The sequence below is a fragment of the Ceratotherium simum genome, chromosome 16 (assembly GCF_057802395.1).
Source record: "Ceratotherium simum simum isolate JZ-2026a chromosome 16, ASM5780239v1, whole genome shotgun sequence".
NCBI classification, from domain to species: domain Eukaryota; kingdom Metazoa; phylum Chordata; class Mammalia; order Perissodactyla; family Rhinocerotidae; genus Ceratotherium; species Ceratotherium simum.
In genome coordinates, this window is record NC_141915.1 from 11,022,271 (window position 1) to 11,075,558 (window position 53,288).

The following is a 53,288-nucleotide window of genomic DNA, read 5'->3' on the forward strand; positions in this document are numbered from 1 at the left end:
TAACTTGTCTGTCTCCCCGGCTAGACTCCAAGTTCCAGGTAGAAAAGGACTTCATGTTGGCTGAGCGTTGCTATGTCCCCCATGTGCAGCCTAGTGCCTGGCTCATATGATAAGTTCTCAGTGATCTTTGTTGATGAGACAGTCATCTGGGTAGGGTGAAGCAAAGGAGATTTTTGATATCAAGAGCTCCTTTGTTGGGAGTGATGGGGATGGGAGTTTCCAAACCTAACCCATAAGCATTCTCCTGGTGAACCCATCCCCACTGTGTGGCACTCCCTTGCCCCACATGGTTGGCTCTTCCCAGACCCTTGGATAAAACCCTCCTGTTCCATCACCCCATCTGCATGTCCCAGGTCCATGAAGTCCCTTTCTTCCCCAATTTGCATTTGCCTTACTAGTTTTTAGAGTCACCAGTCCACCACCTTGTATGTATCTGTTAGTTTGCTTTCCAAAGTGGAAGTACTCTTAGATCTACAATATTCCTTCAAGCTCCCGATGGAGCTGAGGGCCTTTACAGCATGGTAGCTTAGACCTTCCCTCTGGAGCCTGCCTACCTGAGTTTGAATCCCAGCTTTACCTCATACCATCCTGTGAATATGAGCAAGTCACTTCACATTTCTGTGCCTCTGTTTCCTCATCTTCATGATGAGCCTATTAGGAGTATCTACCTTATGGAGTTATTGGAGAATTAACTGTGTCTACGTATGCGGTAGCCAGTCTCCAAAATGGCTGCCAATGAAACTCCCCTCCCCATATTCACACTTATATAGTGCCTTCCCACAAAGGATAGGGCTGATCTGTGTAATCAATGGGATATTGCATAAAGGATGGTGTGTGACTTCCGAGCTAGGTCATAAAAGACAGTGTGACTTCCCCTCCTGGAACCCTCGCTCTGGGGGAAGCCAGCCACCATGTCATGAGGACACTCAAGCAGCTCTATGGAGAGCCTCCACGTGTCGAGGAATTGAGGCCTCCTGACAGCAGCCAACACCAACTCACCAGGCCTGCAAGTGAGCTGTCTTGGAAGCTGATCCTCCAGCCCCAGTCAAACCTTAGATTCCTCCAGATTCCTGCAGCCCTGACCAACATCTTGACTACACCCTCATAAGAAACTCTGAGCCAGAACTACCCAGTGAAGCTGCCCCTGAATTTCTGATCCACAGAAACTGTGAGATAATAAATGTTTTAGACAATTGAGTTTTGGAATAAATCGTTACACAGCTATAGATAACTAATACAATCCATAAAACGCTTAGAATGGTGTCTAACATACAGTCTCCATATGTGTAAGCCATCATTAATTCCATTTTACAGGTAGGAAGACTGAAGCTTAGGCTGGTGAAGTGATGTTTTTCATGCACATAGCTAGGCAGTTTCAGGGCCAGCCATGTCATGAACCCAGGGCCTGTAGGGCCAAGTCCTTGGCTTCTTTTTCTGCCCCAATGATCCAGTTATCTATAGTTAAGTAATAATACCTAGTAGTATAAAAGAACCATTTTATTATGCTCCTGGACTTTGAGAATCTGGAATTCCAACAGGACTGTGGGGATGGTTTATCTCTGCTCCACTATGTCTGGGGCCTTAGTTGGAAAAACTGAAAGTATGAGGGAGACTTGACAGCTGGAGGCTGTATTATCACTCATGTGTCCAGCAGTAGATGCTGGCTTTTGGCCAAACCCTTCATGTGGACTCTTCATGTAGGCTGGGTATCCTCATCGCATGGTGACTGGTTTCTGGAAGCAGAGGGCAGAAGGTGCCGGTTTCTTAAGGCCTGGGCTCAGCGGCCCAGCATTACTTTTGCCGCATTCAATGAATTGGTCAGCCATTCATGGAGCCCAGGTTCAAGGGAAGGATATGTAGACCCTACCTCTTGGTAGGAGGCATGTCAAAGAATGTGGGGACCATTGTTTAAAACTGCCACACCCACAGCAGCCTCCCCTGTTTGGTGAGGGGCTCAGAAAATCTAGCCCTGCCCCAGCAGGCCACACTCTGGTGGCTTGGCCTTGTGTACCCAGAAAAGAAACAAACTCCACTAGCCTCCTGTGCTACGTGTTCATGAAGAGCTTACGTGGGGAGGGCATATCACAAGGGTTCAGCAAAGGGGCTAGAGTTGTCAGGACACTTCCTGGTGTCTACCATGTGCCGGGCGCTGAGGAAACAAAGACACAAAACCTTGGGTAGTGGCTTTATAGGGTAGTGCATAGTGTAGAGGGAAGATGTATAAAGAAACCTCACCACCTGATATAACAGAGGCCACATGAGAGATGCCTAGAGAAGGGATACTCTACCCTGTCTCAGGGGCTCAGAGAAGGCTTCTCAGAAGAGGCAGTGTCTGAGCCAAAGGAGAAGGGCATCCCGGGAACAAGCCTGGGCAAAGGTGAGGAGACATGAAGACATAGTGTTTGGGCAACTACAAGTGATTCAGTGTGGCTGTGGGATGCGCAGTGCTGGGAGAGAAAGCTCCAGGGACACGTGGGGCCCAGATTCCAAGAAGTATTACAAAGGTAGATCACTTGCTGATGAGAAGTGGGTGTGTGACATGAGAGGAAGAGGTCCTTGACCCTGTTGGCACTGCCCTTAAGCTTGAGAGAGATTACAAGAGGTGGGCGGGGTTGGGAGGAAGGTGGGTTTGGACATGTGGAGTCTGAGATGCCTGTGGGGCATCCAAGCAGAGATTCCAGTTAAATCTGTGTTTGGACAGCTCTGGCCTGAGGACAAAATAAGGCAGGGGGCAGCTGCTGATGCAGAGGCTTGAAGGTCAGGGTAAGGGCCAGGTCTGTATTCTGTAGGCAAGGAAGAGCTAGGGAAGGGTTTTAAGTAAGAGATTATTATGGCTAATACTTAATGAGGGCCCATTATATGTCGGGGACAGTCCCAAGCATTTTATATGAACTTATTTGGACCTCACAGTAATTCTGTAAGGTAAGTGCTGTTGCATTACATTGAATTGACAATATCATCAATTGTAATATATACCACTATGCCATGACATGTCTTCAATTTAAGGTGGATTCTTCAGAGATGTTAAAATGTAAACAGAAAAAAAATGCCCATAGAATCAATGAAATACATGATCTGCATTTAAAAGATGAGGCAACAGGCACGGAGAATAACTTTCCCAAAGTCCAGTAAGAGACAGAGCCAGATTTGAAATCAGGTAGCCCAACTCCACAGCCCAGGTTCTTAACCATCATTTGATGCTGGACAGGAGGTGTGAGCAATGTGGAGGTTTAAGAAGAGCAGTGTGGGGGCTAGCTCCGTGGAATAGTGCTTAGGTCCAGCACATTCCGCTTTGGTGGCCTGGTGGCCCGGGGTTTGCAGGCCAGATCCCAGGTGCAGACCTACACCACTTGTCAAGCCACACTGTGGCAGCGACCCACATGCAAAATTGAGGAAGACTGGCACAGATGTTAGCTCAGGGACATCTTCCTCGGCACATCTGGGAGACTGGGGTCCACAGTGAGAGAGTTTTAGAGTGGGCTGGAGGCCAAAGGGCAGGAGGAGGGGACAGACAGGATAGAGGCCCTTCAAGAATGGGGAGAGATGTTGGGTGTGAAAACAAGGACAACTCCAAAGTGTTGAGCCTAGAAAAAGGGTACAGCATAGGAGGGTACGAGGCAGCTCCTGCAGACCACAGGAGAGCTATGGTGCCTGGGCAGCCAGGGGACGTGGCTTCTCATCCCAGCATGGGCAGTAATGCCGCCTGGCACCGGGCGGGCACTCACTAAGTATTTGTCAAATGAATGGATGAACGAGTTGTTTTGGGCAAGTTGTATGATCCTGCTCTATGATATCTGGGTAGCATTTTTTGTGTGTAAAATGAAGGGACTGGGCTAGAATGTGTAAAACAAAATAGAATGAAGTCTCCTGGAGGGGGTAGGCATTCCTCTCCCTATCCCCAGGACCTTTATGAGTACCCCAAAACAGTGGTTCTAACCCTGGCTGTAAGTTAGATTAACTGAGGCCTCATATGAGACCACTAAATTCAGAGTCTCTGGAGATGAGGCCCAGGTGACTCCGATGTGCAGCTGGTTGAGATCCTTGCCCTGGAGCCTCCAGGTACCCAGTTTGAAAACCACTGGGCTAGGTGAGGGCCAGAATCCCTTCCAGGCCTAGGCCCTTGGACTGAGACTTGTGGTTGGTGACAGGCCTCTCTTTTCATGTCCCATCTCCCATCCCCCAAACCAAAAAACTGATAGCCAGGGGACTGAACACCAAGGTTTCTCAACCACGCACTATTGACATTTCGGACAGGATCATTCTTTGTTGTAGAGGACTCTGCTGTGCATTTTAGGATGTTGATCAGCATCCCTGGTCTCTACCCACTAGATGCCAGTAGCATATTCCCCAGTCAAAGCCACCAAAAATGTCTCCAGATGTTGCCAAATGTCTCTTGCGGTGCAACCACCCCCCACCCTGCTATACGGATGCCCTCCCTAGCTGCAGACAGAGGCCAGGCAGCAGTAGAGGCAATTTGACAGCAGGTTTAGTTGGGCCTGGCAGGAGGGAGACCTCTGCGGGAGGCTGAGGTTGCACAATGGGGTGATAGCATGCCAGCAGACTGACTGATGTGGTCTCACTGTAGAGGGAGGGAGTTTTCCAGAACACTCATTCCCGGATTCCCAGTCAGTCATACAGGGCCAAGAGTAGCTTCTGGGCCAGACAGCCCCCACTTCACTTCCCAGGAACAGGCAGAAGGGGGTGTGGGAATGGTGGTGTGTGTGGAGGGGATTCTTTCCTTCTGTAGATATTTCCTGGCATCGGATTGCCCCTATCTGATTGGTTGAGGGCTTGGAGGGTAGGAACTTTACAGTTGCGGGTGCCTGGGTCCCCGGAGGCTGTCTGACACTAGGATCATGGGGATATCTGGGTTTTAGGGTCTGGAAGACTAAAGCTTTAGGGCTGGAACTGAGGGGCTGGCTGGTTCCCTGCCCCACCTCCCCCCAGGAAGTGGAAGTTGTGGGTACATGCTCCTTAGAACTGGAGGCTGGGAGGCTGTCAGCATCTTCACAAGTTACTTTTTGCTTTGAGATGGCTGGACCTGAGGGAAGACAAGATGGGAGGCTTGGGAAGGGAAGGGAATGGAAGGGAGTTGGGAAGGAAGGGAAGGGAGTTGGGAGGGAAGGAGGAAGGATAGGTGATGGAAAGCACTGGGCTGGTTGGAGGTGGAGGCGGTGAGGCTGTTTCCTGCCCTGATCCCCCAACTCACTCCACTATGAGGCTCAGAACACCCAGGAGCAGGACAGCTCCGAAGACAGAGAGGACCAGAATCCTGGCTTCCCAAAGATCATGACTTCCTGCAGGGAACCCAGGAGGCAGTGAATGATCCTGGGGACCACACCAGTCAACGTTGGGGAAGCCTAAGAGCTCAGAGATCTGAGTGGGGTGAGGCAGGGGTGGGGAGTAAGGACCTGGAAAACAGCGCTTTCGGGGCCAACAGTACACCTCCGAGCCCTCACAGGTGGAGCAGTTGTACAGGGTGGTGCTGCCCCCTGCAGGAGACGGCAGGACCAGAGCTGGGGAGGGGAAGCGCCAGCTCCACCCTTCCAGAGGATCCCACTTCCTCCCTGTTAACTGCCAGGCTCTTCTTAGGTACCCCGGAGGCCCCTTGTCTTCACTACCCCTCTCCTTTTCTACTCACGGCAGGCGGGGGCACAGAGAGCTGAAATGAGACAAGGAGGGGTGGGGGTAAATGAGTCGCTCAGCCACACACCCCTTTGCCTGCGTTCATAGGCACCCCTTACCCCTACCCGCATCAGTACCTTCCCTGGTGTACTCAGGGAGCTTGGTCTTTTGAAGCCATTGCCAATAGGAAGGGAGTGAGGAGAGAGACGCTTTGATCTCTGAGGAGGCAGAGAGCAGCTATATTGCCCAGGGCCTCAACAGGGCCAGGTCACCTCCACCCCTTAGCCCAGCACCTCCCCATCACGCCCTCCTGTCTCCACCTGCTCTCCACCCTTCCCTGCCTCCCCAGCCCCTTCCTCCCATCCCCCTCCTTGGTGCCCATCCAAGGCCCTAGGTCACGCCTACCCCCTTGACCTCACCCATGACCCTCAGGACTCTGTGAGTCTTCTCTGCGACTTTGTTCATGGACACCTCATCTGTGGAGATGAGCAAGGACCAGCGATTTCCTCATCAGCCCAGAAGGAGGTTCTGGGGTCTTTCCTGACTTTCCTGGGGACTGAAGCTCTCCCAGAGGGAAAGGCCAGCGTGTGCAGAGAGGGCTGAGGCGACAGCTGAGGGGCACAGTCGGGAAACCACCTGCTGCCCCTCTTGGGACGTGGGGGTGACTGTGGCTGGGCCTGTCCCTGGATGTCTGGTCTTACCTAAGGCAAAGGCCGAGAAGTTCCAGGAGGCCTCACAGTCCCTCCACTGGGCCTCCATCTGGCTGCAGAGCAGAGCCAGGCGGCCTGACAAATCTCGGTCTGGGAGGCGGCAGAAGACACAGGCCTGGGCGGCTGCCAGGAAAACCCCACCTAGTGCCAGCATCCACATGAGGCCCACTGTGGGTAGTGAAAGGAGGCTGGCCCCACCTAGGCTGGGAGGGCCTTGGAATGCTCTGTGATCCTGGTTCCAGCCCTTTGCCTGGAGGTTCTAGAGTGTTCCAGAACAGTTCACTGCTCCATCCCTGGCTGGGGTAAACATGGGGTCCAGGGAACTAGAGATTAGAAGACACTCTAGTGGGAGATAGGTGGAGAAAGCAGAGCGTCTGCTGCACGGAGGACAGCACCCCCAATCTGGCCCTCAGCAGCCTTTACAAGTCTGTGGTTCCAAAAGCAATTTTATTTTTCTTCTTGTAAATCACGGCCAGTGATAAATGAGTGACTCCCCCAGTGAAGAAGTTCTGTGTGAGTATCCCATCCCCTCAGGGACCCAGAAATCCCAGCCCTTCCCATATTCTCCCTCAAACTCTTCCCTTCATCTCCTCTGTGTCTTGGGCAGCCTTGGGCCTTCCCCAGCTATCTCCTAGCAACAGGCCCATGGTTGCCTTAGCAACCAAGAGTCCTATATAGGCCTCTCCAGGCCCAGCTAAGCCCAGGGACTCCTCTTACTTCTCACCAACAAGATCCTAGTGACTCAAACCCCAACAGACACCTCCTGCCTGCGTGGTGATGTGAACGCAGATGCGTGCACACACACACCCTTTGTGATTAAACTAATTCTCAATCTACTCACACCCATACCAGACACACCCAGTGCCAAACAGTTGCTGGGCAACCCCAAACAGGCCAGGACACACAGAGATCACAGAAAGACCAGCACACAGATGCTGTCTCCAGCAACACAGATGGGAGCCCAGATGTCAGGGACCCACACATCAGTCAGACACACTGGCTGACACACACACACAGGAAGGAAGTAAGGCAGGACCCAAGAAGATGCCTCCCTCTTTCCCATGGCCAGCCCCACCATCAATATGAGATCCTTTAAAACACTTGGCTCTCCAGAGGGATGCTCTAGCCCCATAGTTAATGGGGATTCTCCTAGCTCCCTTATGCCAGCCTAGGGTGGGGTGTAGCCTTTCTGTCTCCCTTAGTACGTGGCTTGGGACACAGCAAAGAATCTCCCTTTCCATGTTGCAGAGTGTTCCGGCCTCTCATTGGTCAGTCCAGACCAGGCCACCCAGCTCCAGGAGGAGAAGCCACGTCCAGGAGACCACATTAGAGTAATGCAAAGTCCCTTTTTCTCCCAGACCTCAGTGTCCCTCCAGGGTTCTGCTACCTTCCCAGACCCCTGAATAATGAGCTCCCACCAAAGAAACACTGGAGGTCCCCAGCCTCAGGAGACAAGTCACGGAAACCTTTCCCACCCCTCCCAGGAAAAGCAGCAGTCCAGAGCCTCTGGACCACTTGTGAGCCCTCAGTGGACTCGGGTTTGGGAATTCCTGCCCCCAACTGGGCTCCAGTCAGGTGCAGTGGGACCCCTGACTCTCACAGCTTCCAAAGCAGAACTAGAAAGAGGCTTCAGGGGAGCCTTCATCCCCCTTTCTGCCCACTCCCCCCGCCCCAAGTCAAACTGAGGGCAGCACTTTCAGTCCTCAGTGCCGGACAAAGCGCAGAGATCGGGAGTTGAGCAGGTCTTCAGGGTCAGGGAAGACGGAGTCTAGACGGAAGCCGTGTTCCAGAGCCACCCGCAGCACCTCCTCCAGGAAGGCCGGCGTGCCCACCACCTCTCGTCGTTCTCCTGGCCCCCCAGTCCACAGTGGCTGCAGCCCCAGTCTCCTGTACTCTACTTCGGGGAGTTCCGCGGGGCGGGGGGCCCACTCCAGATGAAAGTGTGGGCCTCCCTCTGCCCTGTCCTCATTGGCCACACCAAATCGGGCTCGCATGGCACCCAGACATTCAGGGTCAGTGCAGAAGAGGTTGGCTCTGAAGGTGTCCACCTGGACAGAGCTCAGCTCATAGTGGTGTGGACCCCGGCGGGCAGAGAAGTGCACCTGGCGGGGGCTGGCATCTACATCTGCGTGGAGCAGGGCAGCTGTGGGTGCAGGGGCCCCCCGAGAGGCCTCCAGTTCCCGCAGGGCATCCAGGAGGGGCCGGATCTGGTAGAAGTCGGCCTCTGCCCTGAGAAGTGCTGTCTCCCCATATCCGCGGGGCAGGTCCAGGCGGCCCAGCCGCAGGAAATTGAGGATGTGCCGGAAGGCCTTGCCATCTCGGTCGATGAAGTAGTGGCCACCTCCCTGGGTATTGAGGTTGGGGGGTATGGGGGTGCCCGCCCTAAACATGGCCCCCAGCATGGAGTCTGGGAAACGAGTCAGAGTCTCCAAAGTGGTGGAATATAGCGTGCCCCCCACATTCAGGGTCACGGGGCCCCCAAAGGAGGGGGTCGAAGAGGGCACAGGAGGAGGGGAAATTTTGGGGAGTATTGGAGACACCGAAAGAGAAGAAAAGGCAGAACTTCCTGGGTATGTGCAGAATTGGGTCGTAAGATTCAGACTCCCTGTGTTGGAGGCACAGGTTGGAGAACAAGGCAGCAAGATTTGGGGCTCACCCCAGCTACCTTGGTAGTGGGGGATGGTTTCCGGGCACAGAAACGCCCGAAAGGTTGAGAGAACCGATGAAAAGAGCAGAGGGTAGCCAGAAGGGAAGGAAGGGAGATTTCGGTCCAGACGCATCCGATTCCGGTGGTCAGCGATTCCTTTCTGTGGTCCTCAGACAGCGGGTTTCCGGAATTCAACCAGTAGGTGACGGTGGCGAGCACAAGGCCGACTCTTTGAAGGGTCCAGCTTCTGAGTTCCCAGGCAGATCTCTGTCGCCGGGGGCAAGTCCACGCAGGGCTCCGGGGGCCAGTCAGAGGCCTGGCCTGGCCTGGCTCCGGCACGGGTCCCAGGATATGGAGACAGGGCTGACTGGAGCTGATGGCGGAGGTGCCTCTGTATCGGCTGGGTAACGACAATGCCCGCTGAGTCCGAACTGGGAGTGTCAGAGGACTCTGCTGGAAGTAGCCGAGAGTCTCGGGACCCGGGCGTCGCCGCCTTCCCCGGTGTCGTCGCAGCAGCTGAAGTCCTCTCCGCCCCCAGGAAGTGGCCTCAGGGCAGTGGCCGGGGTCCCTTTAAGAGGCAGCCCCGCCCCCTTGGCGCCCCGCCCCCCGCCCCCGCGGGGCTCGCGCTGCTCGGGTGGAGGTGGGATCCGAGCGCGGCGAACCGGAGAGACGGGGCGGACAGGCTGGACTGGCGGACGCAAGCGGGGGTGGGTCCGGAGGGTGACTCAGGCGCGTCGCTACGGATGTGGCCGCGACAGCCCCGCCAGCCCCCAGGTGTGCCCGATCGCACGTCTGCAACTCGGCGAGGGCCCGAGTCTAACCTCGAGTCTCCAGCCTCTCCCGGAGTGCACTTTTCTCCACTCGGGAAACCGAGGCCCGGCCGTCCGGAATTGGGAACCAGTTCGCTTCCCTAGGGAATTCCCGAGGGGGTGGGTGCTGAGCCGCCGCATTCCGGGGATGCCTCGGGGCCGGGGTGGCCAGAGCAGCCTCGCCATTCCGGCGCGACGCCAGCCCCCACCAAGGAAAGGCCGGCCCCCAGCCCACGCGAGCGGCCTCTCCCCGGCCGGCCGCGTCTGGCCACGTCGCCTGAGCCGAGAGCCCCGCCCCGGGGCCGCCAGGTGCTAGGGCTGAGGCCCGAGCTGCCACTTCACTCCCTGGGAGTCGCCAACTCCCAAGCGCTCCCGCACCCCGGACCCGCGGCGCCCAACACCTTGCCGGCCCGAAGGTGGCGCCCAATAAATGAACTCTGAAGCAGGGAGCAAAGCACGAAGGCTTTAATGGCGAAGGGCCGGGCGGTGGGGAGGGGGGGGCTGGGGGTGTGGACCCGCGAAGGCCTGGGATCACAGCGTGTGGAGGTCGTGACTACGCCGGCTCAGCTTCTCCGGGTCGTCCGACGCCATGAGGGAGAAGTCGCGGAAGATGTCGAGATACGTCTCGTCCCCTGAGGGGAGGGAGGAAGGGCTGGGAGGCTGGAGGACCGGGCCCTAGCGCGGAAGAGCATGGTGGGGACTGCGCAGCTGGCCTGCTAAGGGCGCGCGCTTCCCGCGTGGGTGGAGGGCACATCTGCGCTGTCAGGGCAGCGCCCTCGCCTATTCTTTGCTCTGTTCCTGGATTCGCGTCGGATGCGCCCAATACACGTTTGTTGAATAAACAATGAGATTAATCAAGCTGGGCACTAGGGGAACGGGTCGTCAGGGGCCAGACGCCCAGAATTACAATGTTGGGCCGGGGGCGGAGAGTACTTTACCTGCCTGACCCTGGGCCGCTTCGGCCTCTCTCATCTTTGCCAATCGTAGTCTGAAGGGGAAGGAATTAAGGAATGAATGACATTCTCTTCACTCCCCCCACCCCAACTTCCCAAACTTTGAGTGGGTTGTTTTATTCATGTTTCCCCAGGGTCGCGCTCAAAAGATGCTTTACAACAATGATGCCTCTCACCACGAACTCACCATCCTCGGACCTCCCCGCCCCCCTTCTTACTCCACGCCCCAATCAACACTCAGAGCATTCTTTTCCTCTCCGGGTCCAGGAGCTGGCCCCGCCCCTCCCCGCGCCCCGCCTGGCACGTTCGGGTCTCGGCGTGAGCCCCGCCCCAAGTGGATAGTGCGAGCGCGAGCCCCGCCCCTTGAGGCATCCTCACAGGGTGACGATGTCAGCGTTGGCTGCTTCCATGGCGATGGTGAGAGGGTCCCTGCCTTCAGAGTCCCGAGCTCCCAGATCGGCCCCCCGTTTCAGGAACAAGCAGGCCAGCCTGGAGAGGATAGTCAGGTTCAGCCGGCCTCTCACGCCGTCCGGAGCCTTCCTCCCCAAGGTCATCATCCCCGCCGCCCCTACCCCGTGTGGCCAAGAATGGTTGCGTGGTGGAGCGGGCCCCGGCCGTGGTTGTCCGCTTGGTTCACGTTCGCCCCGTTCTGGAGGAGAAACTCACAGGCCAGAAGAGAATTCTACATAGAGAGGTTAGGAATGGGGAGAGAGGGTGGCATCTTTAGAGGCAGATTTAAAGATATTTTAGAGTGGGGTCAGTTCAGAAGGTGGGGCATGGGCATCAGGACTGTAGGGGTACAGCTAAGTGTCAGGCCCTGGCCTACCTCTTTACATGTATTCATACACTGAATCCATAGTACAACCTAATGAGATATGTTATCCCTGTTTTACAGATGAGGAAACTGAGGCACAGAGAGGGTCATAACTTGTTCCTGTAAGTGGTGAGAGCCTGGATTCAAACGTAGGTTGTCTGCCTCGAAACTGCACACTCTTAGCAACCAGTCTCTATTGGTTATCACTCCCTATGGGGTGGGGCTCCCAGGGAGCAGGTGGGGGTGGAGGGAGAGGTAAGAGCTGGGCCAGAGTCAGAGCAGAGGTCGAAGAGAAGGAGCCTTAGGGTGGGGTGCGGAGGTTGACAACTCTCACAGCAGCTGTGGCCTGGATCAGAGGCGTGGCATTCTCCTGACCCCCGTTGACCCAGTTGACATCGGCTCCATGGGCAAGGGCATCAGCCATGGTGGGAAGAGATGGAGGATGCCCAGCAGCTCGAAACAGCAGGGCCCCCGGGTGCAGGCTGCCCAGGTCATCAGAGGGGGGTTCTGTTAGAGGGAATCAGCTGTGAGTCTGGGAAGAAACCCTCAGCACAGTGCCCTGATGCTGTAATGGGATAGGTCACTTCTCAATTGTGGGGAGGCCTTCAGGACTCTGGGGACTGTGGTGGGAGGTGGAGCTGTGTGTGTGTGTTTGTGTGTGGCCCCTAGGGTGTGGAGGGAAACACCATCATTCACCTCTTCCTGTCCAACCATCCTGACCAGCTGGGATGTCACAGGTGAGCTGACTCACTGATGCTCAGCCCCAGCTCTCTTGGCTCCCTCTCAAACTCACACTCTCCTTCACAGGCCTTTGGAAACCCTAGCTCATTCTCACTATGGACTTTTCTCATGTTGTTGACACCCTTACATAGCCCTCCCTGCCTACTCCCAGACCTATGCTCCTTCTCCTTCTTCACTGTAACCCCCAAAACTCTTGCCTTGTAAAACCAGTGCCAGTTTTCCTCCAGCATTCTCAAGGGGAAGGCCTGGGCCTCATACTCTGTGCCTCCCCACCAGGCCTGACACAGTGCTGAGCACACAGCAGGCACTCAATGAATGCCCAACCAACGCCATACCTGGCTTGGATCTGAAGCTCCCTGGCTGGGGCCTGATGGAAGGCTTTGGGGGCACAGGAGGCTGCCCCCTGGGGGGCCCCCGGCCTCCTCTTCGCCCTCGAATCTCAGGAAGCTTGGTCAGGAACTTCTTCTCCACGTATTTGGCATGAATCCAGGCCTCCTTCTCCTGCCTAGGGGGGTCGGGGGAAAGAAGGGGACGGTCTTCCCTCTTCCCATCCTAGACCCTCCTCCCTTCCCAAAAGGAGGGCAGCCCCAACCTCACCGGGAGCAGGTGGGCCCTGGCTTCTTCACTGCCATGGCCTCCACACGGGCCTCATAGATCTGGTTGATGACTACATTTCCCAGCTCACACATAAGCTTCGGACGGCCCAGGCAGAGGCGGAGGCAGACAAGTAGGGTGGGGGTGAGTCTCTGAGTCCTCAGAGCTCTGCAGCCTTGTACTGACCCTGCCCCCACCCCCCACCCCCTTCACCATATCCCAAGTCACCTTCACTAGTTCTGGCTCCCACGAGTCGAGGGTCAGAGACCGGACTTTGGAGAAATGAACTCCAAGGCTCCTAGAGGGCCAGAGTGGGAGTCAGGTCCTCTGTGGGGCAGCAGCTGGGGCAGCTGCTGCTGCTCCTGAAAAGACTTGGAGGCAAGGCCGTGCATGAGGGGCTGTGCAGAGGCGTGGGGCCAGGAGGCCTGTGTAGCCTTGACCTGCATTGGGCAGGATCCTGCGTGTTCACCCTTCCCTCTTCTCCCTTCTTCCCCCACATTTCATTTTAAGGGCCTCTCTAGCCACCTCCCTTCTCCCATGGCACTCTGGCCTGGACAACTCTTTCCATGCCACTCCCCTTCCCCCTTCCACCAGACTGACTCGGGGTGAGGGCCTATAGACTTGCTAAGGCCTCATGACCTCTCTCTGCTCTTTGTTGGCTCCCCCACTCTCAGCAGCCCTGACCCCACACCTCTTTCAGTCAAGCCAATAAACTCCTTTTGGTGTCCCCCAACCTTGGCCAGACCAGGACACTGAGTGGTCCAGTCATGGCCAGGATCTAAGAGAGGAAGCCAGGGCAGGGTGGGAAGGGAGGAGCCCATGTGATGGGCTCTATCTTGCCCCCTCACACACTGCAGCCAGAAGGAGTGGGGCCCATGCTTGGGGCCTTAGGGAATGACCTGTGGATGCCGGAGCACTGAATGCACAGGGTGACACCAAGGTTGATGCTGGCCCACTCGGGAGCTGGCTCCCGGCAGTCGCAGCACTGGGCATTGCCGTCCACACTCTGCACCTGGGCTGCCACATGCCCACCTCCGCCAGGCTCCCGTCCCCTGGTTGTCCCACCACAGCCCAGGGTGGCAGCAGAGCCCATGGCCAGGTGTCCTGAGCCCTGGGGGAGACAGGGGAAGAAAGAGAGGCCATGGGGCCAAGGGGAAGGGATGCCTCATCTCCCTGGGCAGCCTGGCCCTGCATCCCCATGTTAAGGTACCTGGCCTGGACCCCGGGGGCTGTCATCAAGGCGTGCCTGGCTGAAGGCTGTGGCGATGCTGCTCTGCACAGCACTAATCCACAGCTGCAGGAGGCGCTCTGAGTCAGCCTGCAGGAGGCAGGACCTGAGCAGGAAGCGGGACAGAGAGTGGGGAGGGGTCTGAGGCCTGGGAAGCCATGGGGCAGGATAGGTAGGTTGACATTCAGCTAGTACTCAACTGTACCAGTCATACTGAAATACTTCCATACCAACTGGTAATATCTTTCTAAATATTCCCAATCACCCTATAACCTACCCTCAGAACCTCCCCCCCCCCCCGCCCAGACTGCCCTACAATCCAGCCAGCAAAGGGTTAAGACTACATGGGGGGCTCCAAGACCCTGCTCCAGGAGGCCTTTGTGATTGGCCTGCCTTTCCAGTTGGTAAAGACTGAGATATATTAGAGCATCACCCGTGGGGCTGGATGGCACTCACTTGCTGGGGGACACCACCTCAAAGCAAAACCGCCTTTCAGAGTCAGGGCAGAGCTTCACTGTGCAGAGACGGAGGTCGTCTACCACCACAGTCACAGGGTCCTGGCAGGAAAGGTGATAAGGGGGCAGACGTCCAGCCAGCTGCAGAAAGGGCTGAGTCTCCCTGGGCCCAGGCGTCCAGGACCCGGGCTTACCCACCTTGTACTTCTTCTGATAAACCAGCTGGTTGCTCTGAATAGTGAACCAGCGTCTGGAGGAGGTAGAGATAGAGTTATGGACATGCGCAGCACTGGGATGAGGCTCGGGACAGGGACAGCAGAGAGGCTGTGCCCTTTGCCCCATACGGATCTTGCTGAGAGGAGACCTGGGCTGACTGTCCCATGAGATGTCCCAGAGGAGGGAGGACAGTTGCACAGACCAGGACATCTAAGGAGTACTGTTAACATCTTGGCCAACCCAGATTTGATACATTTATGGAGACAACTTTCCAGCAGATGGCAGTAAAATGCTTTTTCTAATAAAATAAGTCTATTGCTAAATTTGTGACAGATGCAAGTATCTTGGGGAAGGGGCTTCATTTTCTAATTTGCACAAAGATCCCATATGAGCAGTGGCCCTGGATGGAGAAGGAGTTGAACCAGAGCAGATCACCACCCTGCTCCGTACCCTGCAATGGCTCCCCATTTCCCTCAGAGTACAGCCTAAATCCCTGCACAACCGGCAAGGCCCTATCATGATTCACACCTCCAGGAGCTCCAACTTCATCTCCTACCACTTCCTCCTCCCTCCCTTTGTCCACACCCATGGCCTCCTCTCTGTTCCTCCAACACTTCAAGTTTTTCAGGGCCTTGGCACTGGCTCCTCCTTCTGTCTAGAACATTATTCCCCCAGATATCCTTCAAGTCTTCACTCAGAAGTCACCTTCTCATGAGGCCTACCCTGACCATCCTATTTCAAATTGCCACCCCTCCCCAGCTCACCACATCCCTTGCTTCATTATTTTTCTCCTATGGCACTCTTACCTTCTAACATAACATATAATTTACCTAATTATTATGTTAATTGTCTGTCTTTGCCAATGGAATGTAAACTCTCTGAAGGCAGGGAGTTTTGTTTGTGTTTCTTGCTGTGCTTAGCGCACTAAAACCACTCAAAAAATATTTAATCAGATGGGTTTGGCTGACTGGGGCATCATCGCCTCACCTGCTCCAGGTCTTAAATGCATTGCTGGCCCGTTTGAAGAGATGACCTTCCATGACCAGGCCACCAGGCCCCTCCTTTAGGCTTGGCTCCGGCTCCTCCCCACCCAGCTCCTGGGGGCAGAAGAGGGTCAAAGGGCAACTGAAGTGGGCAGAGACCAAGGCCCCAAGGCCATCTGCCTCCTGCCTGCAGTCACAGCCCTCACCTTCTGTTTCAGCAGCACGTGTCTCTGCTCCATGTCCCTCTTCTCTCGAGCTGAATTCAAGACGAGCTGGTGCAACTGGGCATAGGAGGGGCATCTCAGATGTTCCCGGGCTCCCTCAACTAGGCCAGGAGAGTCATCTCAGAGCCCCTGCCCTCCCTCCACCATCTGCCTGCTCCTTGGGGCCCTACCTGGCCACCTAGCTCCTTGCGATACTGGGCCAGCCGACTCAGCTCCTCATGGCCCTGCTGGAAATAAGTAGCCTGGGCCTCCACCAAACGCAGCACCTGGGGGACAAGATGGGCAGGGGGCAGAGCTGAGGAAGGACACCTCTTTCCCTCTTCCCTCCTGCTCTCCATCCGCAGGCTCCTCCCCACCTTGCCCTCACCACCACTGCAACTCACAAACTCCATGATGTCAAACTTCCTCTTGTCCTCAATCACATTAATCTGAGGGACCAAAAAGACCTCAGGTCAGTCTTGAAAACAGCGCCCCCTCCCACTGCACACTGGGGGCCCTCTGGCCTCGAGGTGACTGAGGCCCTCGTACCCCAGGAGGACAGGTGGGGCAGGCACCTGCAGAGCATAATCCAGTGCCCGTCCCCGGTAGCCAGCTCGAGCAGTCTTCAAAGCAGCTCCTGCCTCTTCTGCCTCCTGGGTCCTGCGCCGGGGGACCTCTGCATTGTGGGTAAGAGCAGCCTCCAGGCTCTCGGCCCCCCGCCAGAAATCCCGGCGAGCCTCTCGGAAACCCCGGAGTCCTCTGAGGGTGGGAGGATAACACAGAATCACAGGTACACCCACCTGCCCCCAGCAGAGAAGGCCCTCTCAGCCTTTCAGTGGCCTGTGTAATAGCACCTCCAAGGGGATCCTTGGGAAGGGCGATAGCTGTCAGGCCACCAGAAACACCCCCCACCACCACACCAAGTCTCACAACTCCTTCGTTCAAGGAGGCCCCTATGGTAATGGGAAGAGGGCTGGAGGGTTGGTTTCCCTCCCTACTCACTCCTTGACCAGGGTCTGGATTTGCTGCTGCAGTGTGTGCTGGGTGGCATCTAGAAGCTCCTGAGGGGAAGCAGAAATTGGCAGGTGGGGGTAAGGACCACAGACAACCTTGCTTCCCCCACCAGCCCTACCTACCCCCACTCACCGCGTGGCTGTCCAGCTTGTGGCGCAGGCTCTCAGTGAATTTGTCCAGACACTCCTAGGCAGGAAGAGCAGAAAAAGAGTACCAGGCATGGGGCGGTAGGGCCCTCCCATCTCTAGATCCAGTCTGCTATAGCTGTCTTAGATGGCAGCCCCAGCCCGGCTCTGGCCCCCTCCCACTGCAGACCCCAAGCCAACCCTCCCCTTCCACAGGATCTCTCCACATCCCAGGCCCCATCCCACCATGGTTTGGGCCCTCCACCTACCGCCATCATGGGCTCTGGTGGACCCAGGCGGGCCAGATCACAAATGCCAACAATGAAGGCACGGCCAGCGGCAAGGTAATGGCGCCCACTCTCCAGCAGGCCATTACCCAGCTTGAGGAGCTAGGAAGCATCAGGGCAACAGGGAGTTGTGCCGTGTGCCACCAGACCCGGTGGACCCCCACTTCTGCCCTCTTCCTCTCCCCTTCCCTAGGGCTGTGCCCTCCTTCTCAACCTTGCCTACCGTTCTCTGCAGCCCAGTCCAGCTCTCCCAGTTTCTAACACACACCTGGTGCTTTCTCATCTCTGCTTCTTTGCTCCCACTGCTCTATGCCCGGAACAAAATTCCTCCCAGCCTGTCACCAAAGCCAGTGTCAGCTTCACCTCCAAATGTCTTTCTCTGTCCACTCCCATGCATCTCTCCCTGCCCTGCCCTGATTCTTGCATGTAGAGCTCCCCAGAAACTCCATCCTCATGCACTGTCTGGCTCACAGGATGAATGCTCTACCTGGCTGTTATTAAATTCTATAGTATTTACTGTCTCGAGTCATCCCACTCTGAGCTCACTGAACATTCTCTCATAAATATTAATTAGTTACCAAAGCCACAGGGAAGGGCAAAGATGGCATGCTAGGGTGCTCCTAGGGCCCGTTCTGTCTGCCCCCCCAACTGACAAATAAGGAGGCTTAATAAACAAGGGGACAAGTGACTTGCCCAAGGAGGGTGTCTCTGGGAGAGCCAGGTGGCTGCGTCAGAAGCCAAAGTGAGGTCTCCTGACCCCACCAGCCCTTGTTACCTGCAAGAACTGCATTGCCCCTGAGGTGACACCACTTGGCTCTGGCCTGAGTCACCACATCTAGGATGGAGCAAATATCTGTGGAGCCCTTCAGCTCAGCCCAGGGGACAGGAGACTACCAGGGAGGTTCTGTGAGGAAACCCTGGGCAGCAGAAGCTCAGAAAGCTTGGGCCACACAGGTGCTCAGTGAACTTTTGTTGAACTGAAGAACACTTTCTAGGGCAAGTGAAAGCTTCAGGGAAATACAGCTTGACTTGAGGGTGGCTGGCAGGGTCAGTAATGGTCAGAAAACTGACCACAACCAAGCCTTATCAGACGTCACCATGGGGTGTCTGTGACCAGGGACAAGGACCCAGATGCTCACAACTCCGCTGTGTGGGGCTGGGGGACCGAGTGTCCAGTTTTTTCTTCATCCACCACACCCTCCCCATATATCCAAATAAGGAACTTTCATGAGACTGAACTAGTGAGAAACTGGTACATCCATACAATAGAATAGTACTCAGCAATGCAAAGGAATGAACTATTCATACATGAACTACTGACACTCTTTATATGCAACAAATTGAATCAACTTCAAGGGCATTATTCTGAGTGGAAAAAAAAGAGCCAATCTTGAAAGGTCACATACTGTATGAATTCACTTATGTAACATTCTAGAAATGACAAAAGTCTAGAGATGGAGAACAGAGGAGTAGTTGTCATGGATTTGAGAAGGAGGAGGGGAGGGCATCATTATAAAGGGTAGCACAAAAGAGTTCCTTTGTGGTGATAGGAGTTTCATATCTTTTTTGTGTGTGTGTGTGTGTGAGGAAGATCAGCCCTGAGCTAACATCCATGCTAATCCTCCTCTTTTTGCTGAGGAAGACCGGCTCTGAGCTAACATCTATTGCCAATCCTCCTCCTTTTTTTTTCCCCCAAAGCCCCAGTAGATAGTTGTATGTCATAGTTGGACATCCTTCTAGTTGCTGTATGTGGGACGTGGCCTCAGCATGGCCGGAGAAGCGGTGCGACAGTGCACGCCCGGGATCCGAACCCGGGCCACAGGAGTGGAGCACGCGCACTTAACCGCTAAGCCACGGGGCCAGCCCCAGGAGTTTCATATCTTGAATGTGATGCTGGTTATAAGAATCTGTACACGTGGTAAAGCGCCATTGAATTATACACAAAGATTTTTTTTTAAAAAGAGTATATGTGGGCCGGCCTGGTGGTGTAGCAGTTAAGTTCACGTGCTCCGCTTTGGCGGCCTGGGGTTCACAGGTTTGGATCCTGGGCATGGACTGACGCACCGCTTGTGAAGCCATCCTGTGGCGGCGTCCCATATAAAGTAGAGGAAAATGGGCATGGATGTTAGCCCAGGGCCAATCTTCCTCAGTAAAAAGAGGAGGATTGGTAGCGGATGTTAGCTCAGGGCTGATCTTCGTCACACACACAGAAAAGTATATGCAAAACAGGTAAAATCCAAGTCAGGTCTGTAGACAGTTCATTGCATTGTGCCAATATCCATTTCCTGGTTTCGGTAATGTACTCTAGTTATATAAAATGCCACCGCTGGGGGAAGCTGGGTGATGGGTACGTGGGACCTCTCTGTACTATTTTTGCAACTTCTTGTGAGTCTATAGTTAACTCAAAAAATTGAATTAAAAAAATATATGTATAAATTGGTCCTCTGCTAACTTTCAGGCTCCAGTATAGGCACTGGGGATTGAGCAAAAACAAAACATAAAAGTCCCTCATGGCACTTACATTCTAGTGGGGAAACACAAAAAAATCATTACAGACACACACTAAGGCGACCCCGGGTGATTCCCACTCTTGCATAATCCCCACCCCTTTAATGCGAGCGAGACCTGTGATTTGTTTCTAACCAACAGAATATGGCAAAGACAATGGGATGGCACTCCCATGATTCAGTTACACCCTGTGGAAAAGGTGATGGATGCTTCTCCTGTGATTACATCCGATATAAACTTATGCCATCTTGCCAGCACCCACAAGAGAGACTCTCCTGCGGGCCTTGAAGAAGCAAGCTGCTATGATGTATACTGCCTACGGACAGGGCCACATGGCAGGGGACTGTGGGTATCCTCTAGGAGATGAGGGCCTCAGTCCCGCAACAGCAAGGAACTGAACTCAGCCAACAATCACAAGAGCTTGGAAGAAAACTCTGAGCCTCAGAGGAGCCTGCAGCCTGTGAGACCCTGAGCAGAGGACCAGCTAAGCTGTGGGTGGTTTCTGACCTACAGAAACTATGATAACAAATGTGTATTGTTTTTAGTCACTAAATTTGCAACTTGATACACAGCAATAGAAAACTAATACAGCAAATAAATATATAACATGTCAGATTGAGGTAAAAGCTATAGAGAAAAATAAAGCTGAGTAAGGGAAATGGGAGTGTGTGTGTGCATGTGTGTGTGTGTGCACGTGCATGCATGTTTTATAGAGAGGCCAGGGAAGGCCTTATTGTCTTGTGTTTAAGTGTTTCACAGTTGGTCCTCCACAGGCCGTCTGCGGGCTCTCTGGAGGTAGAAATAGTCTTGCTCTTCCCAAACACCCAGGGCCCAGCATAATGCAGGGCTCAAGAGTAGTCTACCAATGAGTCTGGTTTTTCAAGATCCCAAGCTCCTTAACAGCACAGAACCACCTTTCTCTTTCTCTGTACCCCCCAAATATTTACCCTGGAACATGGCTAGCATTCAATAATCCCTGGAACTCATTCTTGGTCTCCAACTTTCTCCCTGGCCCCGCCCCTCTCATCTTAATTGGCTCCTGGGTCACCTCTCCATGTCAGGATCACCTTTTCCAGCCGGGTCTCCAATTCTGACACTTCGGCTTCCACCAACTCGATAGAGGCTCTGGGAAAGGAGGGGTGGGGTCACAGGAACAGAGCTTGGGTCCATCTGGTCTGTCAGCCTCAGCAAGGTCAGGGATTGGGGTTAGGGAGTGGAGGTACAGACAGAAAAAGTGGAGGGGTTAAGAAGAGCCACCCACCCACCCTCTTTTGCTCAGCTCACTGCGCAGTGTAGGAGCTGCTGGCCCAGGCCAGAGCAGGAAGGGTAGGAGGGAGGGTGGATGTGGCGAGGGCAGGAAGTTGCTAACCGCCCAGAGCAGGTGCTGGGGGAGGGGCAGGGGTCTGGGTGAGGAGGAGGAGGGAATGCCAGCTCTGGGAGTGCGAGAGGCTGGAGCAGCCCCCTCCACATGCAAGGAGTGGAGAACATCAGAGCACCCAGTTTGATAGCAGAGGTCCTACTCTGGCCCCAAGCTCCATCTTGTCCCTTTGAGACTTACTCCCTGGAAGGACGTCTGGCCTGGGGAAGGTTGTGTGTGAGTGCGTGTGCATGTTGGGGGTTGTCGGACTACTCCCTCCCTGCCCTCCAGACCTGCTCGCACTTACCGGAAGCGAGGTGAGTCCTTAAGACACTCTTCGAAATCCAGCTTTACCGTCATCTCAGCTTGACTGCTCAGGGGCCAGTGGGCCCTGGGGCCCAGCAGGTGGGGATGCAGGTAGAGGCACTCCCTGCCCCAGAAGGGGCGTTGATGAGGAAAGAGAAGGTCCTCTCCTGGGTAGAGCCTGGGGGGGCGCAGATTTTTCCCCAAGGGGAAGGGGTGTCCTAGGAGGAGCTCTCACCCCACACTTCCAGGCAGTGCTGGGAGGGGCAGAGGCGGGGCCTGGGCGGAGGAGAGGGGCCTGAGATCAGAGAAGCCACAGCCACGCCCTCAGGGACTATCTGCTGTCACCTTCCTACTGGGGGCCCTGGTCTTTCTTTGCTTCTTTCTCCTTTAGTGGTTGAATTTGAGAGGCCTGGCAGATATAGTTTCAAATCCTGATTCTGTCACTTAAAGGTTGTGTGACCTTGGGCAAGCTCTCTGATTCCTCAGTTTTCTCATCTGGAAGATGGGGATGATAACCCCTACCTCCAGGGTTGTTGTAAGAAGTAAAGATGATACCGTAAATTTATGGTTGACTGAATCACACCAATCACTGTCATCCTGCTGCAGTTGGGCCTTCTCAGACTCCTAGGTTCTTGTTGAGCCCAGTTCCCCAGACTACTCCAAGCTTTCTTCTCTGCTCAGCCTGCCCGTGGTTTCCTGTGTGTGAATTTCCCTCTCTCCTCCCCTCTCCTCAAGGACGGAGCAGGCCCAGCCTGGGTCCCCAATTCACAGCACCCAGAGGCCTGCTCTTCTTCTCTTTATTGTCCACTCCTAGGGTGGTGAGGGCAGGGGAAGGTTGGTCCCCACCCCCTTCCCAGCTGGCTACATTTTCCATTGTCTGGCTTCCTCCTCCTGAGTCCATCGAAGCTGCACAGTTGCATCTGGAGAGAAAAGGGGTTGGGTTAGTAGCTTTTGTGCAGCAGGCATGAGATCTGGCCCACGCGACCCGCCAGATTCCCTAGAACCTACCCACTCAGCTCCTCTCCCTCCCTGGGCAGTGCAGGCAGCCCTTTGCCCCCACCAGGGCTCAGGCTCATGTCTGTGCTGGTTCAGTTTTGGGGAGTTTGGGTTGCTTCCAGGTACCCTCTTTGAGCTTTCTGGGCTTCGCCAGTTCAGCCCTTTGGACACCAGCCACTGACACCCGCTTGGGACCTACTGTCTTTGGAAGACAGGGCAGTACCTGGAGTAGGGTGGGTGGCAGAGAGGAGTTAGGGAGGAGGCATGGGGTCAGCAGGTGATGCCAAGCTGGAGAGGATCCCAACCCTTCTGAGCCTCCCTGGTTCCTCTCCGTACAACAAGGGCCTTGCACACTAGGATGTTTATGGTCTCTCTTAGCACCTGTTGCTGGTCTACTGGCCTGAAAGGGGTGGGGGTTGGGGGCATGGGAGCTTGCCAAGAGCCAGGCCCAGTGAGATGGTGGCCTGGTGTTCTCACCAGGCAGCAATGGTGTCACTGTCACCGTCAGGGAGTTCTCGGTAGCCTTGGGATCCTGAAAGTGGTTTCCTGTGTGGTCCAGCAGACGGACCTCAGTGCTTATGGGATTCTCCATCATCCAGTTCAAGCTTGTGGAGCCTGGAAGCATCATGGGGTCAGGGTTGCGGCATCCATCAATCTGTTGGTTCTCAGCCCTCCTGCCCCCAGGCTGACCCGGCCCAGCTCTCACTGTCCTGCTGCTCACATTCTGTGTCCTCCTCAAGCTCTGGGTGGGGAGAGCGCCTCAGGTATCTTCCCTTGCTATAATACTCCTTGCGTTGCAGATCAATCTCCTGCTCTAACACGATGGTGGCTGGAGCTGGGGACTGATTTCTGGAGGTAGGGAAATCTGAGGAGTCACCCAAATCAATCTGAGTCTCATACCTAGGGTATCCAGGCCCCTCAGGTGTCCATTGTGGCCCCCACCACAGGAGAGAAGCTCAAGCCCCAGGTTCTCATCTCACTTCTATCACCTCCTCCCATTTTAGAAAACCTCAGTGACCTCCCCAACCCCCTGGTTCTCTTGGGCATTCTGTTCCTCCTCACCAGCCAGCCTCCCCTAAGACTACCTTGATAGGGACCCAACCCCAGCTGCCCTCTGTCTTCCCTGGGTCACCTCCCAGCATTACCTCCCTCTTAGGCAGGGCCCTGGGCCAATGCCCACTGAGGAAGACAGGCTATGGTGGAGAAGGCTCTGGACTACAATTCCTTTGAGTCCCTGGGGCCCCGCCATAGCTAACCCTTGGCTTCTAGGATGTAGTTCTTGGTCATCAAGTCAGTCTCAACTTTGACTCCTCTGGCCAGTCCTCCTGCCCAGCTTCTCTCCATAGGTCTGGGCTCTGGGCTCAGCATCACACCTCGACTGCCACCTCCCATACTGACAATACTCCCATTGCTGTTTTTGTTATTATCCAATGGCAGGTTTTTCTGAGCCCTAAGGAACTTTCCTTCATCGTAGTGTGCCTTGCGGCGCTTCTCAAAAGCACTGGAGTCTGTGGGCCAGTGTAAGAGCTTGGCTTTCCCTCCAGGCTCTCGTTGAAGGTTCACTCCGCCTCCCCTTTTCATTCAATCCCCGACCCTCATCTCACGTGTCTTGGAAAAGTTGTCTGAAGACCCTGAGCTTCTGTTATCACTGTACTGGAGGACCTTGGGGCAGAAATTGTCCATTGTTGCAAACCTGAAGGGAGGGAGACTAGTTGGGGGCACCAAAGGAAGAGAACAACAATGGTGGCAGGTGATAGATAGGGCCAAGCTGGCTGACTCCCCCACCTTGGCCTTGGTCAGTTCTGATGGGAATTGTAGTCAAAAAAGCAGAGCTGGCTCAGACCCCAGAGTTCAGGAGCGGAAGGAGGAAGAGGTCCCACACCCCTGCTGAGCTCTGGCAGGACTCTCACCTCTCCGCCAGCTCTTCGGGAGTCATTGTGTGGGAGGAAACCTCAAGCAGGTCCTCATTGCTGTCCTGCAGCCTGCAAAGGAAGGAGCAAGCAGTGCTGGGAGGGAGGCAGCAGGCAATATCCAGTCCCTGCGGCCTCTCAGCCTCCTCCCCGTAACCCTCCTTTGAACAGGGAAGAGAGTCTGGGTTGAGGGGCCAAGGCTGAGGGCTCAGCACCTGTGGTAGGGAGTGCTGGGCTCATCCACCTTCATAAATCCGTAGTCCTTGTCAGCAGGGTGGTAGGTGGCCAGGATATTCATTTCATCCCAGCGCTGAGACTTTTTCCTGGGGTGGGGGAAGGACACAAAAAACGAGGAGGAAGCCTAGTGACCTCTTCTCACAGCCCTCCCTCATTCTTTCAGTCATTCAAAACCTTTTTCTTGCACCCTCTTTGTACTTCCAGAGGCGTAGGAGGCCTAATGATAATCACTTACAATGTAGCCAGGGTTGGTCCGGTACCTACTGCTCTCCCGCAAAGGCCTGGAAACTCAAATTTCCCACCCAATCGCCCTCACCTACTCTCACTTATAGTTCTCAGGACTCCACCCCTTCCCTCCTGGCTCCACCCCCTCAAAGTGTCCGGAACCCCACCCTCCCGGCTCCGAGCGGCGTGCCCACTGAGCTGGGCTCCTTACTTCTCCACACTGGGGGATTTCTGCATCGAGATGGAACTGCTGTTTTTGAGGATGCCCCGGGGCCGGTCCTCACAAGGTTTGTGGGGGTGCAAGAAAGTTGACCCAGGGCGCGAACTGCTTCCCGAGTTGTACACCCCAGACCCCCCGGACCCAAGGCTGGACGTCCCGGATGCACGGGTTCCAAGGAAGGGGGGATTAAATCCGCCAGGGTATGTGCCGGGCCCATGGCTGTGGCCCGCAACCTCCCCAGGGTGCTGGTTGGGCCCGGAACCAAGGACCGCTACCCCCTCGGAGGGCCGGCTGGAACGAGGACTGCGAATTACGACTCCCCCGGAGTGCAGGGGGGGGCCAGAAACGTGACACAAGACTACTTCGGAGGGCGGCCTGGCGCCTGCCTCGACTCCTCCAATGCCTCCTGGCACTCCCCTGGTTGCCCCTCCAGGGGATTCCCCGTTGAGGCAGCCGGCAGCCCCCAGAGAGTCCTGCTTCTCCATGGCCCCGCCAGGGGGCCACCCTCAGCTCCCCCGCCCCGCCACCCTACTCCACATAGCCCCGCCCCTTGAGGCCCCGCCCCCACCGCGGCGGGCGGGGGACGCTCGGGCTGAGGGCCGCATCCCCTCCCCTTCGGCTCCCTGGAGCCGCGGTGGGCGGGATCAAGACTCTATCTATATAGGGACCTCAGGCTGGGAGCCCCTCCCTCTCTGTCCACCCAAAGACCTTCTTTCTTTGTCTGTAGGATTTGTTCCCGCCCTTCTCCCTCATCCCCGCCCTCATCCGAATTATCCAATCATAGTCAGAGGTCCCGATCCGGGAGCGAGACGACTTAATTGTGACGTCACAATCCTCCAACCGTAGCGCGAGCATCGGGGAGTTGGGCTGGGGCCTTACTAATAGCTCTGGGGGATCTTTTGGGAACGTCAGCATCGTTGCTTGAAACTGCCTTCCAGGGTTTCTTTGGATTTTTTATTCGCGGCTTTAAAATCTAAGAGTTTGGTTGGATTGCAGTTCAAGGTGGGCTTGACTAGAAACAGCGCCAACCTTGTCTCCACCAAAAGTCGGCCCGCTTTGCCTCTCACGAGAGGTGATGCAAAGTGGAGGGATTGCGATACTGCTGTAAGATATATCCGCTCTCGGCGGTGTGGAGGGCAGAGATTTTCATTTATAAAGCTACCAGTTCCCTTCCTTGGGTCTTCCAAACCCCGCTCACACCGCTTTCAAGCGCGTAGCGGGAAGGGAAGACGACTCCTCCTCTTGCCGTAAAGCGAACACGTCTAGGTGTTGCCTGGCTTGACGAGGGCGGGGTCGTCGGTGCCGCTGTCGCAAAGCCGAAAGTGTTTGGGCGCCCGCACCTCTCCGTCGTAAAGATGCCTGCGGCAGTTGTTTCTCCCACTGTCGCAAAAGCTCCCTGCTGAAGTCTTCACTCTTCTCGGAGCCACTCCGTCACCTCTCCGTGCCGTAAAGCAAACCTGTCGACCCCGTCGTCCTTCTGTTCCCACCCTGGTAGTCTTAGTTCCCTAGCTGCCTAGGGATGCTTCATTGCCCAGCGGTGCCGTAAAGCATATCTGGCCCCAGCCCCTGGTCCTATTCCCTCAGGGAGTCTGTGCACCGCGGTTGCCACGGTGCCGCCAAGCGCGGCTGTCGCGCGGCCCCGGTGTCAGCGGCGATGGCGGCGGGGTCGGGTGGGAGTGGGGGCTCTGGGGGAGGCCCCGGACCGGGACCAGGCGGGGGTGGGGGCCCCGGCGGGAGTGGCCCAGGGCCGGGGTCCGGCGGGGTTCTGGGCAGCGGCGGGGAGCTGCACCCGCGCACTGGGCGCTTGGTGAGCTTGTCGGCCTGTGGGCGTATAGCGCGGCGACAGCAGCCGGGCCAGGAGTTTAACCACGGGCTGGTGTTGAGCCGGGAACCCTTGCGCGATGGACGCGTCTTCACCGTCCGCATCGACCGCAAGGTGCGGAGCTGGGGCCGCGGAACCGAGATGTGGAGGGTGGTGGGAGGGGACCAGAGGGAGACGGAGTAGGACAGCCAGGGTAGCCCACAACACCGGGTATCGAGAGGAAACCGACAGACCTTAGGTCACCAAGTGACGGGCAGAAAGGGAGTCTGAAATAGAAACATTCAGTCTGAAGGAGAAGGAAACAAGGAGAGCTTGAATTTGTTCAAGACCTAGGAGCAAGGAAGGGACAGGGGGCCTCACCCACTGGAATGACTAGGGAACAGACCTCCTGGAACCATTTCTGGGAGATGGAGATTGGTGAGATGTCAGAGATGTGATGGGAGAAGAGAGATAACCAAAGAAAGAACAAACCATGGAAGGACAAACTCACCGGTTGGACTGGAAAGATGCGTGAGAAGACAGAGGGAGGTGTGTGTACTCGTGTGTGATTTAGTGAAGAGGCCTGGCGCACAGAGGTGGAATTTGGGAACATAGTGAATCTGAGTGGAGCCAGAGCCTAGAAGAGAATGATATACAAGAGCAAGGAATAAATATGGGCATGGAGAGCTGTGAATTTGGGTGGTTGAGGAGCCCCAGAGACCAGGGAAGTTAGGGCAGGGGACTGGAGCCAGGGAATTTAGCTGGCATGGTGCGGAAAGGAGTGGTGTCGTAGACACCGAGCACCTAGAGTACCGAGCAGAGCTGCTAAGGGAAACTGGACCCAACAATCCCTGAGACAGAGTCGAGAAAATTACTTATGGGACCGCATCTCTGGATTAGTGTCTCACATCTCAAGAGAGAAAACCCATTTAGCTGTCTGAGAGATGGGAACAGGGGGATGCAGTGGCCTGTGAAATGTTTCCTAATGGTGGGAGACCCATTCATGACCCATCCTGAGTCTCTGTTCACCATTCCTATCATAGGTCAACTCCTGGAGTGGCTCCATTGAGATTGGGGTGACGGCACTGGACCCCAGTGTGCTGGACTTCCCAAGCAGCGCCACGGGGCTAAAAGGGGGCTCGTGGGTAGTGTCGGGCTGCTCGGTGCTGAAGGATGGACGTTCTGTGCTGGAGGAGTATGGTCAGGACCTGGACCAGCTTGGCGAAGGGGACCGTGTGGGCGTGGAGCGCACGGTTGCTGGGGAGCTTCGGCTCTGGGTGAATGGGCGGGATTGCGGTGTGGCTGCCACGGGCCTGCCCACTCGTGTCTGGGCTGTTGTGGACCTTTATGGCAAGTGCACCCAGATCACCGTGCTGCCCCCTGAGCCAGGCTTCAGCCCCCCTACTCCCATCCCCACACTTCCCCTCGAGCCCTCTGCCCCCCCTGAAGATTCTGCCTTGGCTGAACAGGGGACCTCTGGAGATGAAGGTGAGAACACAGGGCAGTAGTGGAGGAGTGGGGTGGAGGGAATGGCTGAAGGAATGGGGGAAATGTAGTGACAAGTGAGGCTGGGTGTGGGCAGGGACACTCAGACCCCAGAGTCTGTTGAAGGGGAGAGCAGGGGCTAGAGGAGGGGGTCTCCTGGCTGTGGGCCCTACAGCAGGGGCTGAACCCTTATTCCCCTCCCATCCCACCTGGTCCCCAGCCTTCATGGTGTCCCCAGCGCAGGCCCGGCCAGAGACGTTTCCTAACAGCCTTGAGTCGCATAATGGTGAGGGCTACGGGGAGGCCCTGGGAATGGGAGTGGGAAGTGAGGTGGACAAGGGAGGGATCTCAGGAGAGGGGTAGGGAGAGAGGGGCAAGCCTGAGGATGTAGAGCCTTATTTCAGCTTCTTTCCTCTGTCCTGCTGCTGCAGACTTTGCCAGCATGGAGCTCTCTGAGGTGGTGAGCAACGCCATCCTGTCTGCCTACAATGGGGGGCTTCTAAATGTGAACCTAAGCTCCCCATCAGCAGGGGAAGGGCTGGGGTCGAGCGGTGCTACCACCTCACCCATCCTCACTTCCAACGACGCCCTGCTCTTTCATGAGAAGTGTGGAACCCTCATCAAACTCAGCAACAATAATAAGACAGCTGAGCGCCGCCGGCCTCTAGATGAATTCAACAATGGGGTTGTCATGACCAACCGCCCGCTCCGGGACAATGAGATGTTTGAGGTGTGCAAGATCCTGGGATCCGGCTAGCACCTCGCCCTCTGGGAGCTAAAGATGGGGCTTGATCCTTGACGCTGGAAGGGTAGGGCCTGGGGAAAAGCCAATGGCTAAGGGTCCTTTCTCTGCATTTACATTCTCTGCCTCTCCCTTCTGCTGTCACTCTACCCAAGATCCGCATCGACAAGCTCGTAGATAAGTGGTCGGGCTCCATTGAGATTGGTGTCACTACCCACAACCCCAACAATTTGGAGTACCCAGCCACCATGACCAACTTGCAGTCAGGTACCAGCCCCTGGCAGGGTGGGGGTATGGGCCTGGGGTCGGTGAGGTGAAGGAAGCCCAAACTGTAACCAGGGTGTTCGCTTTCCCCCAGGCACCATCATGATGAGCGGCTGTGGGATCCTGACCAACGGCAAGGGCACCCGCCGAGAGTACTGTGAATTCAGCCTGGATGAGCTGCAGGTGAGGGTGGGCATGGGGTCTGGGCCACTCTCCAGGGACCCCGATACTCTGCATCCCTGCCTGGGCACCACGGTCCCCTCTGTGACTTTGGGCAAGGCCCTCTATCTTTTGCCAGAAGGTTCCCTCTGAGAAGGCAGGGTTGTCCAGCAGTTAGGCACTCAGATTTTGGAGTCATATAGGTTCGATTCACTTTTCTGTTTGGCCATTTGTGATAGTGACCTGAGGCAAGAACCTTCTCCTCTTTGGTAGTTTCTTCTTCTTTCCCCCTAATGTCTAAAATGAGCCTGTGAATAGGATTTTATAGATCGTCGTGAGCGGTAAACAAGGTGATGTTTATAGGGTGGTGTGACGCAGTGCCTGACTTGCATGGAGCGCTCAGCGCGGTCGGAGACTCACGGGAACCTTTTGGAGCTGTTCCTCTGGGGCGTGGGCTGGTGGGAAGGCTTTAGGATCACTCTGTTCTCATGGTCCCCAGGACAAGTCTGGAGCCTGATTGTGGGTGGATTCCAGACTGTCTTTTTCTGCTTTGGATAGGAGGGCGACCACATTGGTCTCACGAGGAAGTCTAACTCTGCCCTGCACTTCTTCATTAATGGCATCGATCAGGGTAAGGGGAAGCGCAGAGAGGGCCGCTGGGCCAGGGCTTTCAGTGGGGGGTCTGCACCTCATCCTCCTGCCTCTCTTTGATGCTTGTTCTCCCTAATTTGATTCTTCTCCCCTCACCCCCCCATTCCCTGTGCCTTCCACCCCCATAGGTGTGGCTACCCCACTGACGCCCCCAGTGGTGTATGGTGTGGTGGACTTGTATGGGATGGCAGTGAAGGTAACCATCGTCCACGATAACAACCATAGCGACCGTCTACGCCGGAACAATGCCATCCTGCGGGCGCTGTCCCCTGAGGGTGCTCTGCGCCGTGCCGCACCTGCTGCCCAGGCAGAACCCGAGCGCTTGCTCTTCCACCCCAACTGTGGGCAGAAGGCAGCCATCACCCACGAGGGACGCACAGCCTTGAGGCCCCAGTATGGCCCACGGGGTGGGGAGAAGCATGCAGAAGGGGCTCTCATAGGATTGGGGGGAGGGGGAAGGAAGTGGGAGGCAGAGAGAATTCTGGTCTGGGGAGTCCTAGACGGAAAAGTGGGGAGCCTCCTGGAGTGTGAAGTTTAGCAGGTTGATTTAGGGCAGTGGGTGTCTGGCAGGCATCGCTAGGCTAAGCTGTGGCATGCTGAGAGTGAGTGTTGGGGTCTCAGTCCCCACTTGCTGTGCCCTCAGTGCCACTGATGACTTCAATCATGGTGTGGTGCTAAGCAGCAGAGCCCTGCGGGACGGAGAGGTGTTCCAGGTGCGCATTGACAAGATGGTGGACAAATGGGCTGGCTCCATTGAGATTGGTGTCACCACCCACAACCCTGCCTACCTCCAGTTGCCCTCCACCATGACCAACTTGCGCTCTGGTGAGCTCCTAAGAAGGGTAGGGCAAGGATAGGGTCTTAGAGAGGAAGCTGTCCCCGAAGCCCTGACACTTGTTCTCCTGCCCCTTGTTTACTTGTCACACTTGTGACAACTCATTCAGTGGCTGAGGAGTGCCTCGTGGACAGGGCCTGTGGCTGGCTTGGGAACTGCAGAGTTTTCTTTCCTTGTTCTGGGAAGAAAGCCGACTGTCAAAGGAAAGGCAGGCAGGGCTAATGGCTGCGGGGAGTAACGTGGGGACTGCTGTATAAAGGAGAGGCACCCTGCTTCCCCCTCATGTTCTCTGCCACTCCCTAGGGACCTGGATGATGACCGGGAATGGGGTGATGCACAATGGGACGACTATCTTGGATGAATATGGGCACAACCTGGACCGCCTCAAGGTGGGAGAGGGGGGGTACCACGGGGGCTCAGCAGTGGGGAGGTAGGCAAGGTGGGGCTGCTGCAGGACCAGCCCAGGCAGGAACTCTGCCTGACTCCTCACTCCAGCCCCCATTCTTCCAAGGCAGGGGACACGGTGGGCGTCGTGCGACGGGAGGACGGGACTCTCCACTTTTTTGTCAATGGGATGACTCAGGGCCCTGCCGCCTGGAATGTGCCCCCTGGCGTCTATGCTGTCGTCGATCTCTACGGCCAGGCAGCCCAGGCCACTATCGTGGACGACGTGGGTGAGGGCCGGGCTGGGCAGGGGCAGGGGGTGGGGTAGCCTTAGGAGGCCTCAGAGACAACTGTAGGCCTGATGGGTGATGTCCACTCTTGCAGAGGTGCCCCCAGTCCCTGAGCCACTCCCTGAGGGGAACAACCAGGTGTCTCCAAGCTCCCCGTCATCAGGGGCTGGGGGCTCTGACCTGCGCTTCCACCAGCTGCATGGCAGTAACGCAGTCATCACTAACGGGGGCCGCACCGCGCTCCGTCACAACTGCCGCAGTGAGTTCAATGACGCCATCGTCATCTCCAACCGGTCAGTACCTAGAGTTTCACGTCCCCACCTTCTTGCTGTCTAGCCTCAGCCACCCAAGTAGGGCCTGTCTGATTGCCACTCTCCCTGGCAGGGCCCTGCGGGATGGAGAGCTGTTTGAAATTGTCATTCAGAAGATGGTGGACCGCTGGTCAGGCTCTATTGAGGCTGGTGAGGGGCACCTGTGTGTGTGTGTGTGTGTGTGTGTGTGTGTGTGCTGGGGGAGGGGCTGGCTGCCTGTGCCTGGGGGCTCTGCTCTGACCTACCCCTGCCTCCTCCCAGGAGTGACTGCTATTCGGCCAGAGGACCTTGAATTCCCCAACACTATGACGGACATTGACTACGATACGTGGATGCTGAGGTTGGGCTGCCTGCTTTAGGGACCAGCTGGGTGGGGCTGGGTGGAACTGTCTGGGGTGAGTGAGGGAAGCAAGGTTTGGGGCCTATGGTGGCCATGGACAATGACAGACCTAGGGGATCTGGCTGCCCCTTCCCTTCGATTCTGGGAGCCCTCTCCCCCACCACAGGGCTCAACCCTCCTTCCTCTTATGGCAGTTCCTGCTTTTCCCTGAGGGGATCCCAGGGATGTGGGAGATAAGATTAGCCCTCAGACCCCAGGTCAAGACCCCAATCCAAGGCACTGGAAGGTTCCGACAGGCAGAGACTGGGCAGGGACCTGTGTGGGGAGGAAGCTGCGAAGTTGACCTGCCCCTTCTGCCATCCCTCCAGTGGCACAGCCATCATGCAAGATGGTAACACGATGCGCAACAACTATGGGTGTGATCTTGATGCACTGGGCACAGGTGCACGCATCGGCATGATGCGAACCGCCAAGGGCGATCTGCACTACTTCATCAACGGCCAGGACCAAGGCGCTGCCTGCTCAGGCTTGCCTCCGGGTAAAGGTGACTGCTTTGTGGCTCAGCCTGCCACCCTCAGCCCGGCTCACCCCAGGCTATCAGGTTTCTGACCTGATCCTTTCCTACCCAGAGGTGTATGCGGTAGTGGATCTATATGGCCAGTGTGTCCAAGTGTCCATCACCAATGCCACCGGCCCCATGGACAACAGCCTGGCGACTAGCAACACTGCCACTGAGAAGTCATTCCCCCTGCACTCCCCAGGTTCAGCCAGCAGGGAGGGAGGGCGGGCGGGCTCTGCTTGCCTTCTGTGGGCCTGAGGGATAAACAGCTTCCAGGGCAGGGAAGCTGTTCAAAGACAGGCTGGCTGCAGCAGCTGCAGGCCAAGGGGAGGGAACAATCCCTCGTGGGAAGCAGTCAAGAAGAAGAGAGGAGGTTACGCCTGGTACACAGAGCCTGCTTCCCTGCTACCAGGGGGCCAGGACACCATCAGCGGGGTATAGCAGGTTTGGGAGTGAGTCTTGGCGGTAGTGAAAAGAGGTGTCAGAGGTCTTGAAGGAGTAATGGCACGTGGGAGCTTTATGTCAACTTCCTGTTTCACTGAAAGCTTTGCTCTGTGTCCTGTCTGAAGCTTGCTGCCCCAATCCTCCCCCTTCCTCCGGTGCCATCTTTCCACAGTGGCTGGCGTGGCTCACCGATTTCACAGTACTTGCGGCAAGAACGTCACTCTGGAGGAGGATGGCACAAGGGCAGTGCGTGTGGCTGGCTATGCTCATGGCCTCGTCTTCAGCACCAAGGAGCTCAAGACTGAGGAAGTATTTGAGGTAGGCTGTGGAAATGTGACAAAGTAGGCTGCCAGGCCCTTGACAACAGGGCCAGACTGCTTTCTACCCTCCTGCCCCTAGCTAACGCCAGCTGGTATTTTCTCTCTTACAGGTGAAAGTGGAAGAGCTGGATGAGAAATGGGCAGGTTCCCTCCGGCTAGGGCTGACCACGCTAGCGCCAGGGGAGATGGGGCCCGGAGCAGGCAGCGGCCCGGGGCTGCCTCCCTCCCTGCCAGAGCTCCGGACTAAGACTACTTGGATGGTGTCCAGCTGTGAAGTGAGGCGTGACGGGCAGCTCCAGAGGATGAACTATGGCCGGAACCTAGAGAGGCTGGGGGTGAAGCAGCTGGCTCCGAGGATAGGGGTGGGGTTGGGAGTAGGGGTGGCAGGGAGAGGTGGGCTGAGCATCTGTCCTTGTCTTGTCTCACCTTGGTCCTAGGTGGGGAGCCGTGTGGGCATTCGGCGGGGGGCAGATGACACGATGCACATCCTGGTAGATGGAGAGGATATGGGGCCTGCAACCACTGGCATTGCCAAGGTAGACCCAAGACCCTTCCTTGGGTTCTGGGAGTGGGACTGAGGTCTTCCACTGATCTCTGACTTCCTGGGTCTTGTGTGCCCCCAGAACGTGTGGGCTGTGTTGGATCTCTACGGGCCAGTACGGAGTGTGTCTATTGTCAGTTCCACGAGACTGGATGAGTCAGAAGGCACCCAGCCTCCTTCCCCCAGCTCAGAAACTGGCAGTGAGGGCGAGGAGGACGACGAGGGCGAGGAGCATGGCCTGGGAGTAAGAGGCTGCAGCAGGGCCTGCTGGAGAAATGGATGGGCAGTTGGTGGGCCATTGGCCACCAGATCATTTTTGGGTTCTCTGATTCAGTCCTGGATAGGGAGAGGCTTATACACAAGCTCTGTGTAAACTACAGTGGGTAGCTCAGGCCTCGCGTCGGCAACCCCAGCAGCTCAGTCTCTCCTCCACACCAGGGCCAGAATCAAGTGGCCATTATGCCCACAGCCCTTGAGTTCCTGGAGAACCATGGGAAGAATATCCTCTTGTCCAATGGGAATCGTACAGCTACGCGGGTGGCCAGCTACAATCAGGGCATCGTTGTCATCAACCAGCCTCTGGTGCCCCAGCTGCTGGTCCAGGTGGGTCTCGCCTCCTTATCCCCAGCTCCTCTTGCTCAGGGGGACCAGGGCTAACCCTCCTGGAGAAAGGCCTTTCCAGGTTGACGACAAAGTGGAAAGCAAGCTCCTTGGATGAGCTTCCTGGGCTTCTGTTCATACGCTTTGGTAGGGCTTGTAGATCAGTTAGCAGGAAGCGCTCACCTGGTGACTCATGAAGGAAGCAGTAGGGAGTGGCTGGGGGAATCCAGGGGAGATGCCTGATCCTATATGTGGGAACAGGGAGGGCTTTCCAGAGGAGGGGGCCTTTCTGCTGTAAACTAAAAGATGTCAGCCAGCTGAAGGAAGCCCTTAGGGACAAGAATTCTTACAGAGGCCACAGCAAGACCAAGGCTGAAAGAGGGAAGAAAACAACTGAGTTTGCAGTTTCAGGTCCCTCCAAGCATCAGAAGAAGGGGCAGCACCCCAGGCTACACTCTGGGAGGTGCTATCTTCCCTCCCTGGCTGGGGTGAGGAGCCTGGTTCTGCTGGGCATCTTTCCAGGAGGCCATGATTGGGGAATAGTTGCCTTCTCCCCCAGGTGCGGATCGACTTCCTGAACCGGCAGTGGACATCTTCCCTTGTCCTGGGAGTCATCACCTGCCCACCAGAGAGGCTCAACTTCCCTGCTTCTGCCTGTGCCCTCAAACGGGCAGCCTGGCTGCTGCGGGGCCATGGGGTCTTCCACAATGGTCTCAAGGTGAGTAGGGAGCAGAGAAAAGGGAGAGGGCCAGGTCTCTGAGTAGGGAGGGGCTGGCCAAAAGAGAGAAGTGGGGCCCCTGGCCTGGAGGTAGGACCACAGGTAGAAAGGGGCACTGTAGTGGGGGGACCCTGTGGTGGGTGGGCAAAGGCATGTGTCATTACCTGGACAGTCTTGGGCTTGCCGCTGCCTCCTGTGTCTCTGCCATGGAGAAGGTGGGGGAAGGGGAGGTGGACTCTGGGTAATTGTCGGGGGGCGAGGGGGCAGGTAGAGCCCAGACAGTGGTCAGGCGTGGAGGCAAAGCCCAGGGACTGGCGATCTGAAGTTTAGTGAAGGGCCACTTTAGTGGCCCCTGCCAGTGGGAGTCTGATCTCTGGGAAGACAGTAGGTCTCTCCTCCCAGATCTGTGAGAAGTTTGGGCCAAATCTGGACACGTGTCCTGAAGGCACCATCCTGGGACTGCGGCTAGACAGCTCCGGGGGGCTGCATCTCCACGTCAATGGGATGGACCAGGGGGTAGCTGTGCCAGATGTCTCCCAGCCCTGCCACGCGCTCGTGGACCTCTACGGGCAATGTGAGCAGGTGAGTGGCAAGGGAGGCAGGGAGAAAGGAGTGCCTGGGAGACTGGGCTGTCTGAGGAAAGGGGAAGTCTGGTCCAAGGAGGGGGTCAGCAGGCCCTGGGGGCTGGTCACGCTCTGGCTGACCACCCCTCTCCCCTGCAGGTGACAATCGTGAGCCCTGAACCAGGAACTGCTAGTGGGAAGAGTGCTGGAACCCAAGGGGACATGGAGAAAGCTGACATGGTGGATGGTGAGCCAGCCTGAAGGGACCAGGATCCTACCCCCCCACCCCATACTTCTAGCCACAGCTCCTGTGACCTTTGCCCCCTCTGCTCCCTCAGGTATCAAGGAGAGTGTGTGCTGGGGTCCACCGCCGGCTGCTAGCCCTCTCAAGAGCTGCGAGTACCATGCCCTTTGCTCCCGTTTCCAAGAACTGCTGCTGCTTCCTGGTGAGCCCCCAGTCCCCCAGAACCTGCCTCATTCCCTGGAGATCAGTCGGAAGGAGGCCATGTGGTTGAGACCCAGGGCGGGAGCCACAGCACCAAGTCTGCCACTCACTCTCCTGCAGAGGATTATTTCATGCCTCCGCCGAAGCGTAGCCTGTGCTACTGTGAGTCTTGCCGGAAGCTGCGAGGGGACGAGGCCCACAGGCGCCGTGGGGAGCCTCCCCGGGAATACGCCCTGCCTTTTGGCTGGTGCAGGTTCAACCTCAGGTACATATGGGGCAGGATCATGAGTCTCCCTTACTGTTTTTAGCCCCCTTGAGAAAGGAGGGTCCCAAGAGGCTGTATGGGAAGAAGTGACAAACTTCATGTTTAGGGGATAATCTTGGGGAGCCAGTGACCTTTGTCCAATCTGCCCTATCTGTCCACCTCCTAGGGTGAATCCCCGCCTGGAGGCTGGGACACTAACCAAGAAGTGGCACATGGCGTATCATGGGAGCAATGTGGCAGCTGTCCGGAGGGTGCTGGACCGAGGGGAGCTGGGAGCAGGTACCGTGGCACCGGCAGAAGCAGGGCAGGTATGGCAGGCTGGGCCTGTGGGCCACGGGAGGGCTGCCCTGACCCTCCTCTCTTCACAGGCACTGCCTCCATTCTAAGCTGCCGGCCCTTGAAGGGAGAGCCTGGGGTAGGGTTCGAGGAGCCTGGCGAGAACTGCGCACCTCCTCGGGAGGAGCAGCCCCCTCCAGTGCTGCTTTCCCCCTCTCTCCAATATGCTGGGGCCGAGACCCTGGCATCCAAAGTGCAGTGAGTACACGGGGGTGGGGGCAGGTGGGTGCCAGGGACACTTGGGTCTCCATGATTTGCTTTCTTGTTCCCACCTTGTCTTGCTAGTTCCTCAGTCTCCACCCTAGCCCTTTCTTCACACATTCATTGAACAAATACCACTTATTTTGTTCATTTCACTGAACATTTTAATGTTTTGTTCATTTCATTTCGATGAACAAAATGGGAATCCTGCTCTTGTGGAACTTATGTCCTCTCTTGCTCTAGAATGTTTATGCATAATAAGTATTTAGTATTTTTAAAAGTGACCAGTAAGTACTATGGAAACAAAAAGTAGAGTGGGGTAAAGTGGATCAGAAGTGTGGTTGGAGTGGGCATATTAAATAGGGTAGTCAGGGTAGACATCCTTAAGAAGGTGACATTTGAGCAAAGGCTTGGAGAAGGAAGTGAGGGAGTTATCTAAGTAGGCATTGGGAGGAAGACCAGTTCAAGTAGAGAGAATGGCTAGACCCAGGTCTTAAAAGGTGGGAGTGATTCCTAGGACCAGCAAGGCCAGTGTGGTGGTTGCCTTTAGCAAGGGGGAGAGGTGATGGGGGCCAGAGGCCTCACTGCCCTATTTCTGCTTCTTGCCTGACAGATTCCGGGACCCCAAATCCCAGCGGACCCACCAGGCCCAGGTGGCGTTCCAGGTGTGTGTGCGCCCTGGCTCCTACACCCCTGGTCCCCCTTCCACTGCCCTCAGAGAATCTCCTGACCCTCACTTTACCCCAGCCGAACTTGAGTGGGTAACCAAGGAGAAGGGGGCCACACTCCTGTATGCCTTGCTGGTACGGGTGGAATGAGGGGTGAGACCTCACTACTACAAGCACAGTTAGGCCTTGGGCCTGTGGACTCTGAGTGACGACTGCCTCCAACTCATTCCAGTGACCCATGGCATGCACAGGTGCTCAGTCTGGCAAATGCACAGGAGCATGTAGGCAGGCTCTCAGATTTAGATGGGAAGTGGAGCACATCTCCATGTCCAGGGCCCGAAACACTCCCTCTGAGGTGAGGGAGCTTGTGGGGAGCCCAGCTCCAGGCCCTGGGTAACTCCTCTTCATGCACTGATTTGGGGAACACGACTCCCTATGATTCCCTCCCCCATATCACTTAATTTATTTCCGTTTTTGTTCTTGGTTACTGTGAATCCCAGAGGAGTCTCCCTGTGCCCCACATGAAGCTGCTTTTTCCGGGGGCCACCGGGCGGGAGTGGGGAAGGGCGGGTGCAAGGCAAGATGGGGGCCCTCTGTACAGTTGTTACTGACTCTGATTTCTAAGGAGCCAATAAACACCGTCTCAAAGCACCCGCCTCCGCCTCTCTCTCGCGTGCCCCTCGGAGGATCCCCTGCCCGCTGGGGCTGTCCCCGCTGTGCCCGGCCCCGCCAAATTAGAGGCCCCGCCCGCAAGTCCAGAGCCCGCTTGGGGCGCCCCGCGGCTGGCGCGCGGCCAGGAGCAGCGCCGGCTGAGGCGCAGCGACGGGGTTTGGACGCAACGGGCACCCGTCGCAGGCGCTTCCGCTTTTCCCTCTCCGCCCCACCCGCGAGGCCGGCTGCTGCCCTGACTCCGGAAGGACTCGGGCCAGTTGCCGGATGTGACGCAGCGGCCAAGGCGCGCAGGAGGCCGCGGAGAAAGCAAAGAGAAGGTGGGTAGGGAGGGGCCGGCGCCCGGGGCTGGCGGGGCAGTGGGCGGGGAGCGCCGCGGCCGGAGACTCGGGCCCCGCCCGCGCACGCGGTGGAGCCGCGGCTGTCTTCCGGGCCGGGCTGGGCGGCGGGCGCCGGACACGTGACCGGGGCGGCGGGCGGGCTTCCGCCTGGGCCGGGTGCGGTCCCCTCTGAGCGCCCGTCTGCCCTCAGGCCCGGTCCGAGGTCTGGCAGTCAGTGACAGAGTCGGGCACCCACAGCCCGAGCGCCCCCGGCGGCACCATGCCTGCGCTCTTGGAGCGCCCCAAGCTTTCCAACGCCATGGCCAGGGCGTTGCACCGGCACATCATGATGGAGCGGGAGCGCAAGCGCCAGGGTGAGCCGGGGCAAAAGCGGGTAGACACACGGCCCAGGGCGGTACCGCTACCCCAGGGCTGACTCCGACCCACGGGCCGACCAATGCGCTGGCCGTCGAAGTTAGAGGAGGGAAGGAACAGCCCCGTTGTGGTGGGAGTTGGAGACCAGGTCTAAACTCCAGAACGCTTGAGCTGGGAAGGACCTTGGAGAGCACCTAGAAAAACCTCCCTCTCTCTGTCCCCTGTTGCGTTGATGGGGAAGCCTGTCCCCTCAAGAGGGAAAGAGCCCTTACTAAGAGCATAAAGAAGTATTGGGATAACCAGTTTTTGCTGTTCTCCAATCTCTAACGTTATAATATTTTAACCACACTGCAACTTGCTCATTCTGCCTGACTCTTCCTCCAGAGGAAGAAGAAGTGGACAAGATGATGGAACAGAAAATGAAGGAAGAGCAGGAGAGAAGGAAGAAAAAGGAGATGGAAGAGAGAATGTCACTAGAGGAAACAAAGGAACAAGTAAGCAGTCCCTTGCTCTCTCCCAGTTCTTCCTTCCCTTAGCTCTCCTGCCTTCATCTTCTCTCCCCTCCCTTCCCAGATCCTGAAGTTGCAGGAGAAGCTTTTGGCCCTACAGGAAGAGAAGCACCAGCTTTTTCTGCAGCTCAAGAAAGTTTTACATGAGGAAGAAAAACGAAGGCGCAAGGAGCAGAGGTGGGATTGGAGAACTAAAAATAAATAAATAAAATTGGGGGCAAAGTGTAACTGGGATCAGGTAACAAAAGGTCCCTGTTTAATAATGAAAGAGGGAGGACTTGTCTTTGATTTTGACCAGCCTTCCTTTCACTCCAGTGACCTGACTACTCTGACATCAGCTGCGTACCAGCAGGGCCTGACTGTCCACACAGGAACTCACCTCCTCAGCATGCAGGGTGAGGAGTACAGAAACCACTTGTCAGAATGGGCCCTCCTGGGGGGTTGCAGCCCCCCATTTCAGCATCATGAAGCCCCTCTCCCTCTCTAGGGAGCCCTGGAGGACACAATCGCCCAGGCACCCTCATGGCAGCTGACAGAGCCAAACAGATGTTTGGACCCCAAGTGCTTACGGTAAGAGGAGGATTGGGTGTCTAGCCTGTTGTTTTTCCCTACTTCCACCCAGACCCAGGCATCCTCTCTGGACCAGTACAGTCATGCGTTGCTTAACAACAGGGATATGTTCTGAGAAACATAATGGAGTGTACTAACACAAACCTACATAGTATAGCCTACTACACACCTAGGCTGTATGGTGGTGATCTTATGGTACCATCGTCGTATATGCGGTCCATTGTTGACCGAAACGTCGTTATGCAGTACGTGAATGTATCAAACACTTAACTGTATAGGGAAAAATGGGGCATACACAAGTCCCTGGAGTTTCTGCTTTCAAGGAGTTTACAGGTAGTGAGTTCTCATCCTCTCTCCTTAGACCCGGCACTATGTGGGCTCAGCAGCTGCTTTCGCAGGGACCCCAGAGCACGGGCAATTCCAAGGTAGCCCAGGCGGCGCCTATGGGACTGCTCAGCCCCCACCTCACTATGGACCCACACAGCCTGCCTATAGTCCTAGTCAGCAGCTCAGAGGTGAGTGGTGGGAAAGAGGGAGGGGGGCTTTTCTCAAGGTCCAGAGGGAGGAGTGTCAGAATCAGGCTAAAGAAGGTTCTAATGGCTGTGCCTCTTGCCTTTCTCAGCACCTTCAGCATTTCCTGCAGTGCAGTACCTGTCTCAGCCACAGCCACAGCCCTATGCCGTGCACAGCCACTTCCAGCCCACCCAGACAGGTGATAACACCCCACGCAGGGACCCCAGTTCTGAGTCCTCCCTTTTTCTTTCCCGTTTTCTACTCATTTCACACACTGCTTTTCCCCACCTAGGCTTCCTCCAGCCTGGCAGTGCCTTGTCCTTGCAAAAGCAGATGGAACATGCTAACCAGCAGACTGGCTTCTCTGATTCAGTGAGTATGGAGCCTTGGGAGGTCAGGGTAAAGGGTTACAGTAAGGGGAGCCCCAGGCTGCCTCTGATTCTAACTCTCTTCTCTGCAGTCCTCCCTGCGTCCCATGCACCCCCAAGCTCTACATCCAGCCCCTGGACTCCTTGCCTCCCCCCAGCTCCCTGTGCAGATGCAACCAGCAGGAAAGGTAAGGATTGGTAACCAAACCTGTCAGAACCCCTACACTACCAGGGAAAATAGAATTGGGTAGGACAGGTAGCCCACACCCCCGCTTTTTCCTTCCTCCTTGGGGGTGGTTGTCAGTAAGGGTATGAAGAAAGGAGAATATGCATACTGACAAAGCCCTCCTTTCATCGCCACCACCAGTCGGGCTTTGCAGCAACCAGCCAACCTGGCCCTCGGCTCCCCTTCATCCAGCACAGCCAGAACCCACGATTCTACCACAAGTGACCATCGGATTTTATCTTCAGCCTCACCCCCACCCCCTGCGATGGGTGAGGGTCCCTGGTGTGTCCCAGTCCTAGGCCAATAAAATCTATCTGCCACTGCCCCTGGCTACTACTGTTTGTGTTGCCTCCCACCCAGACTAGGCCAGGCTGCTTGGAGGGTGGCGGGTGGCAGGCAGGTCCACAGCAGTGGGTTGGTTATAATCAACTCACTGGCACAGTTTAATCTATAATCTTTCTGGTCTCCAAATTTACCTTCCAGTCAACAAATACCCATTTAATCCAAAGAAGCAGCTGAGTTGGGGGCTTCATATTAAACTTGTAGTTTTATTCAGGTTTGATTTTAACAAATGTGTCGGGGAGAGAGCCTGCAGGAAAGGGTGAAGCCCATGGGGGCAGGGCCCTCCCAGATGCCTGAGGAGGGGGCAGGTCCCCTCCCCTCTCCTCCTCTTCCCTCCCCATCTAAAGGGATCTGGGGAGAGACAAAGGCAGGGGAGGGGGCTGGTCCCCAGTCTGTGGGGGTGGTGCTTGGGGTCAAGGGCTATGGGGAACAAGAGACCAGACCAGGGATGCGTAGGGGAAGGGCACAAGGACCATTTGCTAGAATCCACAGCTTTCTGATTCCAGATTGAATTTAAAAAAAAAAAAAAAAAAAAAAAAAAAAACTAAACCACAAGCAGCACCCACCCCCTCTCCCCCACCAGGGCTGTAGTGCGAGGGGAGAAGAGGAGGGCAGCTTCACCAAGGCCATGGCTTGCTCACTCCTGGCCAAGGGAGCAGGGTGAAGGGCAGGGGCTCCCCGACAGTTTGAGGGGGTGGGGGAAACCAAAATAAAACGTCAAATAAATTGTATAGGAGTTGTCCAGCCAAGGGCCAGGCCAGAGCTGGGCCAGGCTGGGGGAGGGGGCCTCTGCATTCTCGAAGATCACTGCTGCCACCACCGCCACCCTGGTAGGAGAGAGAAACCAGGTAAGACAGGATAAAACCTTCAACAGGAAGAAAGGTGAGATGGACAGGACCGTGCTGGGGGCAGAAAGTAAGCCTGGAACAATCAAGACTAAAGCAACTCTTTGCTGGGGACAACCCAGTGTGTGAAAGGGGCTGGGGGTGAGTTTGTCACACTCACCTAGGAGCCAGTTATTTTGCCATGGCCTTGATTGCAACAGCTGCCTCCTCTGTCATGGCAGACAGCACCGTGATCTGGGGGAGCAAGAGTTATAGTCAGAAGTCTGAGCTCAGAGGAAGAAGCACAAAGCGCAAAGCTGGGCACAAAACAAAGGGGGGGCACCATACCAGGATCTCTTCTCCGCAGTCGTACTTCTGCTCAATCTCCTTGCCAAGGTCTCCCTCAGGTAGACGAAGGTCCTCTCGCACCTCCCCACTGTCCTGGAGCAGTGATAGATACCCATCCTGGATGCCAATCAGCTGGGGGCAGAGAGGGAAGGAAGCTGAAGGTAGGCCCAGGTAGGTTGAGAATACAGGGTCTGATGGACAAATTGGGGTAGGGAACTGCTAATACCACAGACCCTCTCCTGTGATTTCCCTCCTCTCTCCCAGCACAAGCTCTTCCTGTCAATATGTATTACCCCCCACAAACCACTAACCCATCTACACTCAGACCATCTACATACCTGGAAATCATTCCTTTTGATGTTGGGGACATCCATATTATGAGTTGACGGGCAGATATCTTCATATTTCTTCCCAGTAAAGATGTCAATACCAACCAGGTGGACCTGTGTGTATGCATCACATCAAAGAGAAACCCAACCAAGCTCTAGGATGGAGGAGATAAAGGCCCATGTTGTCCCTGGCTGGTGAGGGAAGTCAGACTAGGTTGTTAGGGCAAAGATTAGGGGAGTTGGAATTGAACCAATCAACTTGAGAAAGAAACACTAAAGCCTCTAAAAAAAAACCTGAGGCGAAAAGACCACCATTGAGACCAGGGATGACAGCACCAGGGAAACTGAAGGGCAGGAGTGGAGCAGTCAGTTACCTTGATCTATCAAAACACTAACAGACAAGCGGCTAAGAGCCTAGGGGAGTGGGAGGAGTCTAGGTAAAAGTCTGGAAGAGTTTTCTGGACATCAGCATAAAAGGCTGAGAACTTGGGAAATAACAAAGGTAGAAGGCAAAGAGCTGAGAAAACAGGACAGCACGAGAAAGGAAGAGAGCTGAAGAGAAAAAAGGACTTGGGGGCAATCAGAAAGAACTATGCAAGTGCGAAATAAGGAAACCAGAAAGAACACAAAAAAGGATCTAGACATTAGGGGTAACCCAAGATGAATGCCAAGTCAACAGAAAACAGATTATCAGAGAACAAAACCACAAGAAACCCAACAAGCATGAACCAGATGGAACTTCTGAGGAAAAAGAAAAGTCTCAAGTGATAAAGCACTAGCAAGAATGCTAGGACCCAAGAAAGCAAGGAGGCTCAAAGAACTCAAGGAGCGGGGCAGGGAGCAGCAGTTTGATACTGCATCAGAGATCCAAAGGGAAAGCTGGCACTGGAGAGTGGGGCAGTGGGGTGATGTGGAAGCTCAGAGGTACACCTGGAGCCCCAGCAGGGAAGGCTGCATTCTGTGTTAGGACTGTAGAAACCCTGGGCAAATGATGGAAACAGAGCACCTACAAAGACTCAAAGGAAGAGAGACAAACAAAAAAAAGGAAGAAAGACAAAAAAAGTAAGTCAGGAACAAGGAAGGACCAGCTAACAGCCAAAGCATAAAGGACCAACAAGAGAAGTTAGAGACTCACACAAAGATGGAGAAAGGGAGGGACTACCAGAGAATGATGGGGCACTGGAGGATAACCAAGGAAAAGGCTGAAGGCCGGGGAGCAGAAGTAGTAGGTATCCAGGGCTGACTACTAAATACAAGGAACTGGATGGTAAGAAAAGAACGAAAGGAAGATAGAGAGCTAGGACTAATGACAGCCTGCTTCCAGGAGCCCCATGGGATACAGGAGGTGCAGGGAAGGCAAGACGTGCAGAGGTGAAATTCTAACCTTGGCGTGGCCGTGCTTGCCAGTCTTGGAGGTAGACATCTCCACGATCTTACATGGCCGGCCTTTGAGCACCACAAAGCCATTCTTACGTAATGCTGAGCACTGCATCGGGAAGGTGGCTGAGGCCCCTGCATCTCCTGTCTCGAAGTCCAAATCATCTGCCATTTTAAGAGGCTTCGATTCCAACTAGAGTCAAGAAGAGAACTGGGGTCAGCAAGGACGGAGGTTAACAGGGCCTCCAATCTATCCCACTCCTCTCTGGAAACACTGCTTCATTCCCCCTCAGACCTTTATTCCATTACCAACCTAAAATAAAGTCAAAGTTCCTAGATTAAATATTGATTGAAATCACAAATACTTAAGAACTGGTGTATGTATGAGGCGCGGGTGGGAGGAGGAAGAAGCTGGATCCCCACCCCCTAATGAAAGCTAAAGAGGTGGCTTGGGAAAGGAAGGCTCCAGGAAATTAGGATGCCAAATCTCCGAGATGGGCAAAGGCCTAATTCCTGGGAGGGGGAGGACTCAGGTGTTACTTGCCACTGAAACCAACCACCCCTCTCCCCCACATACAACCAGAGCTATAATTAGGTGAGCAGCTATGAGCCAGCAAAAGGGCGGGGCTAATGTGGGGGGGAGAGAGGGTGGAAACCGGAGGACAGGGCCCCACCCATCTGTTACACCCCCCCCACCGCATCCACACACAAGCCAGTCACTGGTACAGGAAACCACAAGGCCTCTTTGGGGGATTCCCGCCTCTCCAACACGCATTTACAGATGCAGCCGAGGGGAAGAAAGTAAAGTTGTTTTCTAACTGATCCCCCTGCCAAACACCTCGATCTCGTTTCCCAAAGGGAACCCAGGAACCCAGCCTCTCCTCGAGGGCCCTCCCACTTTTCCCAGGATGCATCGGTCCTGTCGGCTTTTCAGGCCGGGCCTGTACAGTCAGTAGAAAGTGGGGGAGTGGGGAGTGGTGAATGACAATAAAATGAAAGCAAAAAGATGGTAGTAGTAAGTAGTATAAATTATACTAGGCTAGTAGAGTTAAGGACTCTAAAACCAGGAACTCCCAAATCAGACACAGCGAAGAAGACAGTGACAAGGTGAAAAGCACCCAGCACAGCGGGGAACTCATCTGCCCTGGACTTTAAGGTGCTGTCGGTACAACCAAGAAGAGTTGGGCTCGCGTCCAATCGCCCTCGGTTTCCCCATTTCTCTGGTCTCCCAGCCCAGAAAAGTGCCACTTACACCTGGCTGGCAGCCTCACTTCATATGAGGATTGGGGGAAAGTTCCACGGCCCCATGAGGTGGGGGAGTGCTAACATATGCCAGCAGCGGGCTCTCGCGGGTGATCAAGATCCGGGCCTCGGGCTTCTCACTCTCCTCCAAATTCCAAGCTCCCTTAGGCGCCCGCGAGGACCAGCTCTCCACGCGCTGGGGGTTGCCGGCTCCCGCCCACCATGTGGCCGCCCGGGGCTTCCGGTGGCCGTGATCTGGGGGGAGGGGTCCCCGCGCTACCATGAGGCCCCCGTCCACGTTCGGCCATGCGGCCTCCGACCCCGAGGGCAGCCTCCCGTGGGGGGCACTTCCGGTGCCGAGGCCGCCCCCTCCTCAAAGGCCGGAGCCACGCCGCCTCCCCTCCCCCCCGCCGGCCGCCAACCCCCCTCTACATGCCCTCTCACCGAATGGCCCCCTCCCCCACCTCACGTGGCCGCGCGGCGCCCGGTTCTCAACGGCCCAGGTACCCTTGCCCCGGCGGGCCGATCTGGCCCCCGGCCCTCGTCTTGGCGTGGCCGCCCGGCGGCCTCTCCCGCGTGGCCGCCTCGCGGCTCGCCGTCCCCCGCCCTGCGTCGCTCCAACGTCACCCGGCCGGCCCCAACCGTCACCCCGCGCGCCAACCGGGACGCGCGCCCGCGCCTCTCCGCAACTCGCGTCGCTCGCCGACCGAACCCCGTGTGGCGGCGGCCGCAGCTCCCCTCTGCCCCCTCCCCGACCCTCGCGCAGTTCCATCTCTATGCCCAGGCCCAAGCCAAGATTCCGCGCACGCGCGCCCTGCCCGCTCTCACCTCGCGCGAACGCACTGACTCAACCCCGTCCGCACGCCGCGAGCCCAACCGCTGCCTCCGAGCCCGCTGCCGCCGCCGCCGCCGCCTCTACCGCCGCCGCCGCCGCTGCTGCACACGGGTCTTAGTACGCAGGCGCCGACTCCCCACTGACCAACCAAGCAGCCCTGTGACAGCCGCGCAAGCGTGCTATCTATCTCCTCCGCCCTCCACCCCCGCACTGCGCAAGCGCACAGACCCTCCCCGATCTCCACCCTCCCTCCCACCTGCCCGTCCAATGACGCGCTTACGTGACCCCGCCCCTCACAAATCCTGAGCTCTTCCCACCGGTAGGCAACGCGCAGGCGCACCCGGTTTTTTAAGCCTTTCAACCTCCTCTTCCCTCCCGGTGATAGACCACTAGCCCTACCGGGCAGTCCTTGCGCTTGCGCAGTAAAGAGCCCTGCACTCCACACCCTCTGAAGGAAACGCCTCGGCCTCAAGGCGCATGCGTGTTGGGAATCCTGCCCGCCCCTTCCACCTCAGACGTCGTCTGTACGCCGGGAGTTGAAAAGACCACGCCACGGTATCGCTTGTCTTGTCTAGAACGCATGCGTCTTAGGAAATGCCCCACCTCGGCTTTAACTGGACTTAAACGACTCACACGTTTCAGAAAACTTGCACTGTAGGTTGGACCCCTTGTCTCAAAACCCCTCCGCCCGGTTCCACACATGCGCAAGAGATCTCTTTCCGCTCCACTCTTCTAGAGCGCTAGTGCAGTCGGGTTACTACCCATCTCAGCTTTACCTCTCTAAACTATACGCCTCTGCTCTGCCATAGAGTTTCACCCAGGAAGATAGAGCGGTCCTGTCCCAGCCACCATCTTGTTTAAACCTTTGGTCCGTACTGGTCCTTGTGGCTTCTGTAGAGGGCTTTCTGCCTCTGAATCCTAAACAATGAGATTTACATGGCATTTCCCTTTTTTCCCAACTGTTCTCTGCGGTCTCCAAAACAATTGCGAACAGCCTTAGGAAAAATTCTCTATGAAGAATTAAACTCCACTGACATTCTCTGTATCATAGAAGATGACCCTAAAGCTGGAAACAAGCTACCTCTCGGAATGTATTTCCCTGGCCCTCATTCTAGGGAAGAAAGTGGCTTCTTTTCCTGAAACTTTGTAGTCTTCTCCCTCCGGTTCCTAGGTTTCCAGCACTATCTTCATGGCTACCTTGTTTGCGTCAGTAAACTAGGTGGACAACAGTGCTGTGGAACAAGACAGCAACTAAATATCTGGGCTTGGACTCTAAAACCCTGAATCTACTTCCTGTTTGGTTCAAGAATCCTGTGATAGGGTAGACGTGAACTGCAAACACTAGGTTGGATTACCTCACTTATGTAGCAAACTATACTATCAGTCCCAGCTCCTTCCATTCAATTTTCTGAAATTTCTGCCCTTTCCTTTGTTAAAAATAAAAATTATAGGGTGCATTGTTTGAAAGTTCAATTTCTGCTCTTCTCAAAGATGTATTGTCCATATGATCCAGCAATTCCTCTCCTAGATATATACCCAAAATAATTAAAAACAGGTACTCAAAAAAATCCTTGAGAATATTTACAGCAGAGCTATTCACAGTAGCCAAAAGGTGGAAACCGAATATCCATCAACAGATGAATGGATAAACAATTATGGTATATACATGTAATGGAATGTTATTCAAACACAAAAAGGAATGAAGTATTAATACACGCTACAACTAGATGAATTTCAAAAACATCATGCTAAGTGAAAGAAGCCAGACACAAAAGGTCACATATTCTATGATTGCATTGTGCAATATCCAGAATAGGTAAATCTACAGAAACAGAAAGCAGATTGATATTTGCCAGGTGCCGACGGGGAGGGGAATGGGGGGTAACTGCTTAGGGGGCATGGGGTTTGATTTTAGAGTGGTGAAATGTTTTGCAATTGGATAGAGGTGGTGGTTGCACAACACTGTGAATGCACTAAATGCCACTGAATTGTTCATTTAAAAATGGTTAGTTTTATGTGAATTTCACCTCAATTTAAAAAACTCTGGGCCGGCCCGTGGCTTAGCGGTTAAGTGCACGCGTTCCGCCACTGGCAGCCAGGGTTGGGGTCCCGGGTGAGCACCGACGCACCGGCCATGCTGAGGCTGCGTCCCACATGCAGCAACTAGAAGGATGTGCAACTATGACATGCAACTGTCTACTGGGGCTTTGGGGGAAAACAAAAAGGAGGAGGATTGGCAATAGATGCTGGCTCAGAGCCTGTCTTCCTCAGCAAAAAGAGGAGGATTAGCACGGATGTTAGCTCAGGGCTGATCTTCCTCACCAAAAAAAAAGTGGAAACTACTCAAATGTCCATCAATTGATGAAGAGATAAATAAAATATGGTATATCTATACAACGAAATATTATTCAGCAATAAAAAAGAACGAAGCACTGGGTACATGTTACAACATGGATGAACCTTGAAATATTATGCTAAATGAAGGACAGTCACAAAAGACCACATAGTATACAATTCTATTTACATGAAGTGTCCAGAATAGGCAAAACTATAGAGACAGAAAGTAGATTAGTAGTTGCCTAGTGCTGAGGGGTTAGGGGAAAGAGGGGTGACTGCTAATGGGTATGGGGAAATTGGGAGAGGGTGTCTTTTGGGGTGATGAAAATGTTCTAAAATTGATTGGAGTGATGGTTGCACTCTTCAGATATTAAAAAACATTGAATTATACACTTTAAATAATTCAATTGTATGGTATGTGAATTATATCTCGATAAAGCTATTACTTAAAAAATATATTGTCATCTTTGTATGATAGTACATACTGTGCATAATGTGACAGTCTTAATTGGTTCATTTCTCTGAGACATTGGTGAAGTGTCCGAGCTGAGCAAAGGCACAACTACATGATAATTAAAGGAGGCTGAGTGACAACCACTCCCAAGAGCTTCCATTCAAAATAGAAGAGGCACAAATAAACTTGATGGAAGACTAAAGCATACACACTCAGAGAAGGAGAGGGGCCAAATACTGTATAGTACTGTAGAGTGATGAGATAGTCAGTACCTGGGACAACCACAGCAGCATTGCATCTATGGAGTCACCACAGTCCAAAGCAGAGTCCTCAGCTCTGTAAGCCCCAACAATTTATTTTGCCAATCAAGTCACTTCTTTAGGGAAACTTTTCGACCTACCAGACTAAGTCAGCTTCTCATATTATATGTTGTCATAGCAAACATTATAGCATTTATCACAGATTGCTGATATTTATTTATTTGTGTAATTGCTTTACTAATGTCTTGGTCTCCTTCATTAGAACATAACCTGTATGGTGATGGGTTGTAATTAGTATTTTGGTGGTGAACATGATGTAATCTATGCAGAAATAGAAGTATAATGATGTCCACCTGAAATTTTTACAATGTTATAAACCAATGTTATTGCAATAAAAAAAAATTAAAAAAAACAAAATAAAAAAGAACATAACCTGTATAAGGACGGGAACCCGTCTGTTTTGTTCACCATTGTGTCCCCAGCTCGTAGAATTGCGCCTGGCAAATATTTGGTACATTGTAAATATCAATTTAATCTTGAGTGAAGGTACACCTGACTCAAGCTGACCAGACTCACAATAGATTGATGAGGAAACGGCAATATCAATTTATTTGTAAGTGAATTGAAATGGCCAAGGGCAAAAGAACATCTATGTTGGCTGGTCCCTCTGCCCATTCTTTCCATAGGAAAATATAAGTGGAATGATACAAAGCCAGTTAAGGAGCCTTGAAATCAAGGCAAGGGAATTAGCTGCACTTCCTCCATGACTAGTACCATACAGCTCTAAGAACATAGTGCGTTTATCTTCAGTGTATAAAAGGCCTATCTGTCTCCTCTTCAAAAAGAATCCTGGAGGGGGCCGGCCCCATGGCTTAGCGGTTAAGTGCGAGCGCTCTGCTGCTGGCGGCCCAGGTTCAGATCCCGGGGGCACACCGACGCATCACTTGTCAGGCCATGCTGTGGTGGCCTCCCATATAGAGTAGAGGAAGATCGGCACGGATGTTAGCTCAGGGCCAGTCTCCCTCAGCAAAAAGAGGAGGATTGGCATGGATGTTAGCTCAGGGCTGATCTTCCTCATACACACACAAACACACTAGATAAATAAATTTAAAAAAAAAGGGCCAGCCCCGTTGCTTAGTGGTTAAGTGCGCGTGCTCCGCTACTGGCGGCCCAGTTGGGATCCCGAGCACGCCGATGCACTGCTTCTCCGGCCATGCTGAGGCCGCGTCCCACATACAGCAACTAGAAGGATGTGCAGCTATGACATACAACTATCTACTGGGGCTTTGGGGGAAAAATAAATAAATAAAAATTAAAAAAAAGAAAAAAGAAGTTTCTTTCTTGAGAATTGATTCAAATACAATTGATCAGATTCCATTGTCTTAATGACATTCACATTCCTTTCCCACCTTCTTAGGTTACACTCATTCACAAAATTAGAATTCAGATATTCTTTTTTTTTTTTTTTCCCCCCAAAGCCCCAGTAGATAGTTGTATGTCATAGCTGCACATCCTTCTAGTTGATGTATGTGGGATGCGGCCTCAGCATGGCTGGAGAAGCGGTGCGTCAGTGCGCGCCGGGGATCTGAACCCGGGCCGCCAGCAGCGGAGCGCGCGCACTTAACCGCTAAGCCACGGGGCCGGCCCCCAGATATTCTTGAAAAACTCTCCAGCTGCCCTTCTATAGATTTTCAATGGCTTCGGATGATATCCTATCTCAATTACTATTTCTTCATTTCTTTCTCAGAGGGTAACAGTTTAGGGGCACCCATATTCTGCTGAGAAAGAAGTTTGCCAAATGAATCTATGTCTGTTCTGGTAGACTTTTCCGATAGACTTTTTTTTTTTGTTTGGTGAGGAAGATTAGCCCTGAGCTAACATCTGTTGTCAATCCTCCTCTTTTTGCTGAGGAAGATTGGCCCTGGGCTAACATCTGTGCCCATCCTCCTCCACTTTATATGTGGCACGCTGCCACAGCATGGCTTGATAGGTGGTGCATAGGTCCGTGCCCAGGATGCGAACCCGCGAAGCCTGGGCCACCGAAGCAGAGCGCGTGAACTTAACCACTACGCCACTGGGCTGGCCCCTCTGGTAGACTTTTAAAACCTTCTATTTTGAAATAATTTTAGATTTACAGAGAGTTGCAACAATAGTACGAAGAGTACTTTAAGGAACACCAATGAAAAGTTTTGAATGGAAATCAATGGTGTGGTGGAGGCTGCTTGCACATATAGCCTTATAAGAACCAATTGTGTACATCTCTTAACAACTCCATGTTCAATATTGTCTTATTGGTAGCTTGAAATTGGCCATGGTGGAAGTATTTACACCATGGAAACTGGCAGATGCTGCAAATCAGGGTCCCCTACCCAGAGCTGGTTGTTAAACATTTAGCAGCACACCACTGGTAGGGACCACTGATAGGGAAGGTGGTTCCAATGTATACAAAGTAAGGTTAGATCAGGATAGTCCAGCAATAGTGTGAGAGATGGGTTGAAGGAGTGATAAACTGGAGGTAAGAAAGCCCTTGAAAGCTGTCATGTGGTTCAGAGAGCAAGCAATGAGGGTTTGGACTAAGGGTTCCTGGAGAAAGCAGAATTTTAATAACTGGACCTTTAAAAATGGGTGGAATTGGGGAAAAAGGTAGAAAAAGGAGTAAAGAGCATTCCAAACCATGGGAACAGCGAGAGCAAAAGTATGGAGGAAGATGTGCAGAGTGAAGAGAGAAGGAGTCGTGTCAGTGGTTGGGGGTGGAGGGCAGAGATTGTAAATGAAAGGTAGAGGAGGAAGGGAGGCCTGGACCAGATCATGGAGTCTTGAATCTGTGCAAAGGAGCAGGGTGTTTTTTCTGTAGGTAACAGAGAGGCAATGCCAGTCACTGATGTGGCTGGCCTCTAGAAAGCTCATACCAGCCATGGGTGACAGGCGATCAGAATGAATAGGTGGAGCACAGAGGATTTTTAGGGCAGTGAAACTATTCTGTATGATACTACAATCGGGGATATATGTCTTTATAAACTTGTCCAAACCCGTAGAATGTACAACACCAAGGGTGAACCCTAATGTAAACTATGGACTCTGAGTGATAATGATGTGTTAATATAGGTCCATCAATCATAACAAATGTACCACTCTGGTGGAGGATGTTGGTAATGGGGAAGGCTGTGCATGTGTGGGGGCAGGAGGTATCCTGGGAGGACTGGGAAATGCTCTTAAGATTCTGGGATTCTGAGCCTCTTGGGGAGACTGCTCTGAGTTGGATGGGGCGTGCACATTAGTCTCAAAGCAAAGCTGGGCTTGGAAAG

General features: G+C 54.8%; 7 protein-coding genes across 15 annotated transcripts; 2 read left to right on the forward strand and 5 right to left on the reverse strand.

Annotated features, from left to right (window-relative positions):
• Positions 1–4,596: 4,596 nt before the first annotated feature.
• TMEM95 (transmembrane protein 95) lies at positions 4,597–6,699 on the reverse strand. The gene is given in 7 exon segments (XM_087440520.1): positions 4,597–5,041; positions 5,210–5,289; positions 5,412–5,492; positions 5,642–5,662; positions 5,763–5,843; positions 6,045–6,101; positions 6,327–6,699. Coding segments are annotated over 7 exon segments (642 nt in total). The 5' UTR covers positions 6,496–6,699; the 3' UTR covers positions 4,597–4,888.
• Positions 6,700–6,765: 66 nt separating this feature from the next.
• On the reverse strand, positions 6,766–9,976 carry KCTD11 (potassium channel tetramerization domain containing 11). The gene has a single exon (XM_014789577.2). It carries the CDS (start codon positions 9,113–9,115, stop codon positions 8,039–8,041), a length of 1,077 nt encoding a protein of 358 aa, XP_014645063.1. The 5' UTR covers positions 9,116–9,976; the 3' UTR covers positions 6,766–8,038.
• Positions 9,977–10,240: 264 nt separating this feature from the next.
• Positions 10,241–21,827, reverse strand: ACAP1 (ArfGAP with coiled-coil, ankyrin repeat and PH domains 1). 4 transcript variants are annotated; one of them, XM_004433149.3, is made up of 22 exons: positions 21,577–21,827; positions 20,980–21,037; positions 17,387–17,506; positions 17,125–17,178; positions 16,981–17,039; positions 16,554–16,737; positions 16,383–16,427; positions 16,170–16,265; positions 15,982–16,056; positions 15,780–15,889; positions 14,775–14,826; positions 14,578–14,678; positions 14,104–14,227; positions 13,793–14,004; positions 13,122–13,191; positions 12,897–12,991; positions 12,635–12,804; positions 11,893–12,065; positions 11,317–11,426; positions 11,123–11,233; positions 10,730–10,779; positions 10,241–10,423 (listed from the first exon to the last, which is right to left on the reverse strand). In XM_004433149.3, exons 1-22 carry the CDS (start codon positions 21,627–21,629, stop codon positions 10,323–10,325), a joined length of 2,223 nt encoding a protein of 740 aa, XP_004433206.1. In that variant the 5' UTR covers positions 21,630–21,827; the 3' UTR covers positions 10,241–10,322. The 4 variants fall into 4 exon arrangements, with proteins under 4 accessions (XP_004433206.1, XP_087296640.1, XP_087296642.1 ...); XM_087440514.1 differs by lacking the exon at positions 17,387–17,506; XM_087440516.1 differs by lacking the exon at positions 20,980–21,037 and having other exon boundaries at positions 21,577–21,826.
• A 165-nt stretch (positions 21,828–21,992) lies between these two features.
• Positions 21,993–25,648, reverse strand: LOC101406907 (uncharacterized). Its single transcript, XM_087440519.1, is given in 10 exon segments — positions 21,993–22,491; positions 22,648–22,756; positions 22,759–22,794; positions 22,953–23,186; positions 23,293–23,471; positions 23,824–24,079; positions 24,176–24,264; positions 24,482–24,553; positions 24,697–24,804; positions 25,155–25,648. Coding segments are annotated over 10 exon segments (1,632 nt in total). The 3' UTR covers positions 21,993–22,436.
• A 1,079-nt stretch (positions 25,649–26,727) lies between these two features.
• Positions 26,728–38,745, forward strand: NEURL4 (neuralized E3 ubiquitin protein ligase 4). Of its 4 annotated transcripts, none has more exons than XM_014789580.2 (29): positions 26,728–27,099; positions 28,008–28,452; positions 28,670–28,735; positions 28,881–29,179; positions 29,347–29,458; positions 29,550–29,638; positions 30,173–30,245; positions 30,394–30,658; positions 30,909–31,090; positions 31,404–31,489; positions 31,612–31,774; positions 31,869–32,067; positions 32,159–32,235; positions 32,347–32,425; positions 32,794–32,969; positions 33,055–33,186; positions 33,601–33,746; positions 33,859–34,083; positions 34,186–34,284; positions 34,372–34,533; positions 34,728–34,892; positions 35,449–35,607; positions 36,010–36,189; positions 36,330–36,417; positions 36,509–36,616; positions 36,736–36,880; positions 37,047–37,159; positions 37,249–37,414; positions 38,031–38,743. In XM_014789580.2, exons 1-29 carry the CDS (start codon positions 26,818–26,820, stop codon positions 38,233–38,235), a joined length of 4,686 nt encoding a protein of 1,561 aa, XP_014645066.1. In that variant the 5' UTR covers positions 26,728–26,817; the 3' UTR covers positions 38,236–38,743. The 4 variants fall into 4 exon arrangements, with proteins under 4 accessions (XP_014645066.1, XP_087296639.1, XP_004433208.1 ...); XM_087440513.1 differs by having other exon boundaries at positions 26,818–27,099; positions 31,596–31,770; positions 38,031–38,745; XM_004433151.3 differs by having other exon boundaries at positions 26,818–27,099; positions 32,794–32,963.
• Positions 38,746–38,936: 191 nt separating this feature from the next.
• GPS2 (G protein pathway suppressor 2) lies at positions 38,937–42,526 on the forward strand. Its single transcript, XM_087440517.1, has 11 exons — positions 38,937–39,074; positions 39,286–39,448; positions 39,834–39,943; positions 40,023–40,135; positions 40,274–40,353; positions 40,446–40,528; positions 40,890–41,043; positions 41,151–41,240; positions 41,334–41,413; positions 41,502–41,597; positions 41,777–42,526. The coding sequence occupies exons 2-11, from the start codon at positions 39,355–39,357 to the stop codon at positions 41,858–41,860; spliced, it is 984 nt and encodes a 327-aa protein (XP_087296643.1). The 5' UTR covers positions 38,937–39,074; positions 39,286–39,354; the 3' UTR covers positions 41,861–42,526.
• On the reverse strand, positions 42,164–47,649 carry EIF5A (eukaryotic translation initiation factor 5A). Of its 3 annotated transcripts, none has more exons than XM_087440518.1 (6): positions 47,566–47,649; positions 44,863–45,048; positions 43,488–43,592; positions 43,150–43,281; positions 42,983–43,056; positions 42,164–42,804 (listed from the first exon to the last, which is right to left on the reverse strand). In XM_087440518.1, exons 1-5 carry the CDS (start codon positions 47,632–47,634, stop codon positions 42,994–42,996), a joined length of 555 nt encoding a protein of 184 aa, XP_087296644.1. In that variant the 5' UTR covers positions 47,635–47,649; the 3' UTR covers positions 42,164–42,804; positions 42,983–42,993. The 3 variants fall into 3 exon arrangements, with proteins under 3 accessions (XP_087296644.1, XP_004433211.1, XP_004433213.1); XM_004433154.3 differs by lacking the exon at positions 47,566–47,649 and adding an exon at positions 46,926–47,093; XM_004433156.3 differs by lacking the exon at positions 47,566–47,649 and adding an exon at positions 46,108–46,275.
• Positions 47,650–53,288: the final 5,639 nt, after the last annotated feature.

Coding starts and splice junctions, on each gene's coding strand:
- KCTD11 (XM_014789577.2), bottom strand. CDS start 9,115: ATGCGTCTGGACCGAAATCTCCCTTCCTTCCCTTCTGGCTACCCTCTG.
- ACAP1 (XM_004433149.3), bottom strand. CDS start 21,629: ATGACGGTAAAGCTGGATTTCGAAGAGTGTCTTAAGGACTCACCTCGC. Junction 16,057..16,169: donor GCAAGGAGCTAGGTGGCCAG/GTAGGGCCCCAA, acceptor TCCTATGCCCAG/TTGCACCAGCTCGTCTTGAA. Junction 15,890..15,981: donor ACGTGCTGCTGAAACAGAAG/GTGAGGGCTGTG, acceptor TTCTGCCCCCAG/GAGCTGGGTGGGGAGGAGCC.
- NEURL4 (XM_087440513.1), top strand. CDS start 26,818: ATGGCGGCGGGGTCGGGTGGGAGTGGGGGCTCTGGGGGAGGCCCCGGA. Junction 27,100..28,007: donor CCGTCCGCATCGACCGCAAG/GTGCGGAGCTGG, acceptor TTCCTATCATAG/GTCAACTCCTGGAGTGGCTC. Junction 32,236..32,346: donor GTCAGGCTCTATTGAGGCTG/GTGAGGGGCACC, acceptor GCCTCCTCCCAG/GAGTGACTGCTATTCGGCCA.
- GPS2 (XM_087440517.1), top strand. CDS start 39,355: ATGCCTGCGCTCTTGGAGCGCCCCAAGCTTTCCAACGCCATGGCCAGG. Junction 40,136..40,273: donor CGAAGGCGCAAGGAGCAGAG/GTGGGATTGGAG, acceptor CTTTCACTCCAG/TGACCTGACTACTCTGACAT. Junction 40,529..40,889: donor TTGGACCCCAAGTGCTTACG/GTAAGAGGAGGA, acceptor CTCTCTCCTTAG/ACCCGGCACTATGTGGGCTC.
- EIF5A (XM_087440518.1), bottom strand. CDS start 47,634: ATGTGTGGAACCGGGCGGAGGGGTTTTGAGACAAGGGGTCCAACCTAC. Junction 45,049..47,565: donor GTGCAAGTTTTCTGAAACGT/GTGAGTCGTTTA, acceptor TCTTGACTCTAG/TTGGAATCGAAGCCTCTTAA. Junction 43,593..44,862: donor GCAAGCACGGCCACGCCAAG/GTTAGAATTTCA, acceptor GCATACACACAG/GTCCACCTGGTTGGTATTGA.